This window comes from Pithys albifrons, chromosome 5 (genome assembly GCF_047495875.1).
Source record: "Pithys albifrons albifrons isolate INPA30051 chromosome 5, PitAlb_v1, whole genome shotgun sequence".
In the NCBI taxonomy this organism is placed as follows: domain Eukaryota; kingdom Metazoa; phylum Chordata; class Aves; order Passeriformes; family Thamnophilidae; genus Pithys; species Pithys albifrons.
Genome location: NC_092462.1, coordinates 56100735 through 56172823, shown reverse-complemented (window position 1 = coordinate 56172823; position 72089 = coordinate 56100735). Strand labels below are relative to the sequence as shown.

The 72089-nt window shown below is 34.8% G+C and overlaps 1 long non-coding RNA gene across 2 annotated transcripts; it reads right to left on the bottom strand.

The window, feature by feature from the left end:
* Positions 1-38303: 38303 nt before the first annotated feature.
* LOC139671913 (uncharacterized) lies at positions 38304-53223 on the bottom strand. Of its 2 annotated transcripts, XR_011697817.1 has the most exons (3): positions 52929-53156; positions 42335-42539; positions 38304-38391 (listed from the first exon to the last, which is right to left on the bottom strand). It is a non-coding gene; the product is annotated as an uncharacterized lncRNA (long non-coding RNA). The 2 variants fall into 2 exon arrangements; XR_011697816.1 differs by lacking the exon at positions 38304-38391 and having other exon boundaries at positions 42246-42539; positions 52929-53223.
* Between the last annotated feature and the right edge of the window lie 18866 nt (positions 53224-72089).

Here is a 72089-nt window from a genome sequence, read left to right as displayed (position 1 = left end):
GATATGTTTTAGGTTAATTAGTTTAATCCATTTTTAATTAAGTTGATGTTTCCATGCCAACAAATGGTTTTTAAATTGTGGAAATCTTGGTGATGTAGAATGAGAATAAAAAATTAATTGCCTAAAACATTTTGTTGCAATTCTTTTAACTAAAATGTCAAGTGCTGCCACATTTGTAGCTCAAGTTCAGCTAATGGCCATAGCTCCAGTTCTGTGAGAGAATCATTAAGCTCAACTGTGCTCATACATCAAGGTTGATTGTACCACAGTAACAACTCTTCAATAATTTCATCTTTACATAGGCATATGCTGGAAATGAGATATTCACTACCAACAGGTACTGCATGTATTTCTACAACTTCTCAAACCACTTTTGCTACTCAGGTTTATTACCCCAAGATTGTTTAATAGCTTAGCCCTGAATGTTGCTTCTGCGATTATAGGCATAGCTGTACTGCGGTGGAGAAGGTGATCTTGGAGGAAAACAAAGGAATCTTTATTAGATTATAGGGGGCTTCTTAAATTCATGCTAATTCAGTTGTAAAATGTGACATATGACATGTGCAAACACTATATAACTAACATAGTCAATATGGATTTGACTGAAGAGTTGAAAAGTAGTTTATCAGTTCAAATAAAGGATCCTTATGATTAGGGAAAAATACTTCCAAGCAGGTAGACACTGAAGTACTGCTTGCTGACAAAGCAACTCTCTGTCCTGCTAGAAAGCAATATGTCTTCACCCTTCCCTTCCCTTCCCTTCCCCTTCCCCTTCCCCTTCCCCTTCCCCTTCCCCTTCCCCTTCCCCTTCCCCTTCCCCTTCCCCTTCTCCTTCCCCTTCCCCTTCCCCTCCCCTCCGGTCCCCTCCCTTTCCCCTGCGGTCCCTTCCCCTGCGGTCCCTTCCCTTCCCCTCCGGTCCCTTCCCTTCTTGCCCCTTCCTGCCCCTTCCCTGCCCCTCCCAGCCCCTCCCCTCTCCTATCCATGACAACAGAAATTGCAGATAATGCCATTGACATGAAGTCATATTAAAGGAAATATATAAAATTATAGAATAGTTTCAGTTCAAAGTGACCTTAAAGAACATCTAGTTCCAACCTCCCTGCCATAGGCAGGAACACCTTCTACTAGACCAGCTTGCTGGGCAATCTGTTTCAATGTCTCACCACCCTCAGTAAAGAATTTCATTCTAATTTCTCATCTAAATCTACCCTTTTTGGTTTTAAAACTATTATCCCTTTTGCTATCACTATATGCCTTTGCAAGAAGTCTGCTTTGTAGGCCCCCTTGACAGAGTTGAAGACAAAGGACCCATTCTGCCAAGGCTGTGTCTCAGATCTCTAGGCCCTTTCATTCCCATTCTTTTCTCCTTCTGATCCCCTAAGTCTTAAAATACATACCAGGTTGACACAGTTCAGCAGCATAGGGAAGACACCATGAGTAGGCTAAATCCTCTTCAAGGACTGGAGAACAATGGGCAAAAATTCACTGTTGATTGTAGAGAATCCATTTTTGTACTTCTCGGTTCACTGGTCTAATCTCTGAGATGATACATAAAAAGACTGGCACAACTACTAACAGTATAAAAGAGAGACCATTTTACAAAAGGAAAAAGTTAATCCCGAGAAGAGGATCTCAGAATGTAATCCAAGTCTCACAATAACTAGTTCTCACAGCTCAGAATTAAATTTATAGACCATTAAATGTATAGGTTTTCAGGTCCATTATTATTTCTCATTTTCTATCGACCAATTCAAGATAGAATCTGTTGTAAATCCCTAATATGCAGCTTAAAACTTGCATGTAATATATTTAATATATACCCTTCAGCATACACCATATTCTGCACAATTTCTAATACCATGACATCAACACTTCTGTGGATCTCCCTCTAGAATCTAAAATTTCTTAGTACCAGTGTAGTCAATGCATCCAAATCTGTCCTCGTGAGTACAGAATAAGCCCATTGAAAAGAATAACTTTTCTGTTTTCTGAATTAATTTATTAAAGATTTCTAAATTATATATCACATTAATTCTCTAAGTTACAGAGATTCATGCCAGTTTGTCTTTATTTTTTCTTTTTTTTGCTCAAATTTTAATAAGCATTTGTCTTGATGCCTGTGTCATATTCTGTTCTGTTTACTTCAATTAAGAAGATCATTACCATTTTTAAAGTCTAACTTCTTTAACAAATCTTATGAAAATGGAATGTGCCTCTTTTGACACCGATTTAAAAGATGCAGCAATAATTATGCAAGATTACTAGAATGCAATTGTTTAAGAACACATTTCTGCTCATGGGGTGTGTGTACAAATTGTCTCCATCTCTCCCATCAAACCATATTTTTACAAGTGGATATAAAAGTAGTGTCTTCAAAAACAAATGTAAGAACTAAGGAATTTAAAATAGTGACCCTTTCCATCAAGTAAACTCAAACAGCAAAATGATGAAAGGCTCCAAGAATGTTCTGTGGGATGACAACTAATCCATGTGGTTGTCGTGGTAACCAGAATGAATGCAAACTTATTTTTATACTAAAAATTGAAACCATTACTCTCAGTTAATAGAACTAATTAGTTTAATTAATAATATTTCTTGAAAAGTTTTACTTTCCCAAACCTAAATACTATTAGGTTTGTACAAATTTAGAAGAAATTGTAAAACTTATTTCTTTGTATTCATGAAAAAACCTGAACATTTAGGCAACTAATTTTTCATTAGGAAAAAGAAAAAAAGTACTCTGAGTTACCATCATTGCTACTTTAGAAAAAATCCCACTAAAAGCAGAAGCTCAGGACTTGAATTAATACTGTATGGAGCTGGCATTAAAATAATAATTTTGTGACTGTTTTCTGTATGGGTTTATTCAGCATGTGGGTGTAGCAAAATTTACTAGATCCACTAGAAAAAACATAGCTTTTTGAGCAGATGAGATTAGGTGTAAAATCTGTAAAGATGACTCCATATTTGACTATTTGATGATTTCTAAAGTAATACTTGCAATTTTGAATAATAACCATTTCCAGGTGACCTGTATAGCAGAGCATGGCTAAGCTAAAACCTGTTTTAGTGGGAATTTCACAGGAAAACAATTTTCCTAAGATTTTGGGAAAAGAAACTTGCAATGTGTTTCTTGTCCAAAAACCGATTTGCTTTCAGATTCTTAAACAATTTCATTTTCTCTACTAAGCAAGGTATATGGCATTTTTTTGTAGTTAATTCACAAGCATAGCCTATGATTACCTAGTTTGAAGGCAGTTACTGCAAAGCAGTCACACTTAAAAGTCTTTCTGAATACTGATGTTTAATACTGATGATGTAATTTGCTGAAGTGAAGATTTCACAGTGAATTCTGGCTCTGTGGGGATCACTTAACCAAAGAAAGGGTCATCAATTACCTTTTGATTATTTGGTGATGATAGTAAATCTTACTGTATTCACAAGGTAGCAAATCCCATATTGATAGTGACTTCTCTTTGTAAGTACATGGGTACAGGAATATCTGTATAAGAAATAGATTTGAACAAACTCACTAGTTTTCTGAAGATGAAATAATGTGAGTTCTAAAAGCTCAGTGGTCCCAAGTCACATACTATCTCATTTTGCCTTCTGTACCAAGAGACACAAAAAAATCAAAATTTAAATTCTGTGTTTCCTCTTGGAATTATATTAGGGGTTTAGGGGATCTAGGATTTTTTTACTGTAAAAGATTTCCAGTGACTCAGAACACAAAAAGCAATACATGCTTATCTGTTGAAATCTAGACAACAGTGCAACAGTCTACTTTGACTCTTGACCCACTTAAACCTCTCAGGCATCTTCCTTACTATTAACTTTTATACAGGATAATAGCTTTCCACTAATAATGAAGAAATTCGGACTATACTGACATAAAGTTAAGGGGATTTGGTTCAGTGTCTTCAAATCATGGCATTACTGACCCATGTAAGAATGTCTCCTCTGTTTCCACATAGTCACAGTTAAGGGACTGAGGTACCAGGTGCAGTTAAGTTCCAGTACTAGCTCCCAGTTGGTTTCATGTTGTAATGGAGGCAATAAGCAATTAACTCTAATTAGTCTCATGAAGATAAGTAAGCATGACCTTGATCTGATATGACTAGGGAATTAGTGGGATATATCAGAATTTACAATTGTTGAGAAGTGGCTTTTCAAAGTCAATCTACTCTTTAACATGGGAATATTATTAGGAGTATGTGTTGGTCAGTAATGAGACCCATGAGTTTATGAGAAATTACAGCCATTCCGGGTTTCTTCTGAGTGCACTGAGTGATCAATGAGGGTTTTAATCAGACTTAGATTTGCAAAAGCTATTTCTGTATAGATGTTAACTTTAGGTGTTTTGAAAATGGAATCGGAGAGGGAAGATTAATGTAAAGACTTCATTAAGTGGCACTAACATTGCTAAATCAGCCTGCTATTTCCGCTTAAGAATGTAAGATGAGGATATATTTCTATCAGAAAGAAGCAGAATTTTAAAAATAGCATACAATCTTTTGCAATGACAAAGAGAAATTGTAATAGTCTAGTACTATGTTTTAATTAATATTAGGTTAACTCTGGGTGACTGGAAATGCCAACTGCAATTGGCCATATCAAGCCACAATGTGTGCAGTCTAGTGACTAAAACAATGATAATTTGAGAGAAGAAGAAAGGAAGAACTATAAACCATCCCGTGCTAAAGCACATGGAACTTAATAGGAATAGAAACAGCAGTTATGCAGGTCTGAGACAGTCACAGACACTGGCACTAAGCACTAGCTTCTGGCAGTGCCAAAATAGTTTAATTCAGGGTCTACTGCAAAATATTGTTGTGAAAGTAATGCATATTTTTCAGTGTGTAATTTTAATAGCTTCGTCTTGGCTCCTTTTTGTCTGATTTTCTATGTATACAATGAAAATACATATCAAATTTTTTCCCTTCTCTCCCTTTTGTGGAGAAGATTGGTGTCTGAAATTCAACTGCAGCAAGTTCATTTTCTGCAAGGAATATTATCACATATGTCCAATTGTTTAGCAGGAATAATGCTATTCAAAGTTCTCTGAAGGTTTAAGAAACATTGTATTTATGCTATAACATTACTGTTTTCACCAACTTCAGAGTACAATATAAGGAAGGCAGCTGCTGAAAGCCAAAATGTTATCTCATAAATAAAGCATTTATCTACTTCATCTTTTGAATACTATTTATTTGCTGAAAAAGGAATGTGCACCAAATAATATTTTCTAGGTCTGTGATAGCTGATAGACTGTTTTCCTTAAATTTTAAGTTGTCAAATATGAGGTTCTATTGTGTCTCTGTAGGGCTCACAAAGTTCTCTTGTCTATTAAATAGAGTTGAAGAAGTTTTTGTTCTGGTCTCAAAAGTTATTCTGAGTCCAAGAGCGCATCAGCTGCTATGTAAGCATTAACTGAAACCAAAACCCAAAACCAGTGATAAGAAAATGTGAATTACTGTTTTCAGGCACTGCTTGAAGCACTGACTGAAATGTAATTATAAATCTCCTGGAATAATAATGGAGATACTATTTAGTAAAAGTTTCAGAGACGGATATAGAAAAGCAGTGTAGTGTTGTGTAATTTGTTGTGAGCATTTTTTTTACCCTGATGTAGACTACTCCTGTGCACTGCTATGCAGCCCTGAACAAGCATGACAACAGTCAGAATGTCTCACCCCAACTGAGATGGAGATAAACAATTTTAGTTAAAATAAGCAGAGGCAGGGAGACAGTCATCAAATCTCTTGGACTTTATGAGCCACCCAAAGAATTGTCTTCAGAATGAAATTTTTGTTTTGTTTATTTGTTATCTATGTAGCCCATTTTGCTCTTAATCATGGCAGGATCTGAAACTCTTCCAGGGAAATATTGAACCAGATGGTTAATACTATTCACCTCTTGCCTTTTTTTTTTGTTTGTTTTTTTTTGGGTAATCTTACCTTCTGAAGGACTATATGTAGTGGGTTCATTAGTTTTTAGTGTTTTTGCTACTAGTAATAGTCTAATAAGTATACAAGAGGGGGACAGATCAGAGGCAAGCTCCTTGCCCTTGGAATAAAAACCAGTCATATCTGTATTGTTCTTTCTTCTACAGTGTTTTCCAGTATTTTGTACTAGGATGGTTTGGCAAATTTTCTGATTTATTTGGATGAGTAAATTAGACATTTTACTGACTTCTAAATCTTTTCTTTCTGGGTTCATCTATAGCATTCGGTAAGGTGATGAACAAACCCCTAGCATCACATTTGTCCTCAGTAAATATTTTGTGCATATATTTCATTTACTGGGGTGTATCAAAATGGTTTATCCCAACTTTAGTTGCTGCTACATTGAATACAGGCAGTGGTTAACTAAGGGGCTGTTTATCATTAAATGTCAATTCATTATATTGAAAATTGTTTTCAAACCTTTTTGAATTATTCATTCAGCTGGAAAGAGACTGAAAGTAGTGCAAGATAATGACCAATTTTATGCCTCACCTCACTCTTGTCCTGCAGAGGTCAGATATGCATCTCTTTTTTCTCAGATATGGGCATTTCCAAACAATCATTGCTACTGCTCTTGATGTGCACTGCTGCAGAGGAAGTACACTTTTTCACCCCACTCCCATTATTCCTCCTAAAATACTCCTTTGGACAGATATGTAGTGATGCTTGCTGAATAACAAAATGTGGGAGTAGAACCAGGTAGGAAGATAAGGCTGGAGCTGGGCCCATCTGATGTCTAAATCAAGAAATTATGTGACTACAATCAAACACTCTGTACTCTAGGAAGTTTAATTATTTTTCTCTACAATAAGATAAGATTAAAAAACCCAAACAACTTTGGTTTTCAAACTGGCCTCTGGAGTAAACATACCACCTAATGACTGAATAAACTCACTTAAAAATCTCATGCAAGTGCAAGTTAGGTGACTGAAATGGAATTAGTTTCTGAGAATCTAGACTTCTCAGTATTGTAGACTTCAAGTTACAATCTAGTTGTTTATTTTTGCTATATGATTTTAATGGTGGTTTTGTTTGTGCTTTAGGCTCATCACCACTACGTATGCACAATGTGAAATAACTTTTAGATCAGCAGTATGTTCTCATTCATTACATACTGTCTGTACCTTCAAGTCAGTTTAAAATCAGCATGTTTTAAAATTATTTTTCCTCATTTTAGTTCAAATTAATTTACCATGCTGCAGTAATCGACCAGATTTGATATCATGGAACATGTTAGTTTGAATTGTAGATACTATATGAACATATTTAGATGACAGTTACTTAATGTTATGGTGATATTTTACACCAAGTAAAGTGTGTTTAAATTCATTAGATTTAGAGGAAGTGCAAATCAGGCAACAATAGATAATCGCTTTATTCCTGTAGTAGTTATTGCTTCAGGCAGATGGGATTATTTAATAAGTCTCTGATGAAATGCAGTGACAGAGTATCTTAGTGCTGTACCTGCAAGAGTGGCTGAGAAAACTCGAGGTGTAAGTGAAGAAACTTGAAAGAAATACGATTTCAATATACTCATAAAAAAGGCACATTTTCTGTTATTTTTATATTTAATGTTATTTTCTTACTTACATAAAAATAAAAACTAATTAAAACCTCTGATCTGAACCCTTAGAAGTTATTATTCATGATTTTCTGCTACTCATTTTGATTCAGCTCAGGACAGTTGTCAAACACGGGCTTTTCAGATCATCTGAGTGTGGCACTCAGCTGCTTAAACACAAGTAACTAGTGCAACTTCAGATGTTCCAGATCCATTAGGCCGTCATCTGTTACCTTAGTAAGGTATGGTTATCCTGCAGGTGTTGTATCATACCTAGTAACCACATTTCAGATATCCTAGAGCATCTCATATATTCAACACAGTTAAATTCCACACTGTCCACCAGTTGAAATCTAGACTCTTTTGCCAAAAACAGACCATAAAAAATCAGAATAAGTCCTCACAAGATGTCTTTTTTTTTTCTTTCTTGCACTGGAGAACAATGATTTTCAGTTAAAGCACAGTGCAGGAACTATGAGTAAGCTGTTTGAGTGAGCTGTTTGAAGTGAGGAGAAATAAATAGAACTTATTTACCATCTAGAGAAACTGTGAGAGTTGGACAAAGATCTACTGTCAGCTAAAGCCATTGTCTTTCATAAAAGTGTCACCAAAAAACCATCATATGGATAGTGGAATATGTTTTAGCTCAGGAAAAATCATAAGGCTAACAATCCATGCCCTGATAACACTTGCAGAAAATAAAAGAAGACACACCTGGTGTAAAGAGACAGAAAAGGAAATGTGTAACAAAATGAGATATGTGTAATTTTGTACTACTCTTATAGATATTATACTAATTTTTTGAGTAGGCTGAGTGTATTTCTACAGTGAACGAAGATCAGAACCAAGAAAGGGATGGTAGCTGACTTTCTACTAATTGCGTACTCCTCAGAAAATCAGAACCTGGATATTTAATACCTTTGGAATGTTATTAGTCAGATTTACACAACATTTTCATAGAATTAATAAGAAATTAAGATCTTATCTGCAACTGGAAAAGCAGCGTGGGGTTTGTGTTTTTGCTTTTTGTTAAAATTGTGTTTCTGAACTGAAAAAATGACTTGGAAAGATGACTTGGTTAAAATAACTTGGAAATGATGGTACTTTTAATTGAATAGAAATAAGAAACAGCCAACAGCATTCAACCCTAGCCTGAAGAAATTCAAATACTGTGTTAGATCTTAGGTAAAATTTTCTGGTTTACAGTTGTTGTGGTGTGATGATGTTGCCCTGAAACAGTGGCCACATCATATGCTTTAATAGGACAAGGTCTTAGCAATTTTCCCAGAATGGGGAAGAAACTCATAGCTGTGTTAACCTTACAAATTCCTCTCTGTATTTGTATGAGACCACCTCTATTGCAGAACACGTAGAGATCAAGTGTGGTGTAAAGATTGGTTTGGGTGTTTTTCACTTTTGATTATATCTTTGTTATGGATTGTTAAGAAATAAAAACCTCCTGAAATTTTAATGCAATCAAATAAGGCTAAGGTATCATCTGCCTGTTTCTAATTCTAAGGACGTGCTATCCTGTAGTATGAGCTGAGATAGTACTGAAATGAGGACTTAACATTTTTGTAGCACATCTGGGACAGCAAACCAGAAGGTTTCAAATAACTTTGAAAACAACCACTAATTTGCTTTAAATATAGGGAAAACAAAGAAATTACCCTGGAACTATAAGTCTAATAAGACCATCCATGACTTATTCTGATTATCTAATTTTAAAAGAAATATACTGTTAAGAAAACAGCCCTCTGCGGGTTGGGGGAAAGGGCTCTGTGCACTGACATCCAGCACCAGTATGGCCAACAGGTAGGGGTCAGAATACTGTCTAGAACTCAAATATGTTGATCAGTAGGAGCTGTTTCCCTGCGTCTACACTGGTTGTCTAAACTGGGCTGGAGAGATGTGATCCTTGTGAAGTTGTATGTGAATGCCATAGAATGCAAATCTTATACTGCAAACTTTATAATAGGCATTGCTATCCACCTACTAAACCCATCCTACTTAGGAAGTCAATTTTAGATTATATCACTGAGTGATGCAGTTCTTTCCTTACAGCAACCACACTGTAAGTCCCCCCGTGACATATCTACAGAGCACTCACAGCTGTCTCATCTTCATGATAGTCTCATTTGCATGTCATGGTGCCTGAGCTGTGTCTATATTAGGATTTTACATGTATACCACAGTCACAAAAAAGACACAGATAACTATAATCTTGACTGAAATTCCAGATCTTCTTAGCAACAGATTTCAGTACATTCTTGCTTTGAGAATAGTGCCATCGCTTTGAGCTGGCTGGGTCAAACTAGAATGAAGTTTCATTATTTCAGCAGCAGCAGAGGATGGAAACAATCTTTTACAAAATATTGACACCTACCTCCCCCCCTCTCCCTCCTCCCCTTCATTAAGTGCTAGACACATATTAATATATATCAATTCAAAGCCAGAATATACTTGCAAATATGCAGTATATTTTAAAAAGGAAAAAAGATAACATGGGAAAAATTTATATTGTTTATGTAAATCAAAGTTTGACAATTTGTTAAGAGAGAAGAAAACATTTTTTAGATCACAGTAGTTTTGTTGTTTTTTTTCCCAAGCCTATGCAAAATTGCCATCAGAATTTTTAGAATAACTGTATAACTTTTCTTCAGAAGTTCTCAGGTCTGGAACTCTGCTGTTTGCTCACCAGTGCTTTCTGAATTTAGAAAGCCTAGCCTCCTCTTTGCCTTTATTTTTGTCACTATTTTCTACCACAGTGGCTTATTTGTGATTTCAATGAGGAAAACACTTATTGGCTTGATTTTACACATGTGTTTCCACACACTATGTATATAATTATATTTTTGTTTAAGTTTTTTTTTCTCTGAAATAAACTAAGAAAATATATGAAGCTGATTTCTTTTGGATTTTGCTTTTATTTTCTGTCTCATTCTATCCAAGGATGCAGCAAGTCTTACTGTAATGTAGTGTTGCCAGTAAGATTTATAATACAAAATTGCAAAAATTTGGCCATGTCAAAAAAAAGCTATTCATGTTTCTGAACCTGGCTTAAAATATTAATATATAAAGTCTATTTATTTAGCATTTTTTAGTATTAACAAAGATCAAATTATTTACCTATTGAATTGGTATCATAACAGTCATGCAAGCAGTCTCTGATATGTTCAGACTGAGCCTGAATTTAGTTCTAGTGGCAAAGTTTGGATTGATGAACAATGTAAATGAATCACTCTTGGTTCTTGGCACTGGAGCATAATTGTAACATAATGAGATTATGAAAAGACTGACCTTTCTTTTTTTTTAAATTTAGAGAACCTCGGGGATACGACCTGTTGAGAACAGAGGATAGCAATTAGCTTTTCTATTTCCCTCTACTCTTTTGCCCTCTCTTCCCCAGTCCCTTCCATTACAGCTAATTTAAGGATTACAGTTCACATATTTTTGCAATAACAGGAGTATTTGAATAAGAAACAAAATGTAGCATATGTAGGACATTCATTTTGAGCATGGCATACACAAAGGTGGAATTGAAGAGATTCATTTCAGATTTCAGTGTTTTGAAACTTTTAGTTTTAAATTTCAAAAAGCTACAATTACATGATGATGTTTGATATTTTCCAAAAGTGATATTTCATACATAGCACATTTCATATTTCTTGAAAACACTTGGAAAAAAACTATTCTAACAATGAAAATTTAAATATAATCTTATTCATAATCTCTTCAGGATACTTTAAAACAGGCCTAGAAGGGTCTATTAAATTGCATTTAAGCCCAGTACACTTTGCAGGTGTCCAGTATAATGAACACTTTAAATGGCTATGCTCTAAGGTTAATTTGTTCTGTAAAATTGCCCAGACCCCTCTAGAGTATTCATTAGTAGAATAAAACAGAGACCTAATCCAGATAGATGCTAAAGGATTATCATTATTGCTGTAAGGATGACTTTGATAAAATTCTAATTGGAATTGCCGCATGGGGACTGAACAAACGAAGTAGATTATGATAAATACTAGGTTTCAGACCTTTCTAAATAAATTCTGAGACTAGGGTAAAATAAAGTGATCAAATTCATCTGAAAACAGATAGCTACGTCAATTTACTCCAGAATTTCTTTGAGTGGCATGAAAGATAAAATTATACTCAACTTCAGATAATTACACCAAATGTCAGCACAATACAATTAGAGCTAAAAGACCATTGCAGCACTCATTTTGCTTTTAACAGCATCTTCATTGCAAACAATTTTTTGTCTCATTAGTGAAGGACTGACAGATTTAAACCTGCACTTATACAGATTCATCCATAATAATATCAAACATGATCATTATAATTTCTTTCTGCTTATATAAAAAGGAGAAAATTTCTGCTGGGCCATTTTAACACAAAAGAGAATTAATATTATCTAAATAAAATTAAAATAAACTATCTTATTTTGTATTCAGATCTATAACTGGTAAAATTCCTGTGTCATGAAACCACAGTTTCTATGCCATTAAAATACATTGTGAGAAAAATAGTCAATTTCTAGGTCCATCAAATAAAAATTTTCAATTTTTTTGTTGCCATTATAGTTTTCTACTTGGCAAAAATTATAACTATGTATGTGATTATGCAATAACTATTAAATTAACATTCTTTTTATCTAATTTCAACTACCCACCCTTGGAAAAGCAATTCCACTTACCATGAGTTACAGAGGCAGAATGCAACCTTTATTTTTATAACTTCAGGTCATTTGTCACTGTAAAACAATGCTTTCCTTCTATGCTGTGCTTACCTGGAGAATGCTATTATTCTGGATATTTAACAAAAATGTGCAAAGTCAAATTATTATTCAGGTTGTTATGATACCTTAAAGGCCTTTAAATTAGTAAGAACATGTATTATTATAATCTACATAAACTTAGATAACACATATAGGTAAGCTGCATGTGTATCTATTTCATAGAATGTTTTGGGTTGGAAGGGACCTTGAAAGTCTTCTTGTTCCAACCCTGCTGCCAAGGGCAGAGGCACCTTTCACTAGTCCAGGTTGCTCAAAGCCCTATCCTCTGTGACCTTGAACATGGGAATCCATAACTTCTCTGGGTAACCTGTTCCAGTGTCTCATCACCTTCACAATAAAGAAATTCTTTACATCTAATGTAAACCAATTCTCTTTCAGTTTAAAGCCATTACTCCACATCCTAACACTAGTTGCCCTTGTCCAAAACCCTCCCCATCTTTCTTGTAGGCCCCCTTTAGGTACTGAAAGGCTCCTATGAGGTCTCACTGGAGCCTTCCCTAGGCTGAACAACCCTAACTTTGCTTTGTCTTCATAGGAGAGGTGTTTCATCCCTCTGATCATCTTGGTGATCTTCCTTCAGACTTGCTCCAGCAGGTCCACACCCTTAGTGTGTTGAGGACCCCTGAGCCAGATGCAGTACTCCAGGTGGCATCTCATCAGTGTGAAGCAGAGGAACAGAATCACCTTCCTCAACCTGCTGCTGGCCACATTTCTTTGGATGCAGTCCAGGATCTAGTTGGCTTTCTGGGCTGCAACAGCACATTGCTGGATCATGTCCAGCCACCCATTCACCAACACTCTCAAGCCCTTCTCAACAGGTCTGCTCTCAGTCTGTTCATCCCCCAGCCTGTATTGATACTTGGGTTTGCCCTGACCCAGGTGCAGCACCTTCCCCTTGATCTTGTTAAACTTCATGAGATTCCCATCAAGTCCCTCTGAATGACATCCTGTCCTTCAGAGGTGGCAACTGTACCATTCAGCCTGGAGTTGTCTGCAAACTTGCTGAGGGTGCAATTATTCCTTTTGTCTATTTTAAGTAGCTGTGTTTATATCTAGAGCCACTTTTCTCATTTATTCTGAGTAAATAGAGCTGAAATTTTAATTCACCATTAAAGAAATTTGAGATAGCCCTGGTTAAGCTTTCTAGAGGTTTTATGTGTGTTTTTTTCTTTTATCTAACAGAATCAATATTTCTTACCAAACTGGAATCTTCTAGTCTAGGATTTAAGTTTGAATCCATTACTGCCTACAAGAAATTATTCAAAAGGTCAGTAGAAAAATAACATCAGAAAATTGCCATTTGGACTCTGTAGAATTTAAAAATTAATAAAGAGCCTGAAATTAGAGGAAAACAAATAATAGTAAGCCCATTTTAATATTATTTTTGCAAAACATATTGAGACAGGTTAGTAAAAATACTTTTAAATATTTATTTTCAACAGTCTTAAATCAAATATCACATCTATATTCTTTCATTATACTGTTTACTTAGAATCACTAGAAGTTATAACCGAGCTTAGGCTGAATAAAAGATGCTATATGATTCAGAAAGACCAAGGTCATGTGATTTTGCTGATCTGACATTTCTATAAACAAGTTTTCAAATTCATTTATTTAAAAAAAAAGTCCCCATAACTTCATTTTATTGCTGATAGTCACCTGTACCTTTACTCTGTATTGGAAAATCATAAAAGATGATATGATCTATTCAAGAGTTTTTCCTCACAGGCATTTCCCAATGATGCCATAAGGTTTTATCACCTATACTCTATGCCATTAGCGCGCATCACTGAGATCACAACCTCTTCCACCACAATCTCCTGTAACATATGTTTATAAGAAACAGTCCTAGTGTACATTTTTAATCAAAGATGAAATATTTACGATTCAGGTATATTTTTATTCAATCAAATCATTTTTATTCAATCAAATTTCTAAATACAAAGTTTTGCATCAGGAGCAATGTTTTTGCCATAAGGTATATTGATTAGAAGAGCTACTGCAATTCTAATTTATCCATGTGTGTCACAAGAGTATTTCAAATGGCTCTATTATACCTGTCTATTCAAGTGTGCACAATTAAAATGTTATGGCACATTACAAAGAAGATCAAGATGTTCTGTATCATCTATTCTTCAGTCAAAACCAAGTAATGAACTAAATTTCCATATATATGAGCAACCTGGTCTGGTGGAAGGTGTCATTGCTCATGAGGAGTTGGAACTACATGATCTGCAAAGTTCTTTGCAACCCAAACCATTCTATGATTCTATAATATTCTCTAAAAGAAAAGTTTTATGAAGAATAGTTAGATTTTAATGTTGTATAGCAGAAGTATATCCAGTTTTTCCTCTATATCAATTGCTTAAATTAAAAAAAATCCCTCCAGCTCACTCTTCTGCCGATTACCTCTTTAGACTACTGTTATATACATCACAGTATATACATCGCAATATAACCCTGTTAATTTCCCTAAATCTACTTCTGTAGCATTTCACAGACCTGTAGTTATCCACATTAGAAGAACATGGAGGCTTCACAAGCACACTGTTTTCTGCTGTCAATTCTAGAATAGAAATATTCAATTTCCCTCTCCCTCATAACCCTGTTCCATTGTGACTTCTCACACATGATGGGTTTTCTGTCTTGGCAGTTGTTTTACCTAGAGAGACATAAAACTGGTAGAACACAACTCCCCTTGTATCATCAAATCTGTGATTTTGTGTGATGCTGATAAGGATTTATATGCATTCTGTTTGAGACTGGCCATCTCTGTTCACAGTTTGCTGTGTATGTAACCAAAGAATCCTCAAGAAGAGGAATGGCCATGTTCTTTTTTGAAAGAAGGATCTATCAGACTGCTACTTGAATATCTTTGTCACAAATCTGGTCCTACATGTTTGTTTAGTGACAATAAAATCTGTTCCTAATTGTTCTACTTGATTCCAGAATGAACTATGCATACAGTGCATTATGTATATTGCCTTAGCATATAAGCAGTCAGAAGTGTATATTCCCAAGATCTTGTGATGTCACATTTGTTAGTGATATATGTATAGGTAATAAAAAAAACCTAAAATATTTAAAAGGTTAAAGAAAATTAGATTTTAAAATACTAACAATCTATGTATTTGTAGCATCACGTACTGATGGCTAAACAGAGTATCTATCTGCTAAGTCCCCATTAGGGAACAAAGGAGAAAGCACTTTGAGCATTCTTGATTAAACAGGAGTTTGTTCAGCTTAGCTGGAAGCATTTCAAATTATTTTATATGATGTTTAACTGTTTAACTGAAATAAATTTATTAACAAAAATAGAAGCAGAAAACACTGTCACACAGATAAGTATAAAACCTCTGCAATTTTGTGATTTATTTTATTTCCTGAAAAAAAGAATCCTAAGACTCTATGTATAACACATGTTGAATGCTCTACTTCTAGCGTTGTTACCTACTGTGGAAGTTCCATCTCAATTTGCTGTTAGAGTGCCTCCATCTACTCTGTTGTTAGGTGCTATTGATGTCTCTTGTTCCACTTGCTTGCAATTTTGTCTATGCTACATTTCTGTAGCATAAACATACACTATAAAATTGCTAGCTCCTGTCTCAGCAATCAGATTGAAACTAGTGTCCACCTGTCCACTTCCTTTATTCGTAAATCACCATAGAAATACATGAATTATATCTTTTCAGTTCCTATATATTTTTAAATCTTTTTCCTGTACCGTCCATTGACCTTCACAATATTTTTGTCTTCTGTTGTCTCCTATACCCTGAGCTATAATTGAATTAGGAGCTTAAATCAATATATTAAATAATGCTTTTATCTAATTTAGGTTCAACATGAAGGATATGATATGTCTAAGTTATTTTTTCCAGAGAGATAGTTAATAATAACTAGAAACTAGCAAGCTGTTGGAAATACAGATAAGTGATAAGTACACCTTTGCATTCAGCATCTTTATCAAATATTTGTCATCTCAGTTCTGTACTTCTTGCTGGCCATGTGTCTTTGAAGGATCACTTTGTACTTAGCTGTATAATGTACTTTCAGTAAAGTTCAGAACGAGACAGTAGTACAAAGGAAACATGTGAAATGATCTCAGAGAGACACCAGTGGTCTTCGTATAACCTGACAGAAAATTTATAATTTTAGCTTTATTTATTTGCTGGATAGATTGTTTTACTGGTTGTCATTAAATCTAAAAATGTGCTGACAGATCAAGAAAACAGTCTTACATATCCCTTGACAAAGTCACTGTAGTGGCAAAGATCTCTAATGAACAGAAGATTCTACATCCATTCTTCAACACAATAATTCAACAAGACAGGCATTTCTTGTAATTCCTGTCTTTTTGCTTGTGATACCATACCATGAGCATGGTATGCATGGTATACCATATGAGTATGGTACTCATACAAGTTTATAATGATGCCTAACAGAATCATCATAGAAATTTTGGATGGAAAGCATATGTACACCAGGGCATCCATCGGGTAACTGCAATTATACTGTCTGCACCATCTGCCTTATAAGTAGACTTTTTGCTCAGCACATTAGTACATTATCTTGTTAGAAAGCCATTTGTGCTTACTGAGTATTTACTACAGGATGAAATTCAAATAATTGGTTTTGACATAGGCAGCACTAAGTGATCAGTGAATTTCAAGTCTGAAACATTTTCCTTTTTTACTACCATTTGCTGACAGTAGTGGATTTATTTTGATTTTGCTTGAAGATTTCTTTTCTAGATTATTCTATGTACTCAGTCTGGGAGTTCTTCCAAGGAAACTGCTAATCTTCTAGTTTTAATTGGTTTAAAGTGACACCTTTTAAGATTAAAACATTTCTGGAAACACCTGTGCAAAGAAAAATGTCTTCAAAGGGAGATGCAGCCCAAGTGTGATTTAGAAGAGGGCAGCCATCTCAGTGTAGGGGTTACTGTCTGTATTGCATGGCAAAATCAGACTTTAGGGCTACTGAAACAGAAGCAGCATGGCTGTTGAGCAGAGTTGCAGACAAACTCTCATTTCCATTCCTCATGTATTACAAGCACAATAGTAAGGAAATGAGGGAGAGACTAATGGTGCATATAAAGACCTCTTAATTCTATTTTCTCCTTGGTGTATCCAGATTCCAATAATTTAATTTGTTAAGCGTACACATATGAAATCTGTGAATCATCAGTCTTCAGAGCAGTTGGAAAGGAATGAGTGAAGAGAGGGGAAGGACAGAAAATAATAAACCATACTTCAAGCTTATCATGATGCCAACCAACTGAATTTTCAGGTGTATAAGTGGAAGCAGGAGAGAAAATATGTACCTTTAGAAGACAATTCTACTGAAAGTGCCTCTTTTGGGGAAATTTTCTGCAAAAGTATGCAGAATTTACTCAACTACTTCTGGCAATTTCTGAAATAATTTTTTTCCTTCCTTTCCAGATGCCTAAAACTTACTAAGTATTGCAAAGGTTTTAGAAAAAAATTGTCACCTCACAGAACAGTGCCCATAGCACAAGGAAAGATTTAGAATTGACAACAGATCACTCAAGTCCTACCAAAGTACAGCGCTGAGACATAAAATTAGTTCATATTCAATATAGTCCAAAATGTCTAATATGAAACATTATTGCAAAATCCCTTGTTGTTTTCATTACATTTACTCATTTGAGGACTATCGTTGCATCATAGTTATTCTTAAAACCGTTTACTATCAAACAGTTAACATGTTCAGGTATTGATTACTCTATTGCTACTTGAGATTAAAAAAAAAAAAAAACAACCAAAACCCAGGCCATTACCCACTAAAAATATTTGACTGGAAATTATGTGTGAGAGATTGAAGGCTATAGCAGTGAACTAACATATTATTCATCAGTGCAGCTGATTATTAACAAACAAACAGGAAGTGAAAACCAAGGCATCCACCATGAATGGGAGGGTCTCTGAAAGGTCAGGACAAACCCTGCTTAATATGAAACTTAAAGGCTAATTTTCAAAAGGCACTGTTAGCAATTTTAATTTTTCCCCATCCTTTTTTTATACACATTAGAATTTTTGTTTCAGATTGATATATTCAGCCAATTTTTAAACATTAGTTTATAGGGTAAATAGAAAATCAGAAGTTGAGTTTGATCTCACAGTTTATCTCTTTGAAATGCCCTGAAACTCAGTTTATTGTTCTCAGACTGTCTCAGTTTAGTAACATTTAGTATGTGTTGCAAATATATAGTGTAATTTGCAGTTTGTTACATCATTGTTTGCCATAACAAAACAAGAATGTACAATTAATGATTTAGTATCTATTTGAACAAGAAAAAATATAGAAAGTATTTACCACATTTTTCATTTGAACAAAAGAACTCTTGCTGTTCCCTGATTTTTCTTGTCTCTTGATTTTTGCTTCATTTTACAGCTATCTGCTGAGTATATGCAAATCCAAATTAAGGAGAAGGGAGAAAGTTTGAAAAGTTTTCCCTAATTTATCTGAAAGAATAAAATTATCTATTTACAATGAGTTCTATGTGAACAAGATAATCTGGAACTCAGCAATAAGTCTTCAAAAGTTTACCGTCTCAGTAACAGTTCTGATATATTTCAATACTTTTACTCTCTCTGAAAGGAATGATCTTCTCTTCCCTTTCAAATAGTATTTACAGTCATAGGCCAGTGACACATTTAAGTCTCAGTTTGTCAAGTCCAGGAAAAAGTCTCCATTATTTAAAGGAGGATAGAAGTTTTTAGTCCTCAATTACAATATAATGAGGTATTTTGAAAACAATGATCCTAGCATCAATCTGATGAACTTAACACAGTCACAATATTGAATTAGAAGCACCATTTATCTTTTGAAGTGCCTAATTTTTTATTTCTGAATACTTTAAATGTATCTACAAAACAAGATATTCTTATTTTGTTGTATTATGGCCTAAACAACATTCCCAAATTTATGCATCTTCTGCACCTCCTCTTTATGCCACTGTCTGAAACAATATGTGCACTACTGTTTCAAACAACTTCCCAAGGATCTTATTTTTCTCATGAAAGAATTATCAGAGGGGGATAAATAATAAACAATTTGGGTGTAACATTAGTTGAAATAAAAATTCAATAGAGGTTGTCTTATTGTTTTCTAAAGTCCAAAAGCAAAAAGTGTTATTTGAGTAAGAAAATGTGGTAAATCAGTTTCCTTTTACAAACTGATAGGAAATATTAAAAGAAATTCTGAATGGACTGAGCATAGCATTTAGAAAGTGAGTTCCTGTTGTAGTTTAACACAGCTGGCATTTAGCTCCTCACACACTTATGTGTCCCCATGGGGGGATTGGGAGGAGAATAAAAAATCTTAGGGGCTGAGTTTTAATAATTAGAAATAAGTAAAATATAACAGTAATAGTGGTAGGAAGAAGAAGAAAAAGAAGAAGAAGGAGGAGAAGAAGGAGAAGGAGAAGGAGAAGGAGAAGAAGAAGGAGAAGAAGAAGAGGAAGAAGAAGAAGAAGAAGAAGAAGAAGAAGAAGAAGAAGAAGAAGAAGAAGAAGAAGAAGAAGAAGAAGAAGAAGAAGAAGAAAAAGAAGAAGAAAAAGAAGAAGAAAAAGAAGAAGAAAAAGAAGAAGAAAGAAAGAAGAAGAAAAGAGAGAGACAGAAAGACAAAACCCAAGAAAAAACAGTGATGTACAATACAGTTGCTCACCACTTGCTGACCTATGCCAAACCCATCTCCAAACCACAATTACCCCACTTTAGGGATTATTCTCCGAGTTTACATACTGAGCATGATGTTCTATGCTGTGGAATATCCCTTCGGCCAGTTCAGTTGCCCCAGCTATTATACTCCCTCAGAGCTTTTAGTAAACTTCCTCAATATTGGAGCATGAGACACTGAAAAGTTCTTGGGTCCTTGATTTAGACTAAGCACTACTTAGCAATACGTAAAATATTGCTGTGTTATAACCATTATTCTCATACTAAATCCAAAACAGAGCACTGCACCAACTACTGAGAAAAAATGAGCTGTATCACAGCCAAAACTAGGATATTTTCTTGCTTTCACCTAAGTGCCATCATAATCTAGCCTTTTCCACAGCTGTGTTCCACTTTAAGTGGAAATTCTTATTCACATCACTTTAAGAATAATAATGATATCAAACATACTGCATTGAATGGTGGGTATAAACTCTCTCCCACAAGTGAAGTATCTGGCTGGATGACCTCTCTTCCTCCCAAATTCATTCAATGGCGATATTCCTGACTCATCCTGTCCTTACACATTTTTGGTCCAACTAACTAAACTTGCATTGAATATAATATTGCCTATTTGTTAAGAGAAAGTCACAACCCAGAGAAAAATCATTTTACAGGTTCAAATTTCTTAGAGAAGAAATAGTTAACAGCTATGACACTTAAAATGTCACAATAAATGAGAACTGATTGGAGAATGGTGTACATTTGGTTGGGAAATTTCAACATTCCTGGATTAAATCAATTAGGAGTTTCAGAGAGAGTACTTTGGAAATTCTATATAAAATCTGTGGATAGCAATAAGCTAGCTGCAATTTTTCATAATTTACAATCATCTCAATGGCCACACAGATAACATAATAAAAAAATGAAACTGAAGTAAAAACTAAGATTGTATATTAGGAAAACCCTTCAAATATCTAGTTTGTGAAGTTAATATTTCAAACGTGTAAAAATTGGTTATTTAAATGGAAAATGTATTTTTTTGGTTTTGAGAAAATTTCACTGAAAACACACGCAAGTTTCTCTCCTTCTTCAAAGTCAATTTCAAAATTTGTATTGTTGGAGTCCAGACAAAAAAACTTCTGTGGTGAATCATCTTGGAATTCCATTGTAGTACATCTATTAATGAAGAATCCCATAGTAGAGAAACTACTGAAGGAATGAGTTACAATGAAATAAATAAAAAACATATAAGTATTGTTTGCTTAGCCTGTGAAAGAACTGTAAATTTCTACCCTTCCCTATCTTTCCAATACTGGCGATAAAATTAGCATAACAGACTCTGGCCTCCCAAGTGGTATTTTATGCCTTTTTCCTTTTTCAGCTATTCACATTTTCTCCTTTAGACAATCCACCAGGTGGTATTACCATGGCATGAATACTGGTAAGGACACAACATATTCATGGCAATCACCTCTCACCTGTTGTCACTTGCTTCTTATTGCAGTCTGCTATGATTATACCCTATTGCATTGGATTAGTGGAATTTCCCTGTCTTTTTAATGGAAGTGAACATATGGCACGTAGCTCTAAAAGTGTGCTACCAAACAAAATGAATGTTGGATTGACATTGTTACACCCATAGGCTTTGTTGATAAAACCAAATATGTATGCACTATGACATTCTTTCTGCAAATTGCTACCCCTACTCAATGTATGATTCATGAGAAAAAGGATCAGATATAACAGACTTGGCAAATGTGTAGAAACAAAAATAAACAAGCAGACAGGAGAACAAAATTCATATTACAGAATCCAAAGCCATATCACCCTTGCTAGGAAGAGACTATAAACTTTTTACCGATTTTTGAGAGCTCAGGACTGAGGCTTGTCAGTATTGTAGTATTCACAAAAAACCCCCCCTATTGGCAACAAGAAAACATCAGGCTATAAAAAGTGTTTTGAATGCAGCCATGAAAAGAATTGGCCTTATCAAAGCTTGACAGAGGAAGTCACATGTACTTTCGACTTTCTATGATGATATGGATGGTTAACATGATGATTTGCTTTGCAATGTAGTATGATTTAGCTTCCAAAAACACTTGTTATGTTTTCAAAATATTCAGAAATGCAAGTGTCCTTCCTGAACTTTATTAAAACTATCTTATGAATGTTTTATTAAAACATCATATGAAAGTGAAACCCTGCTTAACAGGTTTACTTATATCTCTGGTGTTTTCTTGTGACTTAATAACCTTGATTTAGTAGAGTAGGAAAGAATTGTAATGGTTTATATCATAGATGGATAAAAATTAGAATTTTATCCATAAGTTTCAACTGCAGGTTGAAAGACAAAATTGCTTTGAAATTGCTTTGACACATTTAAAATGTTTCACACATTTTAGCTGAAAAATGTTGACAATCAACAGTCATGTAAAAAGCTGAGTGAAATGTTTCACCGGCATTTTCATTAGTTTAATGAATCACAGATGACTAGCTATTAAAATTATTTGCAACATCTTGGAATTTTGGTTACAATTCAGCAGCTAAGAAAGAAGTTGAACGATGTTGTGACTGTGAAAGAACTTGAATTTGTATAGGAATCTCTTGCTTTGTTATGATAAAAATAAATAAAAACATTCTTGCCATAGGTTAGTACATAAGACCAGAGTAGCTTTCATGCCAATATCACCTTATAGTCATTAGTTTGCTGCTTCAGCCTTACTAGCAATGGAAGTGAAATATTGATATAGCCCAGAGGAACACTATTGGAAACAGAGATTGATCCTTTTGAACCTTCACTCACTTTGAATTTTAACCCTCTCATTAGAACTGATATACATAATAGTAGTCATGCAGAATCACAACTTCATTTATTGTCCTGTCAAATATTTTATCAATAGACCTTAATATTTTTGACCCATGAGAAAACCTTTTTATTGATATATACAGGAAGAACATCTTGTTGGCATTTAGGTATGCTATTCTCTGTACACTCTCTGTGGACACAGAACATACTTCCTTTAAAATATCTGAGGGCTGCTACCTGTTTTTTTTAGCAGTCTTCTCAAGACCAAATTAAACCATTTTTTGGGGGATTTGTTTTTGCTTTATGGAAAACTTTCAAAGCTTATAAGCATTTCTCTCACCATACTCTGGATTTCCATTTTTGTCTACAATTTTCATATAGTTCAGTGGCCAAATAAACCAGCATTCCAACTGAAACCTCACTGATGTCAGGTAGAGCAGAGTAATTACTATCTGTGTCTCATATTTTATACTTATGGCAAATCCCACTAAAATGACTTTTGCCCTAAGTCACTATACAAGTTACATGGACACCATAGCAATTTTCCACATATTTTTCCAGCACATATGTCATGCAAAATATTTCACTTTTACTATCTTTGTATGTGATTTTTCTCCTGTAGTGTGCTAATAGTTTTACTTTTATCCTTATTTTTCTTAATTTTTTTGTATTCTTAAGTTACTTAAGAACGTTTCAAATTGTAGGTTTTTTTGCTTAATATGAGAGAAAGAGATAAAGACAGACCATCAAATACATGGTTTTTAATTGGATTCAACCTTCTTAAAAGTCACATTAAAATTATTAAAGGAAACATTGTAAGCTTACACTGTAAAACAACAAGATTGATGTTAAGCACACTGTATTACTAACCTGCAAGGGTTCTTGTGGAAATCCCTAATGATTTATAAGCACATTCACAGTCCCTTTGGCTTATACTTGCTGAGTGCACTCCAAACATAACCTATTTCCATAATCCTTGCTTCACACAGTCTTTGAGGATTTTCCAACTGTTGCAAGATTGTAGAATCCATCACATTTCTTCCATCTATTGTCAGTATAGTGTGTTGGCAATTACTGTAGATCCAAGATTTCTTATTTATTTTTACCTCTGCTCTGTAATGCTGAGAGTCTTTTGTTTCAGTATAGTCTTTTCTTCATATTGTCAGCCTCCTGTTCACTCTCTAGCCTGGCTTGATTCCGGACATACTGAGTCAGGAACATATTTTCACCAATTTTCACTGAAGTGATTTGGTATCTCAGTGAATCAGTTATTAGGTTCAGTGCTGTGAGATCTCCGAATATATCATTCTCTAGTTATTCACAAGATGTTTTATGCATCGGCTTCCCTTCTCAACTGGTTAAACATGCCTCTGTATTATATTTATTTTTGGTTTGGGGTATAGTTTAACTTCTGTCACATGCTATTACCACTAGTGTTGTTTGTGTAAGCTGATTGAAAATAAGCAGAAAGATAGCGCTGTAGAAACAACCATTCTCAAAAATAAGGATGTACACTGCACATTTTTCTTTTTACTGCCACTTAATGTCTTCCAGAACATCATGCTGAGGGTAAAATTCTCTAAAATACAGAAGCAGTATTACTGAGTAAAAAGTTTAGTCCTCTGTCCATCTGTTTGTTATATACAGGCAAAATCATACTGAGATGTTCAGGAGTACTTCTTTGTTCTGCAGGGAGGAAATATGGTGTCCATTCATGCTACAGAGGCATTTTATATGCTCCCTCACATCTTCCTTGCAGGAATGTCACAATGTTTTCTTAAGTGCCAAGTTTCAAGGTAAGTGGACATAGTAATTCAGTTCTTGAAATGGAGAAGAATTTTTCTTTTATTGTACAACAATGAAAATATGTTTTGCAGTAAAATTAGAAACCTTGTAGAAAGATAGGTAGAAGATTGGTATTCACAGACCACCATTGCAAATCCCCTGATGGGCCGAATAGTCCTTGAGTTAAACCAAGGCCCGAGTTCAGCAAAAAAATCTTGATTTTGTGGCTGGCTGCCAATTTCTTGACTATATCTTCACTTTTATTCTCATCAGATGAATGAGTAGGAAGCTCCATATTGTTCTGAGAAAATTACACCTTCCCTTTCTATTGGATTTAAATGGCCATATCAGGCACACATCTTGCTCTATATTGTCTTCATTATGCTTTTTCTTGTGTCCTTCAAGGATGTTTTCCACTTCTATATTAAAAGTATTTTGTTACACACATTGTATAGATTTAAGTCTTTCAGATAAGAAAATATTTGCTTGAAGGGTGATGTTAGATTTAATAAATTTCTATTCTCTTACTCAAGTAACAGCGCTGGTTTATGTCTTCTTTGTCTGAGCAACCTTACTATTTACATAGTCAGATTACAACCAACATAAATGGCATAGATCTGAAAAGCAACTCTTCCTAAGCATTTAGAAAGAAAATAGACAGCAAGTAACATAAAACTTGCCTCATTATTTCCTTTCGCATGCAAATGACACCATCTTTGGGATCATAGTAAAAAATTTTATTTTTTTTCTGATACTCTATTTTACATTCTGTCTCACCATGTAACTCTATCTACTCATCAGATAGACTGGAGTCTGTGCTGATCAAAGATGAGACATGAAAACTCAGTAAAAGTTTGAGTTAAAAAAAAGATTTTAATTCTATTAAGTTAAAGACTTTCACATACCAAAATATAAAACCAAAATTAAAGCCAATTTTATTTTTATTTTTATTAAATCTTCACTTTCTCACTTCCTAAATGTACTTCAGAAATGAATTTTTGACCTTTTGTTTTAGTTTGAAATCTTGGCAAAATGCCAAATGTTCAACCACACAACAAATCTCCCTCGCCATACCAAGAAAACGGAGAAAAACCCCCTAAAACTTGAAACTGAAACTAGTTTATGTATTTACATGAAAGAGGGAAAATTAAAGGCAAGCTACAATATAACACACATTTATACAAAGGTAAAAAGAAACAACAATAACTCCTCACTCCCACTGAACACAAATTCCATCACCCCAGCCACAAATCACCCAAAGAGCTAAAGATAAACATTTTACTCTAATATAACATAGCGGCAAGTGGTGGTGCTGGGGTCTAACTCAGCAGAACAGCAGCCATGTTTCTACCCCAGCCATGATCTGAAGACACAAGCACCTTCTCCTCCACTGTATTTATATCCCAGTTTGTGTCGTATGGCATGAAATATTTCTTTGGTTGCTCAAGTCAGGTGACACCTGTCCCCTGTAATTTACGTAACACTATCAGGGCCTACTAAACTTAGGCCTGCTAAAATTAAGGCCTAACTAAAACTAAGGCTTACCTAGGCCAAAACTACCACACCTGTACCATTTTCAGTTAACTTTACTCACATGTATAAGCATAGCTGTAGCTGAAATACTCTTTTTATGTCTTCTGGAATACCCAGGTATGAATGTCATACTTGAGTATTTTGGCTTTTCATTCTACTGATAACTTTCTTGTAAATCTTGATTTTTATAAAGTAGTCTTTAAGAGAATAAGCTTCAGGTCATTTAACCACCTTCAAGTTGCTATGCTGCAGAGTAAACATTCCTGTGATATAACTCAACATTTCTAGGACAATGCATCTTTCAAGTGCCTGATGCCCATAAATGTGCTTATTATGTGATGCTATGTATCAAATCCCAGTCCAGCACTTCCACTATGTGCTATTCTGCAAGGAGGCTAATGTTGAGAATTTAGAAGTTAAAGAAATTGAAACAGAAAAAGAGGGAAGAACAACATTATTAAGAACATAGTTCTGTTGCATGCCAGGATTAAAAGGATGAACATTATGAATGGGTACGGCAGTCCTAAAAAGAAAAAAAAACTTAATACAAACTTTTATTTTACGTTAAGTGCTAAGTAACCATGATTTTAATGAGTATTGTAATTACTGCAAATGCTAAAAGCAATTATGAACACACACTCTAACAAGAACACACAGAAAAATAGGTTAATATCTTAACTGTTCAGACAAATATCATGAAAACCTTTTAAATTACACATGAAACTTAGTACAGATGCATCACACTTTTGCAGAGGTAAATTTGATCAGTTGCAGAATTAAAATTGTAGCACCGTTAGAAAGTTCTGGAGAAAAAGTGTCTGTTACAAGGAGACAAGCAAATTATCTCAAATGTGCCCCTTTGAACTAAAGTGGCCTCAAAGGCAAGGTAAATTCCTAGTCATCTTTGAAGGCCATCTCAACATGAATTTATGATTAAGTTCCCTTGTAAAGAGTAGATTGCATATTCATGATCTATTCAATTTAACATCTTTTCTATATTTGTACGTTTGATTATGGTCTGGAGAGATGTAGGATGTATGCATTGGACATGAGAGATTTTTTCTCTTTAAAAAGATATTCATCAAAATAAAACAAAGATTTTTAACATACCTATTTTATTTAAAGTACTATGTTTTCTGCTGAGAATTTTGAGTAAAATTTCTTTGTATGTATGTATTTCGTCACTGCCCATACTTTAACTGGAAGTCTGTAAGCCATCACAGAAGTCCTTGGTAAAATTTTTCAGAGTTCTTTCTTACAATTAGGCCAGATGTATTCACTGCATGGTTTTCTTATGTTATTCTTCTACAGCAGCTTGTTACAGTATTTGGTGAATCTGTTTGTTAGAGTTTCCTCCCCAAATATTTTCTAAATTCTTTTTCCATTTTGCAACTTCTAGACTCTTATACAAATGTAAATATAAAAAAAGCATTAAAGGAGTTATTATTATAAAAACCCAGGCTTTCTGAGGAACTATGCTGATCAGCTAGTTGAGTGCCCTGAATAAATATGCCCTGCTTGTTTTATAATTTTTATAAATGGACTATAGTAATTTTTCATAAATTTACTCAAATTTTGGAGATTAAATATGTAAACTTATTAAAATATTGATTTATTTCTTCAAAGAAGATGTACTAAATAACTACAGAGTACTAAAGTATGAAGATGCTAGTGTTTAATAGAAATACAAATTCCAGGAGAAAAAGTATTGCAGATTAGATTAGAGAGCCATTTGGCCTCAGGCATATTTAGCAGTGGCCATTAATGAAGGCTCAAGGAAGAGAGAAAAATCAGATTAGGCAATAGGTGTTTGCCAAATATTTAGGGAGCATAAGGCAAAAAGAACAGAAGATTGTGACTGTGTCTTGTTGAACTACAAAGGTTGCTAGGTCCTGAAAACCTTTGTGAATGAATGTTTTAATTTCCATTTTGACAATGAATTTTAAAATTTAGATCCTAAAAACTCTTATTCAGATTCTGCTCTGCATTTGAAATGCATAAAATGTCTGAAACTGGAGCCTGTCCATGCTCTTCAGCATTCTTAGCGCATTGCCAACTTCACTGGGAACTGCAGATTAAACATAGACTTCCTTTTTACCTGCCTGGATTGTTCCTGTCAGCTTTATAGGAAAGCATTACCAGCAAGAGACTACACAGAAAGCAAAAGATTTTCATGACCCCAATCTTCATGGCTTCTCAGCTTTTAGGATGCTTACATTGGATACGGGAGTCACAGATTCAACAAAATTGAATGTTTCAACCTCCAAATTTAGAGTTTTTGAGGAAATGTTCCTGTAACATTTTCTTATTGAAGTCTTCCCAGCAAAGTTTTTCTATGATTCTGTTCCCTAATGGAACCTTCAGAATCAATTAAGTATACAAGATATACGAGATATAAACGCATAATTTCTTTTGGAGTAGAAATGAATAAACCCAAGATTTTTCAAAAAAGTACTACTCCTAGAGATATGTAAAACAGTTTGACAGCACACCATGCTAATGTACAAATTCAAGTCATTATCTTGTTTTCTATGTACTCTTTCTGAAGTCTGATGAAAGACCATGATTTTTATAAACAGAAAACATGTATGAATTGCCACAATGTGTATACTTCTCTTGGGTTTGTATGACTATGCTTCAAACTATGCTCTTCTGTATGTGAGTTGAATGTGTAAGTCACAGGTCACTTACAGGACTGAGTTGTAGGCAGACAAGATAGTCAACAGTTCCGAGGCCTAAGAAGACATTTTTCTTATCTCTGCTCTAGGGAGCCTGCTATAAAGTGCTAGTTTTAAGCCACCTTTTAGTTTACTCATGGTTTTAATTTGGTTTGAACAAGAATGAACATCTTGATGTTGGATTTTTGTTTTAGGAAGCTTTCCAGTGTGGGTCAGGATATTCCACATTCAAAGCAGACAGAACAAGATACAATTGTTTCTCTAACTTGCTTGCCTAAGTTTCATTTAAGAAAGACTAACTTTATCAGCTTGCAGAATTTGCTAACATTCTACTAGATTGTGCAGAAGATAAGTTGAAATATCAAATTCTAGGATGTTTGAAATTAAATTAGGTTAAATTGGAGTTTTTAAATCACTTTTCAATCTTAAGTATAAGGCAAGTCAATTATTTCTTTTGTAGTATAAAAATCATTATGATTCTGTGATCTTTAAAACATTGAATAAGAAAAATGTGTATAAAACTTACTTTCTTGGCTTCTCTACTGGTTCATTTTATAATTTTCATTGCTGTTTCAGGGCAATCTACACTTCTTTCTTCTCTCCATCAACCTTCCTTCCCTCATCCCTCTCTTCCAAAGTGCAGTACACCAATGATTTAAATTAATAGACAATTCTGTGAATGACAGTAGAACATAATAAATAATAGTTTAGGGGGATAACGAAAGAGGGGAGAACATAATTATATTTTATGAGTTTACTATCAAAATTTTTCAATCATGTAGTCCTGCATCCAAAATATGTGTTGTTATTATTACATAAATGTATACCATCGTATCTATAGAACATCTATCAATTAAGTGAAAAAATTACAGCAAATGTAGGTGTTATTTTCACAGGACTTTCAGGATGACATGGTTTAACCTTAGTCAACTCCCTGTAGCCATTGTATATGACATTACAGGTCATCAGTCTGCTGTTCTGCCTTAGTTCTAATTTCATAGTTGTATTTTTAAAGTACTTGTTTTCTCTCCATACATATTTGCATTACCTTTTCAGGACATCCTGGACTGCTGATTACACAAAGTAAGTGTGAGTTCTGTATACTCTTTTAGATAATGTGTGTCATGCAGTGCATCAGACTGCTTTCCTGCCTGTCATCTTCACTTTTAGAATACATGAATGCTCAGTTTGAGTGCATTCCAAAAATGAAGTACATTGTCTTGAAAACTAAAATTATCTGCTGAATTTTAATATAGAAAATTTTTTTCTATTCAAAAATATTGTCCTTTAAAAACCACCTTTCTAGGCCAGAATTCTTTCTGGTAGACATAGCTCATAAAAATAATTTGTACGAACCTGTGTTACTCTTGAAGTCATAGGAAAATTTTGTCTGCAAATCCTGTTTATCAGCTTTTCCCCTGTGTCTAAATGTTTGGATCCACAACACAGTTTGAGCAGAACCATTTAGTTCCTCTTAACTACTCTGTGTAGAGTCATCTTGATATGGGTAAGAAATTAACAGTTAGGGGTTTTTATAAATCTTTATCATCTCCCATATTCATATACAAGCAAAGCAAATCATAGCAAGAAAGATCATATTCTTGAAGGAATGAGATTTTTGGATGAGATGGACTTCTAAATGCCCCTTTGCATTTAAACAAACATTTCAATGACTGTCTGCATATATCAAGTTTAAGCAAATAAACACCATTGATACAAAAGAAATAAAAAAATAAAAAATCTTCCCTGTTGCTAGAAAATTTTTTGGTGCCTATGAGTGTGCTGGGTTGCACACTGAAAAAATTCTAAGACTTGACTGTTACTGGTATTTTAGTGTCTAACATTCAAGAGATGAGAAGGACTCATAAGGTAGGAGTTGCCCAGACTTTCTCAAATGGGATCAGGGAACTTACCTCTTTCACTAAAGTATTGACATCAGTGTCTGCTAGCCCTTGTCAACCAGTCCAGTGGGGGAAACCGACTAAATATGACATCCTCAATGGTAAAACTCAGATTTCTGGGCTTTGAATACAAGCACCTCCCTCGCTCCTGTTCTTCACTTACCTAAGCCTTAGTTTATTGTTTTTTTCAGAGGTACTATCACTATTTTGAATATAATACTTATAACTACGATGAAATCTGAACACATACCGTTCATGTAAAGAGAACTGATAAGCCATAGAGTTATTTTGCCATTCTGTCTTTGACCACAGCTTTACAGTGATTACCTTAAATAATTATTTCCTAACAATTGCAAAATAAAGTTAATTAAAAAGCCTCAATACTAATCCAGTGTTGAGTGGTCGTTCACAGCTGTAAATGCTGAATGAAGGTGGTCATAGAAATTCATGTCTTCTACTAAACCAGAAGATATAAATCTGTATCTTCTGTTCCTGGTCTCTATTTCCTACTCTTTAGCTTAGTCAGCAATGTTCAGCATATCTGTTATTCATGAGCACATTCAAGGTTTTTTGTCTTGTCTCCCCCTTCCATCCTCAATTCTTTGAATTGCCTTTTCATTTAAATAGTAATCTCTATTTTGGACGTCCAATGTGTCTATGTATTGCACAACTATTTCTCAGGGTTTTGTGTTGTTCTAGGTCGTAAGGTGAGTAAAAGATGTAGGTATAGAAAGAGCAGAGGCATGACCAAGTGCACAAGGAATTATAGGATGTTCTGGTATTGATTTTAATAAGCTTTATCTTAGACTTCTTAAAATGCATTCTGTTTTTCTAATTTAAGCAAATAGAAAGTATACTTTAATTCTGGGGAAAAGGGAATAGTCTGTCCTTTTAGACAGTAAGCTTTTGAGATTTCAAAGCCAAGTAGTGTGATATTATAAGATACTTATATAAGAATAGTCAAATTAGAATTTTAGCCCTGAAACATATTGGTATTATGGGGTTTGTTAGAGAGAGAACTGATGTTAAGAAGAAATGCTTTTAGTTATTCATTATCTGTAAGATCCATGATGATGATCTGTAAGATCTTTAACTTTACCAATTAAAGTCAATTAAAATATTGTAGGGATTATTTTTACATAAAATAAATAAAAATGAACATTATTATATTTTAGCTATTTAAGAACAAAAGTCATGCTACCTATCAGAGAATGGCCATTACATGAAAATTATTTCCCAGAAATGAGTACATGCCTGGATAAAGGTATACACTAAACTTCACCTCACAAAAGAGAAATAATTGCTGACCAAAACAACAATTATTTACTAGTTTTCATTCTACAGCTACAGTGTCAGTGAAAATTGAACTGTCACCATGAAGTATGCTTTCCACATGTTCTAAGAAGTTATGGAGATGCTACTAGATTTTACAAAAATTTACAATGGTAAATAATGGAGAAATAATGTAAAACTAGAATTAAAGATTTTATTGTTAAGAACTGCCTTTGGTAACTGTCTTCCTTTCACAATCTAATAATTTTACCATTTTTTAAAAAATGTCTACCTAGACTCTGAAATGTCCTAATAGTTGCAAATATGCGTCATAACTTTATAATAATTGGACATCTTGTTATTTTAATTACTTACATGATGGCAACTGCAGGTGTGAGTGATCTGTTACTGGCAGATACTGGTACTGGCAGATACCATTACCACTGCTGCAAATGGGTACAAGCCCACAGGAGGAAATTTTAACATCCTTCGGGAGTGTCAGAAGAAAAGAACTGCTTTCAATAAAATTACTGCAGAAGGGTTTGTTTGTTTGTGATTTTTTTGTTTTGTTGCTTCTTTTTTTCCTGGAAGGGAACAGGTCTTTAATGAGATCAGATTTTAAAAGGAGAGAAGGAAGAGAACTTGCTGTTGATGTTCCATAAAGCTACATATTGCCCTAGGTTATGAATTAACAGTCAGCAACATTTCAGAAATTAGGTATGACCACATTAAAAGTATCTAATGGGTGGGAAATTGTGATCTACTGAAAGCACTGACATTCTGATGAACACTATTCAATGCATGCTTGTATTTATATGGATTTTTTAAAAAACCACATTTTAATTGGTCTGTTCCTTGGGATACAGGAACACACAAAACTTGTGCAAAATTTCAGTTCCAATTTGCACATTAATGAAAAGAAACATTCATGCATCATACATAATTTAAAACTCTAAAGCATGAAGCATCTGTTCAATGCAGTTAGGATTGTCTCCTGTCCTCCACAAGCATATTTCTTACTTGTACCACTGAAGACTATTGAGATAAATTGATGTTTCTTTAAGCAAATGAGCAGGTGCTGGACTTTATTATGTTCTTTATCAATTTTAGAAAGGCATAATGAGTTTGTCTTAAGGGCTACATTTTTATAAAATATAAAAATTCCTTGCCATTTTTTCAGTCCTCTGCATGATATAACTGTCACAGCATTCTATAAATAAAACATGTCTATAAATACTTCATAAGGAAGATACTTCCGCATAAGCTTTTGAATACAATAAGAGTTTTGTTATTAAAAAAATCTAGTAATTTTATTTTTTTTAAAAGATTGAAAAAAATAGCAGTAGAAGAGATGACATAAAACTGAAAATGTCTAATTCCATGCTTGCCTTCCATTTTTACAGTCATTTATGCCTGCATATATCACATGGAGATCATCAGTGGGCTAATAATATTCTTCAATTCCAGAGTAAACAACATCTTCATTATCTGTCAGTATACCAAATGCTTCAGAACTGAGAGAACATCCTGTTCCTTCATCTTAAGGAATTACTAAACCTACCCATGTTTTAAGGAGTTGTTTATCTCATTGTTATTTAGTTAAGGGCAAAATGAAGCATAAAAATATGAACAGATTTATCATTAGGGGAGAGTGGAACAATCTGGACTAATTGAAAAGACAAATTGCTGCTAGGATTAAATAAAAATAATAATAAGAATGACAACATGGAATAGCAGACTATATCAAGGAGATCAATAACTGGGTCATAGATATAAGTTCCCATTACAATACCATGATGAAAGTGGTTTATAAGATACTTTAAAATCTGAACAGGACAATAATAAATAAAAGCAGGAGCTTAGTGACACCTCTGCTTTGTTCACACTAGTGAAACCATTAATGGAATCCTGCACTATGTCCCACACTTCATAGAGAATGTGGAAAATTGGGGGATGTACAAAAAAAAACTATCCAAATACATGGATTCTGGGAAGCTTGTCTTATTTTGAGATGTTTGATTTATTTAATTAATTAACAGGAAGTTAATCACATCTAATCACAGTCTGTTCATATTATGGTGTTACGTGAATGCAGCAGATAAAAATCCTCAGTTTAAGGACTACAGTTAGATTTACCAAATAAAGTTGAAGCCTTTAGCATACAGAGTTAGCTGCTGGAACAAACCTTGTATGATGGGCTTGGTCTTACTCAAAGTCTTTAATTCAAAGTATATGTCTTTTTCAAAAGATACTGTTGGAAGTGTTTGAAGTTAAACCTTAAATCTCAGAAACACTATGGAAATTGCTGAATGAAGTTTTATGTCTCATAAAGTGTTCTGGCCTTCAAAATAATGAAAATCTCCAGCTAATCTTTGGATCCTTCTTGTGTTATTGTTATTATTATTATTCCTACTCCTGAAGAAGATATCACTCTACCTAAAATCACATATGTATGATGAACTAAGAGTCAATAGTTTTAAAAATAATGATGTAAAACAGATAAAAATACTTAATAAAATGCCTTTTTATATTTCTGTAACTTGTGTAATTTACAGATCTTTCCAAGCAGCTCTAGACAACTTAGCTTACTTCTCTAGCTATGATTACCAAATTAAAGATTAGAAATCTTCAACATTGCTGCTCTTACTGGTAGTGTAGACATAAAAGCCCAGATTTATGGGAGAGAATATCATATTGAATTGAATGGAAGATATTTCTTTATTTATCATAAAATAGATGTTCAAAGAAGGGAACAGAGTGTTTGAACTGTTTGCCCAATATTGTAATCACTGTATCACTGTCTAAGGCATAACCATGAATAATATTTCAGATTAATTTTTTGCTTACCTGCCTCTACTCCTCAGGCAAGCATATTGCAGGTATAATCAGAATATGCCAAAATGACAATATTAATATCAACTAACATATTGTTTTTGTTGCCACTTGACAGATAAATTTAGGTCTAAGGGTCTAAGTATTGCTACACTCTCAAAATCATGTAAGACCACTACAAACAACTGTAGTAAATACTATTTCTGGATAAGAAAAATGCAGACAAATGATAGGAAGAAAAGCTAAAGAGCTTCTAATTTGAAATGTTGCTTAACGAAAACATGTTCTAACACAAAAGAAAATGGTCAGAGAAACCCTAAGCAGAAAGAGGAGGAATAGGATGTTAGGTTATAAAGGAAGAAGCATTCATCTTTATTTTGTAGGAAAAGAAAGGAGGAAAAATGATGCCAGATTGTGTTTTCTTCCTGTTATTTAAAAAGTACCTGCTTTACCTGGAGTCTGAATTGCTGAAAGATTTGCTTGCCAATAAAGAACATAAAATGTTGAATAAACAGAAGTTAAGATATTAATTTTTCTAATTTAATTATTATTTTTGTAGAATCATAGAATATCTCAAGTTGGAAGGGCCTCATAGTGGTCATCAAGAAACTCCCTGCTCCTTGCAGGACTACCTACTTGAATTGACAGGCTTGAGTGCTTCCCTGGGAACCAGTGATGAACCACCCTCTCAGTGGAGAATCTATTTTGTTATTCTGTATCTTGCTAAAATTCCCTTCAGTGTTTAACTTAGTAAAGTATGATTTTTATTTGCTAACGTAAGTCCCTAAACTTGCATTGATGTGGCAGTGAAAGTTTCAGGACTCGTTGGGGTCACTTTTAGCCTCAGCTACTGTAATTGCGGTTTTGTGTTTGTGTAATATGATTTGGTAGTAAGCAGACTTACAAGGGTGGCCATTGTATTATGAATCTGCTGTTGATGCACATGATTCTACCTTTCTCTCACCCCAAACACAATTTTGATTTGTCATAACAAAGTTTTAGAGTTGTTTCCATGTTGAGTGTGTCAAGTTAATTTTACAAATATCTAGCATACAGATCTCTTCTTGCATTGCACAGAGATCTTATGCAATTGAAATTTATCCTTCAAGGATTTTTGTACAACAATGTGGACCTTGTGCATATTTATGCCAGTGTGTCAAGATGACTGTAGAAAAACCTGGGGCATAACCAGAAAAGATCTTAGTTATAAATCTGAACTAATGTATTATGTAGTGCTTAAATGTTTCCATGGTGTGATTCTCTTTCCAAATGCTGCAAACTTTCTACTAAGTATCTAGATGATGATCTAGTTTAGTCAAAAGGGTATTGAATGTTGAAAACTTGCTACCACTTGCTTTTCGCCTTGTCAAATTATGTCATTTGCATCACATCATGACATTATCTCTCTCAGTTCTTCCTTTTCAATTAAACTTTCAAAAAAAGTTAAACTAGAGATTGGCATGCCATAAGTCCTTTGAAAGTTGTTTCTTTGGTTCCTGACATTGACTGATCAAGTACAGCATTCATTTACATAATTTTGGTAGTGCGTGTTTTGAGTCAATGTCCTCTAAGCTGTATGCTGGCATCATTTCATTAATTTTTCAAAAACATTTTATTTTTATATATTCTATTAACATTTAAGATAAATGCATGAACTTCCAACTTATTTCTTAGTAATAGGTTAATAAGGTGTGCTGGTTTAAGGGTAAACTGGCAGGAAAAATGAACCCAACTCAAAAGAGACTATAAGTCAGAGTTACAATTTAATAAAAATATTACAGTAAATGCAATGATACAAAGAGAAATTGGTTTTAACCCACAAACCCCAGAAGTATAACCCAGTACCCTGGTGCACAAACAGAAAGGTGTTTGTTAGCCCCTGTGCTGAGACCCCCATGATTCCCCTGTGTCCAAAGTAAAAGGAAGGGAAAAACCTGTTGGTGCAGATGTGGTCACAGTCTGGTCAAGAGTGGTGGTCACAGTCCTGTTGAGGTTCTGGCCCTCCTCTGTTTCTGATGAGTGGTCCCAGAAATCTCCAAACCCCAAGATTATATAACCTCTGTTTCCTATGGGAATGCCCAGTACCTCCCTCAAGGTGGGGAGTTACGCAACAAGTGATCTAACTCTGTGTCTTGAGGTATATTGGAATCATTGATGGCCCATTAGCAGACGTGACCCCATAGGCTGGCTATGGAGGTGTCAATGACTCCCCAGAGGGGAGTTATCACAGCTCTTATCTCACAGGCTTCTTTAACCCCCAGCTTCCAACCTGAGGGGACAGGTGTGCCCTGGGCAGCTGCTGCAAATGGTCCACTGTTAACAGTTTATGAGAAATGACACAGAGGGTTTGGAATACACAGCTTTGGTCACACTCACACAGAGATAAACTGGTCTTGGCTGCTGAACTAGGACATAACAACAAGTCTAGTTACTTACTATTTGAAAAGAAAATAATTCATATATTTTAAAGGGGTAATTTATTTCTAAAACTGAATATTCTTCACAAAAGAAACTAACACCAATTCTAAATCAATGAATTGTTTGAAATAATATGAATTACCAATAAAAGCAAAAATGAATGATGCAAGAAGTGCTAAACTACTAAAATATTCCTGAATACAATAGGAAATTATACTTCCTGGCAGAAACACAATCCATGCTATCTAGTTTAAATAACTAGATTCCAGTAACTATTTCAAGTAAAAGCTAAACCACAGATGATTGTCTTATTTCACTAGCTGTTTAGATAACAGTGTAATATCAATACTGTTACTGTAATAATCTTTACTAATGCATTCATCTGTATTTGAGAAAACCTAGCAATGGGTCCTACTGTATCACCTCGTTGCCAGTCAGCCTCTGTCCTGTAGAGCAGCCTCTGCTCATTTCCACAGATGCTGTTTACCACATAGGCTAGCATGTAAATAGTTAACTCATTTGTGAAAGTTGTGAATAGGAAAACACTTTTTGAGTAATGAAGAAATAATTGAACTTGATGCTTAGCTCATGGCCACCAAAGTTCTTATATCCAAGTCATGCAAGAAAGATTTTTGAATCTCTGTTAGTTCAGATATGAGCATGAGCTCTGTTCCAGACCTACACAAATACCACAAATATGTAGGCAATTCACCTTGATTTGTATCTGTTCCAGGAAATCCAAAGCAATGACATGTGAATATTGGCCATATTATTCCCTCTAGTCTGTAAACTACAAATCCTGAAAAATTTGCTTGATGAAACACATTGATTTATACCAGTCATTGCAATGTCTTTGGGTTGGTTTTGTTGTTTTTTTTTTTTTAATCTGTAGTAATAGTATCATGCCACCTTTTAATATTGAAATAATCGTATGTTTAATCTCTTTTTTGGGGGGGACTAAATTGAAAAGATTAAATCACACCAATCTCTCTCTTCCCCCCCTTCCCCCCTTCCCCCCCCTCCCCCATGCTTAGAACATAAGTATGTTTGGTCTTCTTCATAGTTCTTTCTTGCTTTTGCTTCAGGAAACATTACTGAACTTCCCTTCGTAATATGCCTGTAAAGTAGAGAGATATTATTTTAAAATATTTTCTCCATGTCAGTAATGGAGAACTGAGACCACAAGGTATTAACTGAAACATACATTTGTGCCTTGGCCTGAGATTCAGTTGTGTTTTGGGTTCATGGTAGAGACAATGGAACTGTGTTATAAATAGATAATTTATTTTGAAGTTTGTGTATCTATAGCCTTTAATTCAACATCATATCTCATTTATTTGTCAGTAAATTTTATACTAATCATATTTTACATACCAGCAGTAGATGGATGGACTAGACCAAAACTTGGTTAACTGAAAGATGCAATGATGATAATGGAAACCTTGTTACTATTAAAATTTAACCAACCAACAGCCAAACAACTCTATTAGTGAGGGTGATTAGCACAGTCCCTAATTTGGCTACTTCATTTTGATCTCATGGTGCAAAGCATCCTGACACAAACAAGTCATCAAGGAAGTGATAAGATTGTAAAGTAGTGTTTATACAGAGGCCTGAGAAAAGAATAAAAACTAAATTAGGTTAGACTATTTAGTAAATCAGAACAGTAAAGAACATAACAGAAGAGAGGTTAGTTCACTCTTTCACTTTAGTGACCTCACACAAAAAAGAAAACTTACAGCATGTTTAGATAGGTAAAAATGTATGCATGTATGGGTAGGCTTCATGAACAAAGATTTGGGAAGGGCTCTACCCATGTGGGTGTGACCTTTGAGCCTGCACAGTGGGTTTTTTAGGTGAGGCTCAGCGTGCGTGGAACTGGCCCCACCCTTTAACTCCTAAGGCTCATCTGCCACAGCCAAGTGAGCTTGGATGGTGACAGTGAAGTCCTCAGGACTAGAACCCACCACATCCAGTATTCCCAGGAGGTCTGTCATCCAAGTACTAACCAGGCCTAACCCTGCTTAGCCTCTGAGATCTGATGAGATCAGGCGTCAGGGTGGCATTTAATTGCCTATAGGTAAAAATAGACTGAAAACTACTTAGATATATAGTAAAGCTAACTGGGGAACTCATGAAGTTAAAAATGCTACAGGTAAATTACCACTTTCCTCAATTTTCTCTCATTTTGGAAAGTATAGCATTTAGAGAAAAAACCAAACCACATAAATAGAAGTAGAACTTTTATCTTTATATGTTGGGTGAAGCATAAAGAAGCTTGTGCATTCTGGAAAGCTTAATATGAATTCTGTTTAAAAAGAGTTTTTATTTGAATGAAAGGTATATTTCCTAAAATACTTTTTTTATTTCTAAAAATCACCAATTCTTAACTTGTTTTGACACATGGTCATTATATATTCTTCGGTGTAATACTGAATGTAAACAGTAAAAGGAACCATTGTCAAATGCAAGCACAAGGGTAATACTATGGAATATAAACAAAGAAGGACAGACATATCTCATGAAATTTTCCAAAAGACCTTAAATTACATCAATGAAAATGTTTGAGAATAGAAATTCAATTAGTCAGTATCACCCTCAAATTGGAAGACCTAGAAAATTACTGCATTCAGGGTTGTATGTGTGGTCTCAGCAGAGCCATATGGAGAGAGATGATCACCTTCCTGCTCTGTTATACTGCCATTTTGCTTTGCAAGCTGGTGTTTAATTTGCTGCCCACACGCTACTCATTTGGGTGTCAGCACCAAATGTGTTTATGGCAACTGTGTTTCAGTTTATTATTCCTTAGAGGTATCTGCTTACATTTCCTATAGCAAGATCTCAGGACTGAAGAAATTCATGTTAAAAAGAACTTCAAATCATAAATGAACAAAGGAAAAATGATCAAAATGTATCTTCATTACAAAAATCTATCCTAAATAATTATGGGCACAGAAAATGGTTTTTGCCATGGATTCATGACAAATTTCATTTTGTAGGACACTATGTTTCTTTCAAATCTTCTTAGACAGGTATCTATTTATAGATTTATTGTTTTTCAAATGATTTCCAGCTCTGTTTTCACTGAATCCAATGAATATTAGTTGCAATTTTTATGTCATACTGCTGCTAAAACACAGATCATTGCCTACCAATCTTCATCAAGATTTATGATTATTTGGCATAATAACCTCTAATTGGGTTTTATAAAGACTGCTGTTTTGAGAATTGCCAGTACATTATATCAATCCATACTCAAAACATATTGTTCATGCTATGACATAAACAATGCATTCAGGTGATGCCATTGACAATAAACTGTCATCTGTTTCAGTTATCTGTAAAAGGGCATCTGAGGTTCTGTGTAAATATATGTTTTATTCTGTTGTGTTTACTATTTTAATGGTAAACATAACTCACTTCATATGTTACAACATATATCACAAAGGAAAAATAGGAGGAAAAAATCTACTAGACTAATCAGCAAAAGTTACTTGTCATTTTTTCTTATTGCTTTTAAGAATTGTGTAAAGAAGTTTACCTTGGTGAACCATGATAACTTAAATATGACAAGACAAATAACATTGATTTTATTAAATTAAATTGTGAGTAATAAAGAAAGCAGTGGATGTTTATTACTCAGAGGTCCTCAGACTGGACACAATAATTTCATTTATCAGTTGATTGCACAAAAAGGGAAGCGCTCCATTAAGGACCATGAGGAATTCTAGACCAGATCTTAGTTGCTACATAGTAATGTAGTTACAGTAATATTAGTGGGCTACAGTGACATATATTATTTAAAAATGTTGTTGCGCACAAGACTAAAATTTTGTCCATGTGTGCTGGTTTAAAGGCAAACCAGCAGGGGAAATGAACTCACCACAAGAGAGAGATTATAAGTCAGACCTAAAATTTAATAATAATATTACAATTAAAACACTGACACAAAAGGGAAATTGCTTTCAACTCACATAAACCCAGCAGTATAACCCAGTGTCCTGGGGCACAGACCCAAGGGGGTTTGTTTGCCCTTGTGCTGAGACCCCTGTGGCTCCCCCAAGTCCAGAGCAAAAGGAAATGAAAAACCTGTTGGTGCAGGCGAGGGCTGTGGTCTGGGCAAGAGCAGTGATCTGCTCCTGTCGAGGTCCTGCTGCTCCTCTGGATCCGACGAGAAGTTACCAAAGTCTTCTTACCCACCACTTATGTGCCCTCAGGGAGCACCCAGTCCCTCCCCCAGGGCGGGGACTCACACAATGGGTGATTAACTCTGGGAGGCAGGGGGTATTGAACTGTTGATGGCCCATTAGTAGCTCCGCCCCCTCAGGCTGAGTGTGAAGGTGATAATGATTCCCTGGGCAGCTGCTGCTAATGGCCCATTGTCCTTGGGAAATGAATAGAGGGGGTAGAATACACAGCTTTGATCACCCTTACACAGTGTCAGCTGGTCCCTCCTGCTCAACTAGGACACCATGATAATACATGGAGGTAAAATTAATTCCTTCATGTTATAGACAGGAAAATGAGGAGAAAAAGCAGGAGAAAAAAAAATAAAATTAAGACAATATAACAGAAAGGAAAGAAGGAGGAAAGGAGAAAAAAAAAGAAAAAATTTAGAATGTTGAATCAGTTCTGCTCTGGTTTAAGGTCAAACATTTGCAGAAGAGGGATTTCCATGAGGTTTTTTCACATATAGTGAAGAATAACCCTTGATTTCAAAGCTTGTAACTGAGATGAAGGTTTAGTATGATTTCTTCTGCAGGTTGCAAAAAAAATCTTATGCACATCTTGAACTGATATTGTATGATTGGTTAGCCTTTGCTAACAGCCAAACACCCTCCTCCCACCTCCAGCCACCCCAGTAGTGGAGTGGTGGAGAAAATAGGGAGAGTAGCAATGAAAAAATCTCGAAGGATTAAGACAAAGACAGGGAGAGCACTTAAAAATTACCATTGTAGAAAAGCAGACAGCTTCAGGAAAATTGACTATATTTATTATCAATTAAAATAAATATTTAGCTATAGATTTGAGTTCTGGGAATAAAAAGACAAATATTAAACCTCTTCTTTTTCTCTCTCTCCTTTCCCAGTCTCATCCTTGCTTCTTCAGTCCAGTCTCCTCTCCTCTTCCCCCTACTGTTGCCACAGAATATACTTGGTACTTTCATCAAGGAATTGAGAGGTTCAGGAAGAAGGGATTATGGTCAGTTCCTGGTAGTTTGTTATTCCTTCCTCCTCAAACTTTTCCTCTGGTCCATTGCAGATCCTGAAGGAAACATAATATGAAAAGTAGATCCCAACTCATTGGAAGAAGGCAAACACAAAGACAAGTAGGGAAAATGGGGAAAAATAAAGCAAATTTCTAAATAGAACATAGTAAATGGAAAAAGAAGAGTACTTTATGGAATGAGGACATAGAGTAAGGAAGGGAGCTGTAAAATGGAGGTAAGAAAATGGGAATTATAATGAAGCAATGTGTTAATCACATGTGTAATTAATAAGTGTAATAACAGAACATGACAGACTAGAAATCTGAGAAAAAAATTGCAATAATTTTAAATCAGTAGTCGTATTTGACTTGAGAATAGCATCATTGCAAATATGTTTAACATGCTTTTTTTTTTTTTTTAAAGATGAAGTCTGTGAAACTCTTAATAACCTAAGCAGTTTTCCTAAGACAGCTGGGGGTGCCTAAAAACAATGTAGAGGTGATAATTAGACAAACACAGTGGTTTGTTTGATGTAATCTCTTGGAAACATTAGAAATACACTAAAACAATGCCAAAAGGGCAAAAAACTAAGCTTTAGTTTACACTTCAGAACAATTAAATCTGATAGAAATGATGAAATATCAAATTACTGCACTAAAATTCTGAGGCTTTCTCATTAGCTGAAACAAAGGTGTTATTCAGGATACTGTAGGACATTATATCAACAGAATTGCATGGAAACCCAGAGTCATACAGTTTCAAAAACTATGTGTTGTTTTGTCATAATTTAATTCCGTCTGGCAATGAAGTACCATGCAGCCTCTTGCTCACTGTCTCCCTGCCCTCTCTACTGTACAGAAGAATCAGGAAGATTCTACTACTGACTCACTTGTAAACCTGGACCCAGATTTTAAGTTTTCAGCTTCAATAATCCCATTTCAAACACAGTATAACTTAAACTTCTACATGAATATATTGCCCATCTAAATTAATTTTTTAATTATTTTGGTTTTTTTTTTCTTTGCTGTTTTTTTTAACAAGAAGTGATTTCTGCAAGGTCTTATTTTTTGTTCTCTAAGTAACACATCAAAACTAACCTTCCAGGAAACCTAAACATGTAATTTTGTAAATTTTTTACAGAGGAAAAATTTCTCTTTTTTCTTCTATTTTCATTTAACTTTCTTCTGTGTTTCTGACTCATTAAGACTGGCCAGTGAAAATGTCAAGAGGTGCTCCTTGAAAGTTTTTCTGCAGAACAAAGAAACAGAAGTTCCTTCCTGCTGATGTAAATAAAATATATTTAGGTCGGCAGCCTACCAAGTATTTAATCTTGCTATGTAAGTCTAGACCTTTACAAGGCTGCATTACCAAAGTTAGAAATTCTGAGGCTGTATCCCACCATTCTTACTGAAAATTATTACTATTTCCTACATTATAAAAAGAGATCAACATGAGTACAGGAATAAATAATTCTTGAAGACAAAAGTGTGAATGAAATATACTGAAGGTTTTTTCAGTTTGAAGCAAGGCTGCTCCAAAACCAGAGCAGTACAGCAACAAATGTAACTAAAAACCAAACCAAACCAACCAGAAAAGTGTCAAAACAAAAGCTATAAAGAACTCCACACCACTAAGCAATTACACAAAATGACAAAACTTCTAAAAGCAAAATACCTGTCTACTTACTTACACTGGCACTTTGGAATGAACAAAACCAAAAACCATTTGTGAATAGTTTAATGCCTTGTTGTTTATTAAATCATACAATCTCATTTATTACTTGTGAATGTTTTTTCTGCACTGTGGTTTATATGTTTTCTTGCTGCATTGTAAATTTAAGAGAACAGTATTTGTTGTATTTCCTGAAACAAAGTGTCAAGTAGATGTTTAGGGGCTCAGTTACTAGTTGTATGAGGACAAATCAACGGTTTTAGTGAACAGACTCCAGCAGTGCAGGGATACATTCCATATTCAGAAGTACCCTGAAGCTGTGTTTAACCTTATTTTTTTTTAAGGTTAAACTTTTTTAAGGGTTTAAACATTTATTTAGGTCCCACAGATAAATGATTTGTTGGAGTGTTTGATTCTGCCTTGTAAACAAAGGTGTCTAGTGCCATCTGAGATGACCTGAGAGATTTAAATGGGGCTGACATATCTGACAAAGAGCCTACAGGAGATATGTGCCACTCTGGACTCATAGATGGACACCAGGCAGGATATCCCAAAGCAATTCAAATGGATGTTGACTTCTTGTCAACAGGGAGTCAGCAAGGAGCAAATTAATTGAACCCATTGTGTCAATACCTTCTTCATTGAAATTATACTTCCAGAGAGGTTCAGCTCTCAGCACTTTCATATACAAAAATGGTGTGAAATGTAGAAATGGATGCTTCTGAAAGAAAACCTATTTTTGTAAAATATACAGAGTGACAGAATATGAAGGTGTGAAGAAGAGCAATTTAGAAAGGCTAATTCTGTACAGCTGAAGTGTTTCAAAGGTTGGAAGATTTGGGATTAAAGGGAATTAACCACCAGTGGACAAAGAAAAAGATAATCCCCAAAGCAGTTTTAAGGACTTAGAGAAAAGGAACATGGAGAGGATGTTAAAATTCCTCTAAACTGCTGCTGTTGCCATCCTGATGGAATGAAAAAACTGAAAATTAATCCATCTCCCCAGGACAGACTATTACAGTAGCCCTGATGAAAGGGTCTCAAACTTTATTTAGTACAGTTTCATTAAAAACAAATTTGGCTGTGAATTTATGAGTACCAGTACCTCAAAGCTGTTCCTTTCCTTCAGCTGCTATGGGTATGATGAAGGAAACACCTTTAGGTTTGAGGAGCATTTGGCTGCTGAAAATATTGCAATATTCTTCCTAAACCATATCAGGCAAAATCAAGACGTTAAGAAACAAAAGTTAGTCAATGAAGAGTAAGGGTGTTGTTTTGTTTTACCCCTCTGACAATGGCAGCACATTTTTTAAAATCAAAGTAGGAAAAAAAAGAGTTCAAAGAGGATTTTGGACAAAATGTACTTGTCTTCTTACATTAGACTAAACTTTGTAGCTCTGTGTGAAATAGGTTTTCCAGTTTATTGGTGAGTTCATCTCAGAAATAGCAACTGCTCACATTTTACATCAGCACTTTTTGGCATTTATCGATAACCATAATAAATGCAACATAACACCACTTGAAATTTGATGGTAATCTATGTCAATGAAGTGTATGCCATGTATTGTCCAAAGGCAACTGTAAAACATGCAGTGTTTGTTACTTTCTTCAAACACCAAGTTTAAAGAAGGAAAACTAAATGAGCTTCAGAACTTAGATTGTAATAGAAAAAGATATTTTGAATACTATCTGTCTCATAATGTCACAAAAGAAGACAAAATTAATTCTCAAAGTTTCAAAATAATTTCCTACATTCTTACCAGTTCAAATTAGTAAAGGCTAAGTGATGTAAAAACCGTTCTGAGATAATGTACTTAAAATTATATATTCTTAAAAATATATCTATAAAAAAAGACTTTTTAAACTGAGAAATTGATTTTTTTGCAATTACTGTAAAGTTATATTCTTCAAATTGGTCTATGTAGTTTCAATTGTTTGAAGACATACATTGTTTAGAAATACATCAGTTTCCAAAACAAATTTTGGTTCTAAAATGAAAGCACTTGCAAAAGGCAAGCAAAACTTTAAAAGGAATCAGTGAAGCACAAGGAACCTACTACAGACAAATTTTCCTTATTGTGCAGAAAACCAATTCTGATTAAAAATCAAAGTAAATTAAGTACTTTTGTAATATTTTTGATACTTGACATAAAAAAGTAAACCCTCATATTTTACCTATTGCATTGCATTGTTTGTACATTTGTTATTCCAATTTCATCATTCAAATGGACCCTGAGAGTAATACACTAACCACTCCTAACTAGGAAAGAGATTCTTTAGAATGTTTCAGTAGAAAATAAATGTTTATTCCCTAGTTCTAACCAGTTCCCAATTTACATTTTTCCTTCATATTCTACAATTGCAAACTTTTGACCCTGCCAAGGAAGAAATGTTTCTTAATTTCTTCCTGTGCAAACTGGTTTATAGGGCTGTAGCAGATCAGATGTCACATTTATACTAGGATTTCATTACTAGACAGAAATACATAATATGCTTTGGTATACTTGGAAAGGAAATTACTACTTAATTATTAAGTGTTATTGAATTGCTCCTTATTTTATATATTTTAATTCCCCTAAATTTTCTGGAATGCACAAGGATAAGCTAAATTTTCTTTAATTTACTTGTACATGTTATAATTATTTTAAAAGCAGTTCTATGAACACGGGCAAAATCTGTTTTATGTCTCTGACCAGCCAATCTTTTGTCTGGTCGATGAGTTTGCCAACTTGGCACCCTCTGTTTAAAAGACAGAATTTGTAAGATTGTTTTGTTTAGCTGAACCTGAAGCATCTATACAGGGCTGAAAAACAACTTCCATTGCATAAATGCAGACAGATTGAGAAACTTCTCAAAAGAGAAAAGGAGGTAGAGGAGGAATTTTTTGATGCAAGACCACCCTTCAGAGACAGAAGTGTGATGGTGCAGGATAGAGAGTTGCTCACCTTCCTGCCCTTTCTAAATGTTGGGGTCCTGAGCACAAAAATAAGGTTGTCTGGCCCTCCCATTCCAGCCTATTGGTAGCTCCATTTCAGTCCTGAGCTTTGGGTTACCAGGCTATGCCCCAGGGATGCAGAAAGATGCAAGTTTCTAGATCCACCACAACCTTCCCTGCCTGCCTTCAGGGGAGTCCCCTGTCTTCTGACAGCCTTGAGTAGGAAGCAAGTCCACACAAAGAACCTGTCCCTGGGACATCGTGTTCTTCTGACACTCCTGCTCTATCATCAGTGCATAACATTGCATAAACTAAACCTGCATGTATAATCAACTTGTCTAAAATGACAGACATGAAGTCTAGAAGCCACAGATGTCTTCAAATATTACCTTAAATGTATTTCCATTGGAATCAGAAGCAACAAACTACTCCTGTACATAATACTTGCAATTCAAAAGTTACAATATGAATTTTATCATGTATGGGGTTATAGTTGCAGAAATTATATGTATTTATATTGAAAGCAAAGAGAAAATGAGATAAAATTTCTTATGATTAAAGTAAAAAAATCCTACAGAGATGTATATTGTTTTCCTGCCATGTGATTCTGTTCTTAACAAAGTTCTGTCTAACAATATTTGCAGTGCTATTTCTTTGCCTTAGAGAAGAAACTTGAAGCCATATATTCAGAATTTCTGGGTATTTTCACTGCATTTTAAACTAATTGAACCTGTGCTCTGAATATATATAGATTTATTAAAATGCTTAGAGTGCTAAAAAACCAAATTCATACTCTTCCATGCTTCACAAGCAAAATTAACACAATTCTTTTTCTCAGTTTTGGTTTGCATCTCTACTTATGAACACAAGAAATGGAAAACTAGTGCCACCTAACTACAGAGTCATTGTGGAAATGCATTTGTACATATCTAGGAAGTGTTTAGTGTTATAGTAGTAGTTTTAAAAAGTTTTCAAAAAAACTCTATAAATTAATGATTTTGTAGGAAATACAGTTTACATGGTAAATAAGATCTAGTAAAAAAAAGATCTTAAAAAAGCTGACACAGAGATACAAACAAAGTTAGTGTATGAGTTATGATTCAGTTTGGAAAAATAATGCAGTTGAGTTCAAGAGACCTACAGGAGGGAAGAATTAAAACTGTGTTATGAAATTCCCCTTTTTTCCAGCTGTTTAGAGTTCAACTTATCTTGCAAATGTAGAATCAAGTAATTAAAATTAGTATGTAAGTATGAAGAAAGTAAATAAATCTTTATAAAAGGGGGTTATTCAATTAAAATTATTGTTTACTGAAATATTTTTCATAGTTTCTAAACCCAGTCGTCTGGCAATATTAAAAAGAAATGAAAAGTTGACTGTCCCTTACAGGTACCAATTTGGATTTCAAAATCATAGGATTGCTACATAATTGCTTGAAGTTTGAACATTATTTCAGTTACCAGCAATCAGCTGTTTAAAAATAGTGCCTTTAAATCATAGATCTCTATTTTTTTCTGGGCCATTTTCCCCTTAAAAATTGACTTGACATTTAAAACATCAGTTTTTTCACAGTGTGCATCCCATCTGCAATTATGCTGCAGCCCACTCAGCCACTCAGCTCTGTCCTTGCTATAGCAGTAAACCTGATAAAAAACCACATGGCTATGGATAAAATAGATAGCAATCCAGCGTGCACGCAAAAAGAGAAAAGGATAGAAAGAACAAACCATGAAGATTTTCCACTGTTCCAGTCACCCATTTCACCATATTGTGTGGTGTATATATTTGTACAACAAAGGCATATTATATAATGAAGTTCCTTGCTTCAGTAATTATAGTATCAACAGTAATCAACCTCTCTGTCATACAAGAATGCTAACATAGTGGAAGCATTCATTTACTCTTATCTCATATGTCTAATTTGTAATATGGAACTGCAAATTATTAACAGTGCATGTGTTTTTTTGTCATAACTGGTTAAATCTTTATGTTAGAGAATAAGAATAAAAGTCTCAGCTACCCCACTTGTAAATTGTATTTGAAGAGTAGCCATTTTAAAGGCTCTAAAGAAATGCTTCATGGATCATGGCAGATGTATTTGATCAACCTGTTAAAAAAAAACTTATAGGCATTCATTTGCTGGAATTACTCCTAATTTACAGCGGCATACTGTACAGCAAGTTAACCTGCAGTGTATTCTGTGGTCATGTGTGTCTACACAAGTTGTAGTACTTGATCCAGCCAGTTTAAAGTTTTTTTTTTAATTTTTCTATTCTGCTGAGACTCCAGTCGTGTAACTGATAGGCAGACTTAAGCTCCACTTTACCTGCTTGCTTCTGCATTGATTTATAAATGTCATCATGCAATTCATGCATTCATATAAACTGATATGGAAAAAACTGAAAAAATAATTCCAAGAGAATTTGCATAGATACAAGTCCATGAGAAATGGTAACTTTGAATCTTTCATTCTGTGCTTTCTATTTGCATTCATCTAAAGAACCTTTAATATTTTCAATTACTGCACCATTTCTGTCTTTTTTGCATATGCTCATATATTTTCAACAACAAAAACAACAACAATAATCATAATAGCAATAATAGTAATACAGTACCATCATGCTGAATTCTTTATCTCAAAGAAGATATTTTGTGCATCTTTTATACAGTCAGCAAATGGCAATTTTCATGAAAACTGCAGGAATTCAGGCTGAAATGTGTTTGGAATTCACTTACATGCTCAAAATCTGAAAGGTAGGATCAGGTAGACAAGAACAGGTATGTAGGAAATAAGAAACTAGTCTAAGCTGAAAAGAAACCATACATCAATTTTGTTTTCTGCTCAAAAGTTTTAAAATTATGTCTGGCGTTATTAAAATCTTGAGGAAAACTCATTGCAAGCTAAAATATTGAAGAAGAACATCCCTAAAGGGCTGCTAAATAAACGAGTTTTCTTGCTGTAAGTTGCTTGTCTAATTCAGAAGCTGGTGGCAGACAGCCAAACTTTCTTCCTAGATGTTAAGACTATACCATAAAATATCCCTAATATAGTTTTCAACTGCTCTCTTTATCTTCCCAGGGATAAAAGAACTACTGTTTTGAAGTGTCAGATTTTATACTCTATTGCAGTGAGGTTTTTTTATTTATCTTCAATTCTATACTTTTCCAAGGCATATATAAAAGTAGTATTCAAAGAACTATTTTTGCTATTTCAGATTTTTTCAAATTTAAGATTGTTTTGAAGTACCATCTGGAAAAAAAAGTAGATATTGCTTATGTCCTGGTTCTTATGATCAGAATATACACATCTTTTTTTCATCATTTTTCTTCACCTTTTGGAAGGCAAAAGGAATCTGTCATTCTAAATCAGATTTTAAATGGTACTTCAGGTTGCTTGAAAGAGAAAGACATTTGAGACACACTTCAGCTTTCCTCCTATGTTGTGATAAGAAATATCCAGGTTATTTCCTTTTTAATTGTCTGCAAAGATCTGAGGTTATTGAGGCCTAAGGTCAAGTCCCTCACATGCTTGGGCTCTCCCCAGTCTGGCAGCGGAGGTATAGCTGTCAGCTCCTCCAGGAAAGGAATTGCAGTGTCCTGAATGCATGCCAGAAAACCCGAAGATGCACACAGTATACATATTACAGTTCTCAGTAATATACATGGCTGGCATGATGTCCTTTTGTGATCCTCAATCATCAAAAGTGACAGATATGTTGCACACAGGTAGGCAGTCTTGTCCATGAGGAGTTGCTCTTTGACAAGAGGATCCTCTAGGGACCTCTAGCACAAATTGTCCCTAGTAATTTACTGCCCTTCCTGAGCATGGGAAATTGATAAATCAGAATTTAAGTAAAACAACAAAAAAAACCCCAAACCAAACCAAATCAAACCAAACCAAACCAAACCAAACCAAACCAAACCAAACCAAACCAAATCAAACCAAACCAAACCAAACCAAACCAAACCAAAAACAGAAAACAAAAACCCAAAACCCCCAAAACCCAAACAAAAATAAAACCAAAAGCAAAAGTAACCAAAACAAAAAAAGCCCCCAAAATCATATGCATATACATGGAAAAATCATTTCTGCTCAACTTAAGTGAACAAAAAATATGATTCCTTAAAATTAGCATTTTCTTGAGAATCTTGAAGCTGAATTTCCATCAGAACGTCATTGAAGTAGGAATTACCAAAACATAAATGCTTCTTTTCTGGTACACAGAAATTTTAGCTGCCTGTACAGATGAGCCTTCCAAATCTCTTCAGCATACATTTAATTTGAAGAACTACTGGAAACAAAAAGAATTACTCTAAGAAATGCTCATAGATATATCTAGGAATCCATGAAGTGGTTTGCAGCATGAAATCCTAGTCTTTGTCTGGAAGTCAGGGTAGAGAATCAGTGCTTATCTGATTCATCAGTGACTTGTTTGAAATCTGAATAAGGAGAATGGACATGACCCATGAAGAAGATTTACGTACTCATTTATAGGCATGTATTTTAGTGCACATATCAGAGCTGGAATAGAAGCACTGATCTTGGCCTTACCTCTGTAAAGCTTCTTTGGGGAAAAAAGTAGGACAGAGCAATTTTAGGAATTATTGTTAAAATGTTACAAGGAATAAAAGGTGGGAAAATACAGATTTTTCTGTAGCAATTATTAGGAAATATGATGTAGCTATTATAAGCCAGGATATAATACTATCTCTATATATCTAGCCTCCTTATGTATGTGTATGTTTGAAATTTCACTTTACTGTCTCTTAAGTGTACACAGATAGCCAGTAGCAGAATTATTTTAAGTATTTTCTTATTCTATTTTATAAATGAAGAGATCTTGCTAGAAGAATTTATATAAAATCTGAAATTACAACCATATTCTTCATCCTTGAACTTGATGAAACACATTAGCACTCAATGCAGAGAAGACTAAGAAGCTGAACTGTGCTTTGTAATAATAAATTATTAAACTGTCCCCTTGCAGCTCTTCCAGATATTGGTGGTAATGATTACCAGGTTCTTCTGGGTTAGTGTCGTTTTTGTTTATGAAAATGGCTTACTTCTCCTTTGACTTTCTCACATTGTTATTTTTATGTATTTTGCTAGTTCCATAATTTTTGAAAATTCTTCCCTCACTTGCTATTTTAATCTATGCTATTCCCCACTGTGTCATTGTACTTCTCTCTGCTCCTGAGCTATGCTGTCCTCAGGCTAACATGAATAGCATTATGTACATCTCTGAGGTTAGATGCAAATCTAGACTAACATCTTTTTGTGAACGTGGCCCGTAACATCTCTCTTATGTCTGTTCAAAATGTTCAGATATGGTAAGCTGGTATAAACTTATTACCAGTAACTGTACTACAAGGAATAGTGCATATTTTCACTGCAAAAGGTACAGGGACATACTTATCTCTGTATTTGTCTGGCACTTGCATTTTACAGGCAGTAAAACTTCCTTGATGAAGCAACTGAGGTCCAGATGCACAGACATTCCAGGACTAAACCCCAATTGTTGCTTAGATGATGTGATGGAGAATGCAGCAATGTTTGTTGTTATAGGAAAAGTATTGAGAACCAGTCATTTCAAACACACTGAATCCACAAAGAGGGAAAGCCAAAGTAGTGTTTAACTACTTGCTTCTGGAGTTTCTATCAAATGTAATATTTCACAGGTTCATGTGGACTAAAAGCTTCAACCGCAATTCACAGCAAAACATGCCATTGAGTCAGTGAAGGGAGAGACATGGCACAGAGTCCCAAGGGAAGGCTGTGCCCCAAAGGAAGGGAACCTGACAGAGAGAATGGCAGCAAGGCAGCTGGAGTAGTGCACTCACCTGCAAGGTGTCAGCATGTTGAACAAAGAAAATCAGGATCGGAATCAGGTCTGGAAAGAGGTATCAGAGCTAGTCTCAGGTAGTGATAATTCAGCAATTTTGTTGTGATGAGTCAAAGTCACACCAGAACTCATGTCCAGGTCTGAGTCAGGGAGGCAGAGTGCCAGATTCAGATGTGGCTGTCACAGCTGTGGTGCAGCTCAGCAACAAGCCAGAAAGCCTCTGACTAAACACAGCTCCTAGGGAAAAAGGAGATTAAGACCCTTGTTTCTAGCTCACTTACCAGCTGTCCTTATAGAAGGAGCTGACCTTGGCCTCAGCTAGCTAAAGTTCTAAATTTACCTTAACTACACTCATGGAACAGGAGATGCATTCAGGACCCTGTCAAGAAGAGTTTTAACCTCTGTTGGGTAAGTGAATTGTTTAGCAAACCACAGAAAATCTTATCAACTCTAGAGAGTGTCATTTGTATATCTGAAGAAGACCAATACTTATTTTAATTAAGAAGTGCAGCCAGAGGAACTCCTTGATGAAATTGGATAAAATTAGCTTCAGGATAAGACACTGAAACTGCCTGAACTCCCCAGAAGAAATGAAAGGAAAACAGGATGAATGAGTTAATGAACTCATCCAGGATGAATATCTGAGGGCAGTCCCTGGGAGCCCAGTCTTGAAATGTGTTCTGTGAGAGAAAGGACATTCTTTCTCATGGATGGGTGCTTTTATCAGAGTCTCTAAACAGAAATGCAGCATGAAGCATGAAATTGTGATTGCCATCTTGTAAGAAGAAGGTATCACATCAATTGTGTGTGAGAGAGATATCTTTTTATTAGGTAATCTTGACATGCTCAAATTAAATGTGGAGTTTTTTCTTTATTCATCTGTGTCTTTATACATTTTTTTACTCTATCACCTATTCTATTTGGTATGAATAAATATTCTTATTTACATTTTGTCTTAGCCAGGATATAATTTAATATTCTTCACCTTAGGGATGTGAGGAATAACTTGGGACACAGCAGCAAGCAAACACGAGCTGAAGTAGCCAAGTAGGCCTTTCACTGTATTAAAAGCTAAGAGTGATCACCTGTGCTAACTGTGTGTACAGGAATAAAAAGAAGTATAATGTTTTTTAAGCACTAAGAAGATTCTAGGGCTCACCCATGAAGTGTACAAAGTGCTTTTTGTCTTTTTTTTTTTTTAGACATATTTTTTTCAGAAATAATTTTATTATGAAAGGGCATATGTCTTCTTTGCAATTTGTTTGTCAAGTTGTCTTTGTTATTCCTTCATAGTAAAAATTGCAGCAAAAAATTAAGTGCATATTCTCCTATATTTTTCTGAAGCCCTAGTGATCACAGAGAAAGATCTGGCCCATCTTCAAAAGCAGACCTGTCTCTGACCCTGCAATTGCTCCCTCTCAACAAAACTAATACATTTATAATATCTCAGTAACATGTATGAGTGCATGAGACAGAAGCAGACTGAGGTTCTTAAAAAACCATTTTGAATCCTTTAGAACATAAGAATTATGTCATCTCACTCTAAAAAATGTTCTACCTCTACTCAAAACAATTAAAAAATGCTGCATGCAGAATGAGTCTGGATTCATATAATAAGGGTAATCAATATTTGAATGTCAAATGGCAAATACTTCCTTTTTTTCCCCCTAATAATAATCCCGTATGAAAAATACAAGCACTTAAAAGAGTTAATAATTATTTAAATTTGTTAAGTCCTATTCAGAGCCTAACTTGCAGTAAATCAGTAGTGGAATTGCACAATACACTAAGTAAAATATTCACAACCAGCTTTTGTGGGTTCAGACAACATAAAAAAAGCAAAAGAACCAAATGTATATCCTAGGCTCTAGAAAGAATTTCAGTGGGTTTTCGGACATTCTACAAGTAAAGTGCAAAATTTTTATTAGGCCTTCTTCACTTCAATTTAGAGCAATATGATCATAAAAATGCAAATTTACAAAATTATGGCTTATACACAGTTAAATTGTAATGGACACAGAGGAAGGACAAGCTTGAACAAATAATATACTGTGATATACTCTTCTATAGTGTTAGCTAGCACATGCAGAACTGTAGCTAATGCTGTGCTCTTTGGCATCAGTGCCCTACTAGGATGGAGCAGAGGCACTGAGGCACCGTGGCACAGAGCCACATACTTGGCTCTTAATCTTGTATGTGATTATTTACACTTGCCAACACATTCTATAGAGTATTATTTTCAAACAGTTTATGTTGTGAATTGAAACCTTCATTACCTTAATCTTTATGCTGTCCTACAAAGCCCATTCCTGAAAATGTATTAGACATTGGAATTTTTTAAACACTATGACAATTATATTTCCTCTCATTGGTTAAATTCAAGCTATTTGCCTTGACTAGACATCACTTATGTTGTGTGTCTAGACATTTAAAATATTGGCATTTTCATCAATTTAAATGAAAAAGTAGTTTTTAGAAAGAAAATAACAATAGTGAGCCTCTAATGGATTGAAATGGCTTTTTTGACAAACAATACTGGTAAAATTCATGAAAATTTCAATTGAGAACCACAATTCTAAATATATGTAAACAACACTAAGTCTCAAGCACATAAGAGACTATTGTAGATTTGGAAAGTGATAGACAAGTGAATAGCTCCTGTTTAAACATTCAAATCTATTAACAGGGTAACATAATGTTCAGGGTCTCATTTTCTATCTTGAAATCATAATATACCAAGATTTGTTGAATGGAACTGCAAAATAAGCAAGGATTTAATTCAGGACTGCTGTTTGAGGTTGCAAAGACTTTATAGCACACAATAAAGCCTTTGCAACCTCAAACAGCGGTCCTGAATTAAGCCCTTGCTAATTTTGCAATAAACCTATTCTATCTTTTTTACTCCCAAGACTAAATGTACTAGTACCCTCAATACTAAATACAACCTCAGTGGCTCATTGAGGAGCAAGTGCTGAATCACTGCTTACCTTTCACTACATAGGAAAGGTGGTTTCGTGATCTGTCTGTTGCATACAGATTAACCGAATTTTCATGCAGTTGTGTGTCCACATCTGTTCTTAAAACCAGTTCTGCCTCCATTTTTTACAGTCAATGGCTTGAAAACACCCAGTCAGAGTCTGTCAGCACATCCCATCCTGACTTCAGAGGTTTATCAGAATGAAGACAGTGTTGGCTGAACAAACCATAATTTTAAATGCAAACCTCACTCTAGTCTTGATATTTAGTCTGTGACTTGTCCTGATCTAACATTATTAATAATGTGTTCACTGAAAGACTCACCATACAGGCCTGCCGAAACTGTGGAAGAAAGCAAATGCTATAATAGCTACAGTTTGGAGGGCCACAAGACATTATCAAATAGTATTAGGACTTATATTCACATTAGGACTCAAACAATAGGTCTGTTTATTGCTAGCTCAGCATTTTGGGGTACAATTTAAACTCTGGAAACTGTGCTAGAAAATCCAGTTCATCAGAGTTTTCTCTTTTACTCCCAATTCTGCTGGCCACAGTTACATATTGAAATGGGAATAATTCTTTGTGTTTGCAGGTTAAGTCCCATTTGCCCTTTTATTTTTTCTAGTGATGGACACTGTTGATGCTGTTGAATGCAGAGGCAATGATATATCCTCCCCCACTGTCTTCAAGGTCTACTGAGTTGCTTGGCAGCTGATAATATGACATCTTCCCTGCCATTTGGATATGCAAGAGTTCAACATAACTACAGCTGACGTGTTGTTTCAGCTGCTTTAGGGGTCTGTAAACCCTCTCTTGAGGAGCAGCTTTGGAACAGCAGATCCTAAACCTCAAATTCCAGTTTATTAGTATGGCAATGTTATCAACTTTAATACTTCCATTTCTGGGACAATAGAAGATACTTCATAGGTTATTGGTAGTTTTCATCTGCAGCTGTGAGACACATTGGAAAACCTGAATTTAAATTTTGAATATTCGTTCTTCTTAATTTAGAAAGTGATATGTTTGAAAACTACAGTAGAATACAAGGAGATTCTGAGCTAACTTTCCTCTCTAGTTCTTTTCATACAAATATGTAACCTTTGAAGGACATGATGACACCTCATAGAAATTTTTTGCCTTTTACTATTTTCAATCAAATTTCAAACACTTGGATTTTAATATAGAAAATTTAAATTTCAGAAATATAAGGAGTACATTACATATTTTTTGGAAATCTGGAACCACTTTCTTAGACTTTATAGACCTATTTCACAAAAGAATGAAGAGGCAGGCCATTTAGCTGTCTGGCATACAACAGTTCTTATAATGAAAGCTACTTTAGGAATAAAACCACCTCCATACAACTTTTTTATGACAGACTAGGAAATTAATTGCTCACATAGATTCCCCCACTCTTGGTTTTTTTGCTATCAAGATTTTCTGGACTAATTTTTCAATATTTAAATTTTTGTTGTTGTTGTTTTTACACATGTAACTAACTGAAATCAAGCTCAGAGGGACATTTAAAGCTGTGGTTTGATAATACTTACCAAGTTGATGGAATTTTGATCAATGATTTATATGAAAGGAAGCTGTCATTTTTTGGATGAAACAAAGTCGATATGTAAGAAAGGTATTTGAATATTGACCAAAAGGAAACAGGGCTTTTGTGAAGAAACAATAGTTTTTACTAAACCAGCAGTAACACTTGAAAAAAACAGACAAGCCTAGATTTACTGCCTGTTCAGCAAGGCTTCAAAGGAGAAAAAAGTCTTTGAGCAAAATTGCTGCAATGTTGTTGCTCCTCTAATTTAAAGAAAATGTCTTACTGCTAAATTTTGATTGGCTTCAGTTTTCAGCTAGTGCTTTTGCTAGCTAAACAAAATAACCAGCTATGCGCAAAGATGCTTTTTGTCAATCCTTATAGACTGAAATGAAAAGCTACATAAGTGAAGTCATTGGATTTTATTTTTCACTGAAGTACTATTACTGAACATTTGCAGATACGAAATCTGACTTCGTGGGTTTATGTTTAATGTTTCATTTCAAGTTTTTAAAATTAAAAAACCCAAGTTTTATTTCTGAGCACAATACTGCAGATTGTGTATTGTGATGAAGACATTACAGGAGCTTTTAAATCCTTTTCTCTGAATAGAAGTGCTTAGTTAACTGCGGTCAGTCTCAGCCTCTGTGACAGGATAACAGTACTTGGTGAGACAGATATTTAGAAAAGACATTAAGAGGCATAAACCACCCACACACTGTTTTGTGACAGATCCGATAGAAAGGGAGTTCAGTTCTTACTTCAGTGGGGTTAATATTTAGTTTCAAGATAAGAATAAGTAAAATTGAAATGAAAATTCTGAGTGGCATTTTGAAAGATCTGTTTGACATTTTGTGTCTTGTTTATTTTCTCTGATGAGAAAGAACATTATTGTGTAACAGGGAACAATTTCTAAATGTCAGTGATTTTTCGTTTCTTTGGAAACACAGACAATGTCAAATTAGGTTTAAAAAAATTACAGTGAATCAGTGTCAGAAATACATTTGGCTAAACTTGGAAGTTGGATTTCTTACTGTACCCCTAGCAGGGAGAATGCAGAGAAATAAGCAGACCCACACATAGTAACTTGTAATCTGAAATCCTGAAAGTGAAAGAGTTTAGGAAAAGGAACAGCAAGACTGAGCATCTGAAAGTAGGCATTGAGGCAAATAATACAGGTGAAATAAAACTGAAGTAGTCACAGTAAATAATTCTGATATTCCTTGGTGCTATGTACTTTCAAAATCAGAACTCGTCTGTTAGGCCTCTGCATTCCCCGTTGCTAGACGTTGGACCTGTCTGCATTAGAAAAGGCCCAGAATACTACTGTTAAGCACAGATCTTGGTTATTTCTCTTTCCTGACATATCTCACTAAGATTCCTTCTTTAATTCTACTTCTGAAAGCTATTAAGCAAAAATTTAAAAGACAAAACTATTTTGTTCAGGGAGACCAGACCTTTAATGGAAACTCAGATGGAATGTTACTGAGGTCAATGCTAAAATAGCCGTGATTCTGGAAAACAACCCCTATATACTTCCTCTGTAGGGAAACTTTTACTCCGATACAGTGCTTACCATTACCAAAACCTGATAAAGTAGTGAGAAAGGAGGCTTAAGGGAAAAGAAAAAAAAAGACACAAAAGTTGAATCCCAAGTCTAACCCTCATGTGCTACTCTTTCTTAGCTATCTATCTAGTTCAGTTAAAAATCATAGGAATTTTACTTCTTTTAGGATGAGTAACTGACCTAAACCAAAAAGAGAACAGAGCAATTAAGGCCAAAATCTAAACAGATAAACTTCAAATGTGAAAGTTAAATATCTTTAAAATGGAGAAATTTGCTTTAAAAATGTTACCTACATTTGCAAATTAACTCAAAAGCCAGTGCCATGAACTGAAATTCTAGTTCATTGACAATGTCAATTTGTTTCAAACTTAATTTTTACTGAAAATTGGTAATTTAATAATAAATATTATGATGGTCATTACGCCTACATTTTCCACCTTATTTTTATTATTTTCTGTTATTTTATAAATTCTGTTCTCAAAGTGATAGCTAAAGTTACAGTCTCATTAACAATGTCATGGTAATAATTACAAAGTTGGTTATGGTTAATTACTACTCTTTATTAAGTACAACACATCAGGAAACTGTAGAGGGGTCTTGAAGAGAGGGCTTCCCATCCTTGCTACTCAGTGACCTAAATCAATCTTAATCCAAAATCTGCTGTGATGGAGTTTCATATCTTCCATATCCCAGCAATTAGTACAGAAAGAAAAGGCACATTTGCAAAGCTTCATGAACACAGACACCAAATGTGTTCTCGCAGCATTTGTGGTGTGAAGGACCCACAGTGAGCTGGCAAGTACTCTACATAGCTGTGCTGAACAGAAAGCTCTTCAGGGAGAGAAGAAGTAGGGTGAAAGTGAAACTTGTAGGCATGATATGTTAATGAACTGTGTCAATGCCATCTGAGGACTGGGGAAGATCTTTGCTACTTGAGAGTAAAATCACCTTTTTCTTTTTTCTCTTGAGGACAATGTCCTTTGAAGCTGTTAGAGAACACTTAGAAAAGCAAAGAAGTCAACAAAGTACTGAAGCAGCCTTTTAGAATCCTGAAGATGAGCTTTTTCAGTCCAGCAATTCACTGACTATAACCAGCTGTTTTATCCTTAAACAAACAAACAAACAAACAAAAAACCAGATCAGTTTCCACGATGAATTTTAACCTGTCAAACTCAATTGTGGTTACATTGTTTCACTGCTGGTCATTTAGTTGTTGGCAGATAAGAAACCAGGCTGCCTCTTTCACCACACAGCATTCCAAGAAGCAAGATGGAAGGAAATTTTGAGATTCTCTTTGCATTAAAGGTCAAGAGGAGGCTGTGTTTGTTTTAATCTCCCAGCCAAGCGACTTCCAAAGGTTTTGGTTTCTAAAAGGTTAATGCCCCTGTTCCATGGTATCCTTTGTGATTAATTTTGCATCTCTTTTTTTGTTGTCCTCCCTTTCTTTTCTAAGCGTAAAATCAAACTAAAGCATTTCATCTGACTAGAATTAACATCTGAACACAGGCACTGTCAGCTAATAACAAGAGCAATTAAAGAAGCATTGACTGACAAAGGAATGACCTGTAGTCTCAGGGGTGGGTCAAAGTGTCACACTTTTTTAACTGCACTCCTACTGATAATTAACATTGTATACTTTTAGTGTATTTCTGAGCAGGTTATGCATGTAGTAACTTCATGGGATTGTATCATTTTTGAAAACTGCTTTTATTTCTCTCTGTCTTTCTGTTTCTGTAAAGACTCACACAAGATATATATAACATTGAGTCTAATTCTGTTTCCTACTACGAAGCCTACAAAAAATTGATACAATCATAATGGATTTGACATACTACTTGGAAACCTTTCACAGGATTCAGCAGCACTGTAGGAACACAACATAAAGTTCTTTTTTAAGCTGTCCTTCTCTGGACCTACAAGGGAAGGTGGGCAATACAGGTCCAGCACCTGTAACCCTTGCAAGACAGTACAACCAAAATGAAGAATCAGATGGAGGGCAGCTTCGTTACCTATTTGTGAAGAAGGAAAACACTATTTTTCTTCTTCTTGCCTACCTGTAGCTTCTTTAGGTACAAACTACCATCTCTGTCAAAAATAAAAAAGCCTCTATTGACAAATGGATAATAATGTAGGAAGAAAATTCTTCCCACTGTTTCCTAGAAGACAGCGGCACAGATTTTTCATATGATGAATAATGGAAAAAAATTCCAAAATATATACATATCTATCTATCTATCTATCTATCTATCTATCTATCTATCTATCTATCTATCTATCTTCTATCTATCTATCTATCTATCTATCTATCTATCTATCTATCTATCTATCATCTATCTCAATCATATGTAGGGGAATGGGGGGAAGAGAGAGTAGAATAGGGAGAGACAAAGCTCTATATCTCTGAATAGAACAGAGCTACATAAAAATATTCATTTATGTAGGGGGGAAAAATATTGTGCATTCTTGCCATGACTGATTTGCAAATATTTCAATGTGAGAACATGAATAGCAGTGAACAGTTCAGCATATCTGTATATACATTGCATCAGAGAGGGAATGGATCAGTTTAAAGGCTCTTATACTTGGGCATCATGAGATCTGCTTCTCTGTTTCTGGAGACTGCAGAGTTGGCAATAAGGACTGTCTTTTTCCAGTGTATATCAGCCAAGACATTGGATAACCATGTTTCTCCACAGTTTTAAGCTGTTCCAGCAGTGACAGTAAGAACAAGATGTTTGGGAGAGATCTGCTGTTTAATCCTACAGGGTTTAGAAAGCCACGTTTTGCAATGATAAAAACTGTTTTATTGAAGCTAGATTTTACTGGGCACTCTTTTAAAACTTATGAACTTAAAATGTGAAAGTTTTCCAGTACAAGGCAGAAAGGATCACTTGTCCCTAGTCTTTGATGTCAACTCTCAGCTGCATAACATTCCACTACTATGATATTTTGTTTTTTACTATGCTATTTATTTTTTTGACTTGTAGAAACTGAAGAATAAAAGGTAAATTTGATTCAAAAAAGGGATTTATAGATTGTTATGATGAACATCAATATGTCAACCACTATCACATTTCTTCTAGATCTACAATACATAGTCCTGCCCAGTTTTCCTTAATAAGCGCAAAGGAAATTGGATACCTCAGATTAGGATTCAAAGAACATAACATATAAATCTAGGTAGCTTAGTTTAGTGCAATTGCCTCTTTAGCCAAGTTTAAAGTGAACTGAAATTGTTTCTTAAGTCAGAAAGTACATAATAGCCTTTTGAAGGCTTACTTATGACATAATATAGATGTGTTGAACTGGTCCATGGTGACTGCACTAGCATTTTTGACCATATTCAAGCTACCTTTTAATGTAAGGATACACTATTATGACTTCAACAGTCAACTGCTTTTTTTTTTTTGAATAAAAATCTGATTTCATTCATATAGAGAAACATTTAAAAAACACATTTTTCAATAAAGATGCTAAGGAGTTACATATATGTTTCCTATTAGCACTGATGGAGTTTTACAACTTTCCTGCCCACCTTGATGAAGCATACATCTTCCAGAAAAAAATTCAAATAAGCATAAAAATACAGTTAGAAGAGAGAAAGTGAGAAAGCAAATGTATACTTGCTTTCTGACAGGTTCCTGCTGACATCAGTCCTTGTTGGTTCTAACACAGTGTGCAGCTGGATAGTGATGACCACAGCTGGGCACTCCAAGACACACAGAACAAAGGGCTGACATGATGTATCCATTTGTCTGTTGTGATAAAAGATCAGAATGAATTTAATTGAAAAAAACACAAGATTTGTGAGTACTCAGTGACCCACTGATGCCAGTGATTACCTCAGAAGACCAGACACATGAGTAAGTTACTCACCTTTCTAGCATGCTATTCCTATAAAAGTATTACTACACTTGAAATCCTGCAAACCCTTGCACATGTACAGGACAACACAAGATTGCCATCTGTGTCCTTGACAAAAACCATCAAAACATTGAAAATTTGGTCAGTATTGGCTTTTTTAGGTCCAGCACATAAGTGTTCTATTAGAAAACCTTTTCTCCAAGCTATCTTGTTCTCTTTGACAATGCAACATGGTTTCTCCAGTTGTAAAACTGGAATGTCCAACAATATTAAGGTTAGCATTTGTTTCTTGGTGGGAGATTAGTTGGAAAAGATCAGTCAATGTGAAAGAGCAGTGGGGCTATTTTCTTTTTTTGATTACCCCTTTAAGAGGGAAGTAAGCCCTGCTGGAAGAGCAATTGCAATGAGTTGGGAGCTAGGCTGAGAGAGTTGAGTGATATCAAAAGCCATACACTAGGTGTTTCTCCATATGTCTTATAAGTTTTATAAAAACATATTTTTTTCTTTAATCACCAAGAAAAGTTGGATACCCTGAAAGATATTTGCTGTTCATCTGTGAGAAATCATTTAGAGAGTGATGCCTTCTGAAGGTCTACAGCATGACAGGGAAGGTGGGTACCCACTGTGTTTGCACAAAAAGAATCTAAAATAGAGGTCTCTTAATTTTCTTCAAAAACCTGAGATATAAATATTTATTTAAAAAACCAACCAACCAACCAACCAACCAACCAACCAACCAACCAACCAACCAACCAACAAACCAACCAAAAAACCCCAAACCAAACCAAACCAAACCAAACCAAACCAAACCAAAAAAAAAAAAAAAAAGACAGACAAAAAAAAATAAAAAGGGTTTCTGAGACTGGAATCTGCTCACAGGTTTTACCAAGGCAGCTGCACCAAAATGTAACTTCAGTAATCTGTAGATTTGGAATATATGCCATCTGAACCTTATCTCTAGCATGAAAAAAATTCTTTTACTATTCTAAAATAAAATAGCCATAAGGTTCAAGAAAAATAAATATATATGTTTATACAGTCTGTTTCAGTTCTAAATGGACATATTTTAGAGAGGTATCGGGAACAAATTAACAATAAAAATAATTCTCTGTGACTGCATATATTCAGCTTTAAGATTTCTTATCTCCTAAGTATTTGTCTCTACTTTTCTATTCAATTTCACTATGTATGGTTGGGCTTTTAATTTGTATTCCTTTATCATCATAGTTTACTCACATGGAATGATGCTTTTAATTATTTTCTTTTGTATAGCTCTCTGAAATGTAGTACTTGCAATGGGGAAGATTTCAGTTATTCGAGTAAAGGCTAGTAAAAACTGGAAAAAAGCCTCATCTCTTTTATTGTAGCTGACACACTACACTGATCTAGCAGGAAATCTGTCTGTTACTGAGACAGATGGGGGAGCTCTGAGACTCGGTTTAACATGGTTGAAGCTACTGCAGATGCTGATGCCATACACTGACAATAGCTGAAGTCTGAACAGCAGAGTTTACATGCCTGAAATAAATTGTTTTGATTACAACCTTTAGGAAAGAAATTCATAAGGTACAGTTTTATTGACTACTTGCCAAACAACACAGACCTGTGCTCTGTAAGCTTGTTTTGCTCTTGTAAGTCAAGTACCGACTGGGCTCTTATTTTCTAAGGTTATGGACTTACAGCATAATACATTATCATTTACTCTGAATTATTACACAGGCAGAAGAATAAGAAAAAGAATGCACATTCAGTTATAAGTGTATCTGACCTCAGGAAAAATCTATTTTTAGTCAGTCTGTGCATTTGTTTATCTTTCATGGGTATATGAGAAATTTGCTATTGATGAAAAAATAAAACTGTTTTCAAAACAAAAAAGAACATATTAATCAAATTTGTGGCAGTTATGAAAGAAAGAATAACATTACCACTTCTAATTATTAAAAAAATTGCATTATTTCATCAGAGAACCTTGGGATTTTTTTAGGAGCAATTTCAAGCTTTTATTTTATTGACAATCAGAAGCAACTGTATTTGTGGCATAATGCTATTGTGATCACCTAAGCAGAATTGAAGCAACTGTTGTTCAAGGCACAGCTAGGATTTTTTCCTCTAAGCAAGATCTATATAATATTATTAACCCTAAAGCCATTATTTGTTGCATTGTGCTTTTGGAAATTAGCATGTATAGATACTAGTATGTCCATTTATCATTCTGTGTTCTGGTCTAATACCTTTAAATATTTAGTCTGATAGCTAAAACAGAACACATCAACTTTCACATTATTTTGTGCCATTCCAGTGATAGAATTCTGGCTGTTTTCTTAAACCAACATCTACCTCTGAAGATTACTTTTATTTTACTTTTGTTATTTTTTAAGGAATTGTAATTTGAATAATACAACTCTCACTCCCAAAGAACACAAGAAACCAAACAGATCATTAACTGTATTCCCCATAAGAAACAAAGTAGCTTTATGAATTTTCAAATCAGTTACAGCATAAAGCTGCTGCCTCATGCCCAGCTACTTTAGCACATTGATTCATATTTTTACTGACTGTAGCAACTAGATAGTTTTTAAACCTTCTGACAATGAACATTACCAGAGTTGTTTTATGTTTTATTTCCCACTTAGAAGAGGCAACTGCTTATTTGCATGGCAGAATCTGAGAATAACAAATAATAGATTTCAACATATGCCTATCCCGTTTCCTGGCTATGAAGGGAGTTGCTTGACACAACCCATTGCTGACAGATGACACTACATGACAGAAGTAACAAATAGACACTGTGGTTAGGAGGCAATTCAATCCAACTGTGATGGCAGGCTGAGAGCCCTCTGCAGAATAAAATTCCTGAATCATGTCATCAGCCACGTGAATGGGAAAGCTTCTTGTCTTTCATAGCCTGTAGAACTACTTCTACATATAAGTAACAAGCTCGAGATTAAATGTTCAAAAAACCCTAATTATTTGGCTGGGCTTCATTTCGCATTCATTCAACAGGATTCCGTTTCAACAGGAATATGTTTTGTAAATTATCATTCCTTAAAAATATGATGGCCTTAAGCAACCCCATTATAAAGCAAGCTTGTGTCTTAAGCAATCATATTGCCAGGAAAAAGCAACCTTTTCAGGCTTCTGATCAGAGTCATCTCTCAAGCAGACTTTCTCCACTGACTGTTTACAGGAACTTTAGTGAATAATCTATATTTAGATTGATTGAATACCTCATCCAAATCCTCAACCATAGTAACTCATAGCCATCATTTTACCTAGTTTGATGAACTTTGAACAGACCATGACTTGCCAGAAGTGTAATCTTGGTGTTATGATAGATAGCACTGTGAAAGTGTTACTAAACACCCAAACCAAAACCAACCAAGTAACCAACAAACACAGATCAAAAACGCCATTAAAAAACCCAACCCCAAATTTTACAGATTATTAGGACTAGAATAGAAAATAAAATAGAAAGGATCTTTATGTCTCTGTGTAAACCCGATTATTGTTCAAAGCTTCAAAAAAGCATTGACAAAAAACTTGAAAACCAAAAACGGGGACTACTGTCATCTGAAGGCGGTGTGGGGAGGTGGGGTGGGTGGGAATGCAACACAAAACAAAAAACCTGTGCTCTTAATTTGGCAATAGAAATAATAGGGACTAGAAGGGATAGATTTCTGTACTTCTCTGAGTGCCAAGGAATAAAAGATGGGACTAGCCCTTCACAGTCTCTTAAACAAGGGGACATTAAGTGGTTATGTGAAAGACACAGTGGTGGGCTAAATGTATCTTTGCTGAACCACTGTAGTCACCATGTTATGGTTTTGACTGACAGACCAATCTGTTTAAAAAACAGACCAGAGCCAGCCATATTTTTCTCTTATGTTCCATGTAGAATTGTGTTTTATGATCTGCTGCAATTGCCATTTTCCAGGGGAGATAATTTAAAAGAGACACAGAGAATTTTCTCAGAAAGGCTATTTTAATTTTCTCATTTATACAAAAGTAAATCAAACTGAAACACGAATAGATCAATTGTTCATTTTACTTGGCAAATGTAATACTCACTGTCTTGTGTGAATTCAACACATTGCTGAGAACATAGTGTAATTTATTAAAAGAGCTATTATTATGTTTAAACACATGCATAACCAGGGATCATGTCATCTGCTTATGCCAGACAGAGTTGGTTCCCCTCCTTTCCTGTGGAAGCCAACAACACACGAGTTAGTTGGCTCCTTCCAGTTGTCTTGGGTCCTAGTTGACAATTCCTAATCTCTTTATTGAGTAAAAGCATGGACAGCTTGGAAACAGATTATCTTACTAAAGCCATAGGTCTGAAGATAACTGTTTAGTCTAGAGTTCAGAGCCAAGGTATGAAGATCTGAAGGAACCCATTTCTTTTGTAAATCTGGGGTTTAACATACTATAGAATCCATATGAACACACTTGAACTGATGTAATTGAAAACTAATTGCAATGTAACTATCTATGTATATTTTTTGCAGTTTTATACAATAAACAGATGAAGAAGGCTGTAGCTGGGATAGCTACATTTTACAAACTTTGATCACATATAACATTTCTTTGGAATATGTCATGTTGCCAAAAGGTAAAAGGACCATATGATCATCTAGAAGGCAACATATGCAAATAAATATGGTAGCAAGTACAAACATATGTTAAATCTTCCCACTTCATCAATATAGAAAGCTTAAGAGTTTTTGTCTGTGCAAGCCAACAAATCTTAAACTGTGTTTCTGCTACTCCCTTTTACTTAGTTTCATAGTTATATATCTCACAAAAAGTTTTACAGCATTATTTACTTTTAAATAACTTTTAGCAAAACTCCTACTAAGGATAAAAGTAGATGTATACAGGTACCTAAAATTGACAAGAACTGCCTAAGAATGGACTGAATTTTTTCACCAAGTTTGACACATCAGGCAGGATCTATTTATATTAAAATCAGAAAAAATTGTTCACAGTTTTGTAAAACTATAGGAAAGAGGCATCAATCATTCCAAAGAAGAACACAGTGGAGCATCTAAAAGTTGTACTAGGCCAGGGTGCTTTTTTCCCCAAACTGAAAAATTCTTAGAGCTATAGACCATTAAGAAATTCTTAACAGCCAGTATAATCCTTCTGTGCACTTAACTTTTACTCCATGACTCCATAATCTGTTCTTTAATTTGTATTTGGCTAATGTCTCCTGTTCAACAAGTTGGTCAGTAGTTATCTATCTAAAGATAGAAGGAGACAGTAAATCCTTTAACTCCTCTAATAATTCATTTCAGTATTTAATTAGACATACTGCTAAATATGTGTGTTTTATTTCTTATTTGAATATATTTTTTGCTACAAAACATAATTTTTTAGCATGCCTTCTCCCTCCAGATAAAACAGTGGTATGTGTTTTATTCCTGTGTAGTTACTTACACAGGACAACAAAAATCAGTTCTCAGTTGTTTTTTTCTAAGAATAATACACATTAAAGTGCTTTCTTTTTTGTTGCTGTTGTCTGTGTCAGTTTTTCCTTTTGGTGTTTTGAGTTTTGTTTTCTTTCCTCATGTTATACCAATTCCTACAGATTTTGAGTGTCTGTGGCCTTTTGTTTAAATGGATTGCAATTTCTAGTTTGAAAAAATGGAGGCTATTACACCATTGATGTTACCTATGCCATGTATGTTGAATCTGGGCTTACTCCACTGCCTACCTTCACAGGGATCATTTTTATTTGCTCTTTCTGAGAAATACTCTTTCTGAAAGCTAGTGTGTTGCTTTTCTTCTATTACTTCCTTTCAGATATTACCATTTCCATGAATAGCCATTATTTTATTTTGGAGAGATCTCGGGACCGAGATGGGGACCACTCCTAAAATAATTCACACACACAGGTTTGGAGAACATGTCAAAAGCATTTTATTTCCGGTTAGGGTCTGGTTATAAGGGTCCTGATAGGGACGGGGTTTGGAGGGGATTGGACATCACATCTGGGGGCAGGGTTAGGCTCGATAAACCACAAGGGGACATCCAGGGTGGGGAAGGAATGCCAGGGGATACAGAGACTCTGAGCAGGGGGCACATGAGCTTCTGGAAGACCTGCTGCCCTGTCCCACTTCAGGAGTGGTGGGATTTGCTGTAGCAGGGCAGGGAAGGGGTGTAGAACTCTCTCTGACACCAGGAAACCGTCAAGGTACCTTAACAGCATGGAAAAACCTCAGGGAAAAAACACACAGAGAGGGGGAAGGAACATGGGGGGTGTAGCCCTGGGGGCTGAGTCCGACAGAGAGGTAGTCAGCCTCCAGGTAGAACTTTCTCTAACTTTTGTTTAGATATCGCTTATATTTGCTCCCCTTCCATTTCATCTTCTTAAGAAAAGAGCTCCAAGCTGGTGTCTGAACTAGCAAATGGTGTGACACAAGAAGATGAATCATTAGAGTGAAAGAGCTGGTGCTGCGTGTACAATATTTACACTATTTGTGAGTGTTTCCTTTGTAGTTCTCTGTTTCCAAGCCCTGTTATGTTCTGTGGTACATCAGGTACACTCCTAATGTCTGTCTTCTGGGTTAGAGTCAACAGTAAAAATCCCAGTGAGAATTCCACAAGACCTCTTATATTATGCTACACAGAGCATGCTATTAGGGTGATAAGAAAATGTACTTTGAAAGTACACTGCTGATGTGAACCGAAACACAAATGCAGATACTCCTTAGCATTTCTGGGTCACTCTTCCAAATATAATGTTATCTGAAATTTTTTAACTTTCATTAATGAGAGAAAATTTTTGCCTCCCTTTAAAGTTTTTTTAATATTTAGTTTTGCAATTTAATTTTGGAAAAAATAAAAATTATATATTACTTCAAAATAGAAAATTGAAATCTTTCAATTGGGGAAAAAATCATATGAAAGCATGAGTTTTTTAGCTCTTCCTTATTAATTTTATTTCTTATGTTCACTAGTTAAGTGGAACAAATGTTATGAATATTTTGTTTAAAAACAAAATCATGTTATATAACAAGAAAAAATACACATTAAAATATTATTTGAGCTATCATTCCTAATTATAAATTTTTCCTCATTCATTGCTACTTTAATATAAACTCATAGCACAGACATAAGGGAGGGAACAAAACCAAATTTATACTGAATTTGCCTGGGTCAAGCTGTAACATAAACCATAAACTTACCTTACTTAGGATAAGTAATCATCATCATCATCAAAGCTAGGCTTTGTGAACGAAGATTTGGGAAAGGCTCTCCGCACGTGGGTGTGCCCTTCGAGCCTGCGCAGTGGATTTTTTAGGTGAGGCACAGCGTGTGCAGAACTGACTCCACCCTTCAACTCCTAAGGCTCATCTGCCACGGCCGAGGGAGCTTGGACGGTGACAGTGAAGTTCTGAGGACTACAACCTACAGCCCCCGGTATTCCCAGGAGGTCTCCCATCCAAGTACTGACCGGGGCTGACCCTGTTTAGCTTCTGAGATCTGACAGGATTGAATAAGGAATCACAGGAAAAACAGAGAAAGAAGTCATTAGTGAGCAGTAAAGGGAATTTGTTAGCAGTTGCCCCATTTGATGATAAACCACTATTATTTTTCATACCTCTTGCAATGCAACAATTTATTTGAAAATTATTTTATTGCTGCATCCTGTGTGAAAAATAATGTTTTGGTTTCTATAAAGTGTTGTTTTAATCAATGTTAATTAAAATATGATGCTAGTAAAGTGTCTAATATTTCTCTAGTGATCCTATTCATCTGCTCTCTAAGGGCATAGAGAGAGATCACATTTTTAATTGCTGCTTAATATGTTTTTTCATGAAGAGTGGAATGCTTTTATACAATTTTGTTACTTTTTTTTTTTTTTTTTTTAGTAGCACACTGATAAATAAGCAATTTGAGTCTAAGAAGTCTCCTTCTACCCAGGGTACTTGCTACTGGGAGTAATAGACATAACATAGGAAGTAAATCTCCAAGCAATCCTTTGGAAAAGATTATTTCTGGTAGTAGTCCACAGAATTCTTGTCTGCACACAGAAAACAAATGAAAGAAATTTACTGTAGTCTACACTTTTTTTTCTGAAATATATCAGACTAGAAAAATATGATTAGAAGAATATGAGGGAAAAAAAGTTTATAAAAATGGCCCAAAACAAACCTCACATTAAAAATGAGAGGTTTAGGACTAGATTCTTGTTTTCTTTACCTAGAGTTAGAGTTTTATGTGAACCATGAATCCACTCACACGCTTTTGAAACATAGAGTTTTAAAAAGTAGTAGCAAACAGAATCATAGAATCATAGAATCATAGAATCAATTAGGTTGGAAAAGACTTCTGAGATCATCGAGTCCAACCAATATATTGTAGAATGACTCAATGGATTAATATGTATCAATTAATCAGTTCAGCAATATTCTCCTCTTCAGTGGATGACTCAGGACTACTCTAATTTCAGGAGGTAGTGGAGGTGGTTGAAGGGAACTTGTGAAAGGTGCTGATTAAATTTGTTGAATTATCAGTTTAATGGTTGGACCAAACTTTAGACTTTAAAAAAAAGCCACTAAAAATGTGTAGAAAACAGCAACAGATTTTTTTTTAATGGGGAAATAAGAAAATAAAATGTTGAAAATATTTTTAAAATCATTTTTGTTCACCTTTGTTTTTTTTAATGGAAAGAAAGAAAAAATATTGTAATGGACTCTAATCTGATTGCAGATATGAGATGGACCTCATTTGTTCAGGACTGGAAAATTATCCAAGTGGCAATCATAAAAATCACTTAGTATTATACTGTGTGAGCCATAGTTATAGTCCAGTTCATGTTTGTGAACACATTGTTTGATAACGTATTTCATTCTAGAACACAAATTATTATGTGTGTGTCTTTTTATGAAAGTATTTAATTTTAATGTTTTTTAGAACAAAAGCAATTTTTCTCAAGGTGCTCCACAGTTTGACCTAATTTCACGTTCCAGTAAAAAGACCATTCCAGTAAAAAAACTATTTCAGTATAAGAAGCAGTCAAATTTGGATAAGAATAGCAAGTGGATGTATTTCCTTTGTTGGCTGGTTAGTTTAAAAACAAAACACACCAAAAATGAGGTGGTTTTTATGGTCTAATGAATCTCAGTTACCATCTCTAAAAAAAAATCTGAAAGGAATATTGAATCTAATGATATTGTTTAGGAATCAATCAATTTGCA